General features: G+C 40.3%; 1 protein-coding gene across 3 annotated transcripts; it reads left to right on the forward strand.

Moving 5' to 3' along the window:
* The first annotated feature begins 30,682 nt into the window (after nt 1–30,682).
* Nucleotides 30,683–51,974, forward strand: POPDC3 (popeye domain containing 3). Of its 3 annotated transcripts, none has more exons than XM_036318079.1 (4): nt 30,683–30,906; nt 46,180–46,916; nt 50,188–50,296; nt 51,506–51,974. In XM_036318079.1, exons 2-4 carry the CDS (start codon nt 46,432–46,434, stop codon nt 51,785–51,787), a joined length of 876 nt encoding a protein of 291 aa, XP_036173972.1. In that variant the 5' UTR covers nt 30,683–30,906; nt 46,180–46,431; the 3' UTR covers nt 51,788–51,974. The 3 variants fall into 3 exon arrangements, with proteins under 3 accessions (XP_036173972.1, XP_036173973.1, XP_036173974.1); XM_036318080.1 differs by lacking the exon at nt 30,683–30,906 and adding an exon at nt 31,292–31,570; XM_036318081.1 differs by lacking the exon at nt 30,683–30,906 and adding an exon at nt 32,494–32,587.
* The last annotated feature ends 8,974 nt before the right edge of the window (nt 51,975–60,948 follow it).

Genomic DNA, 60,948 nt, shown 5'->3' on the forward strand with positions numbered 1-60,948 from the left:
AGCCCAGCAAGGCTGTCTTTGCCAGAATAATGTGACGCTGGGTTTTAAGCATCATTTTTTTTTCCTCACCCAAAAGGAAGCATTAAGTAAGATCTTGAAGCGGTATAATCTGATCATCTGGTTCACCTCCAAAGTCGGGAAGGTAGAAAGAAAAAGTCTACTCTGGAATTCTCTCCTAGGTAGGCCACCTCTGTACTCAGGAAATTCCGGGAAGGGAATATTTCAAGAATGCGCTGAAGGAAAGAATGCCGTGAAGTGCGGGTCTGGCAAGTGTCCTGGACACTTTTCTGAGAGCACCTCACCTGATTGGGTGACCACCAGTCTCTGGGAGGTGCATGAGGGGACTTTAGATAGAGGAATGTGGCAGGGACTGTGAGGTGTCTGCCAACAACAGAACTGTAGCTGTGTATATGGCTGCCCAGCAAGATTACAGTTCTCAGACGTCCTTGCAGAAGGCATGGCCGTGTAACTAAGATTTCACCCAAGGACCATGAGCAGAAGTGATACGAGTCACCAAGGAAGCCTCTGCCACTCTGCTTCTCCCGTTCTACAGCGGAGACCCTGAATGTAGCTGTGACCTCGCTTTGACAATATGGACATGATAACGTCCATGGGTCTTGCTACTACAGTGTGGTCAGGAAACAGCAGCAGCATCTGGGAATTATTAGAAAAGCAGAATCTCAGGTTCCACCCAGACCTACTAAAACGGAATCTGCCTTTTAACAAGACCCCTAGGGAATTCATATGCACAGTGAAGGTTGAGGCACACTGGCCAGGAGATGCAGAGCCCTGACTTGGGATGAACTTGGGTCCTCATTATGAGCAGAGCTACCCCACTGATCTGCTACACTCACTTTGAAACTACTATGTGAGAGGGAGAAAGACACTTTTTTCTTCTTATTATTATTATTAAAGTCACATTTTTGGAGTGTCTTTATTATTGAAGCTTAGATTAGCCAAATCCCATGCACTATGTTTAACACTATATCTGGGCTCTGAAATACTGAAAGAAGTTAGCATCTTTGTGCCCATCCCCTCAGGTTAGATCTGGGCACCTAATACAAATACTAGTGTAACACTGTCCATGGGGGCTCATTTGTCAGACTTTATTTAAACTTCCCATGGAAGCTCCTAACCCCAAGTGGGTCAATCTTAAAACCCTGCCACAAGCCTGCACTCTTATCAACTAAAAATTTGGATTTTCCTCTAGATTTGAAATATATATATTCATTAAATGCATTTGTCAAAATTTTAGTTTTCTTGTTGAGAATTTAATTTTCCTCTTTTTGAAACTTTTCATTTAATAACATTTTTCTAATACTTGCACTTACCTTCAATATTCTGCTACTTTACTCTTAGTTCCCAGATTATGGCTATGAATACCACCAAAATCAACCAGAGCTCTCTGCAGAAATGGCTGATTCCAGGTCTGAGGCAGGAAAGGTACAAGGTACCTTGTTGCATAAGAAAATAAGGAAGCTCTCAAAGACTTCTAGAGACATGTCCATAGGAGTCAGGAAGCAACATGAAGTGGCTTCCACTGGCCACTTTCCCCCTCTCCCTTTCCCTCTCTCTAAAATCAATTTTAAAAAAACATTTAAAAAACTCAGCTGTGGTACATTTACACAATGGAACATTACTCAGTTGTAAAAAAGAAGGAAATCTTACCTTTCTCAACAACTTGAATGGGCCTAGAGGGTATTATGCTAAGTGAAATCAGCCAAGGAGAGAAAGATAAATACCATATGATTTCACTTACATGTGGAATCTAATGAACAAAATAAACAAACAAAATAGAAATAGACTCATAGATACAGAGAACAGACTGACAGCTGTCAGGAGGGGGCTGTGGGGAAATTAGGTGAAGGGATTAAGCAAAAAACAAACTCATAGACACAGCAACAGTATGGTGACTACCAGAGGAAAAGGGGGATGGGGGCAGGTAGAAGAGAGTCAATGGGATTAATGGTGATGGAAGGAGAATAGACTTTAGATGGTGAACACACAATACAATATACAGACGACGTATTATAAAACTGTACACTTGAAACATATATAATTTTATTAACCAATGCAACACCAATAAATTCCATTTAAAAAAAGAAAACATAAAAAATAAACATCACTGCTTTACCCTGCTAATTTAACAAGGAAAGGAATGGCTGCACAAATAAAAGATTTCTCTCTAAGTGTGAAGAAAAAACAACAACACCCAGCACTCATAGCTAATCTTTGTATTTAGCTGTAGAAGTTAGAATATGGAGATGGATAGATGTAGCTATATGTGTATATGTATACACACACAGTGTTCTCTACATGTTACTCATCTAATACTAATTAAATTTACATCCCTTGGGGCCAAAATGCCTCCTCCAGTGTTTCTTTTCCTAGTGCTCTGAGCATGTAAAACAGGCTTCTGTATACTGTGGGTGGACAGGCAAGGAAATTTATGAACTAACTGATGAGGTTACTGCAGGGAATGTCATCATTTGCTTTGCTCTTCCAGAAAGTATGGATTTGTTTTTTATGAATACCAATAAAAAGCTGCTTCTTTGGGTTTCATAACATTATTTTCTTCACTACTAACGCATTCACATGCCCCAAACATAATTCTTCAAATTTAATGATAAGAAACCAATAGTAAAAGATGAAAGAGATTACATCTTACGGCATGAAGCAATTCTCTTATGCAGGAATTCAATTTTGCTGTGAGAGCTGGAAGGGAACTCTGTGTCAACACTGATATGTATAAGACGCAGAGGTTTTTGTGTTGCTTCAGGCTTTATCAGAATTCAAGGCAAGCCTTAATGTCCTTGGAATACAAAGGACGCAGGAAGAGGGAGCTACCTGCTAGAGAATACTGGTAAACAAACACATACAAGTGCGTATTTTACACTGGGCTTCCAAGGAAAATGGTTGGTTTAGATATGATGGTCTCTCATTGCAGAGCAGCCTCTCTTTGGTCCAGGGTTCACAGACTCACACGTTTGTGCCAAAACATTTTGTTTTCTGAAGCCCTTTGGACTTATGCCATAATGAGGATCTGTGAATCTTACAAGGTCAGTAAAGGTTATCAATAAAGACCTAGAGTCAACAAATCAATCCCAGCCAACTGAGTTGCAGGATTGCTGTAATAAGAGCACCAGCATCAGTAGAATTACAACCAACAAAGGAAAATCATGGCTTTCTCAGCCTGAGTGCAGAGTGACTTGGCTCATTAACCGGCAGCAACAGAACCAACTAACATGGATTGTGACTCCCAAGACTTCTCAGAAATGCCAAGTTTGTTTTATTCTTTATTTTTTACTATGAGATTCACAATATAAATAACTTTATTTGGGCTTTTTCTATTTTTTCCCCTTGTTAGTCTTATTTCGTTACCATAATTCCAATTCCTACCTGTAATAAGAAAATAGTGTATGTTCAATAAGCTATCATTTATAAAAATAATAACCAAAGAGACTACTATGGAAATCAGCATTCACCATTCTGTCCTACTCCTTTAATGCACATTTAAATATACATTTGTCTATTTCATAATGTATTAAAATTATGACACTTGTCACAGCTCTCAATTATTTCTTAGCAGATAAGAATAAACCAATGAGAAAATTTTATTGGAAGGTTTCCAGGAGCAGGTGTGTAGGTGTGGATGCTCTTATCAGGCAGATCCTCAAGAGGATACTCACTAAATAACATGAACACCAGCTTCATAAAGCATGGCCAATACTATTATCATTACTGGGAGTGTTAACACACACAGTATATAAGACACATTTTAAAGAAGTTTTTATTGATTTCAGAGTCAGAAGGGAGAGGGAGAGATAGAAGCATCACTGATGAGAGAGAATCATCGATTGCCTGCCTCCTGCACTCTCCACACTGGGGATTGAGCCCACAACCCAAGGATGTGCCCTGATCGGTAATCGAACCCTGACCTCCTAGTTCATAGGTCGACACTCAATCACTGAGTTACGCCAGCTGGGCAATAAGAACACATTTAAAACAGATAATGCAATAATCATTATATTGAATGAGTCTTGGAATTGTTTTGATGAAAAAAGTACTTGGAGTGAAAGTTTTGAGAAGGACTTACATTTATTTTTCAAATCAACTTTGTTATGGTATAATTTACATACAACAAAATGCATCCATTTAGGTGTAAAATTTGATGAGTTTGACAAATGTATACAACCATGTGACCATCACCACAATAAAATATAAAACATTTCCATCACCTCCCCCCGCCCCCGGAATTTCTTGTGCTCTTTTGCCTTTAGTCTTCCTTCTACCTGGCCTCAGGTAATCAGTAATCTAATTGCTGATTATATTTGCCTTTTCTAGAATTTCATATAAATAGTATAATAGATAAATATAGTACATGACTCCCTTCTTTTGTTAAGCTTAATGGTTTTGAGACTCATACGTGTTTTTGCATGAAAAAGTAAATTTAATTGCCAAGTTGCTATCCATTGGGCATAATTTACTTATTTGGCCAGTTGTTTTTGACTTGTAATACAATAGTAGTGAACTTGGTATTTTCTACTTTATTAACAGTTAGCTGCTGAACTTTGATTAGATGCATCTTAGTGTCATCACTATGAAAATGCCCAGATGGTTGGCCTGGCCATTACTATGTTTAAACAGATACAAGAAAATGTCATTTAAAAGCTTAAAGAATTAAGTAAAGAATGAACACAATATGATTATTAGGGTTAGTATTATATCTCCAGTCCTTATGGTTGGTATGTATGGCATAAAGATGTTTCCTTTTTGGAAAAGTCATTCTTTATTTCCCCTACCAGATAAGCTTTCTTTTACATGTAAGCAATTTTCATTGACTATGGTAAGAAACCATCTTACATTACCTTCTGGCTTTTTATTCCCTGCCCTTTGCAAGTAGGCATGATCCTTTCATGTTCCCTAGGTATAGTGGATTTTTGACAGAATCATTTTAAAGTTAAATTAGTGAATTTTTAAAATCACTTGCAATGTTTAAAAGCTTAAATATTTAAAACGCAAAACAAAAGAATAAAACAAAAATATGAAGAAAAAAGAACCCCAAATGTCTAGCTCCGAGAAACCCTATTATGTTCATCTCTGTTTGTCCATCAGACCTCTGCAATTGGCTTAAAAATCTGAGCTCATCCATATAGACAAGAATCAGATCACAGTAGGTAAAAATAAAACAGGTAACTAGTTAAAAGGGCAACTGTGAAAGATTTACTCATTTTTTATATCATCAAGTTTGTGCAACAAGCACAATATTTAAAATCTACTTAAATAGGAAAAGAATTCTCAACCGAAAAATTAGTACAAAGTCATGAGCAAGATGTCTTGAATTTCTTCTCATAAAAGAAGATGGAAAAGTAATTTGTGCTACTAAATTGCTCATGTTACATTCTGCAGAAAATGGGGCAAAATAGTTTATTGAGTAAGCAGGGACCCCGTGAAAACATGGTGAGCAAAGCAGACAGAGTCCTTGGCTCCCACTGGGCTCACATTTTACTGTATGAATTGGGGAGACAGCAGGCTACCCAAAGTTTTTAAAAAGCTCATGTATTTGATAATGTGAGAAATGAATAAGTGATATGAAGAAATATAAAGCAGAGTTGGTGGTCCTGGCTGGGTGGCTCAGTCAATTGTAGCATCATTGCTCAGTACACCAAAAGGTTGTGGTGGGTTTGATCCTGGTCAGGAAATTTAGGGGAAGCAAAGGATCCATGTTTTTCACTCTCTCTCTCCCTTCCTTTGTCTCTTAAAAAAAAATCAATGAAAACATATCCTAGGGTGATGATAAAAATAATTAATAAATCAGAATCAGATCATTTTAGATAAGGTGATGAAGAACGGACTCTGAGGAAGTGAGGTGAGAGCTACTCGAAGATCCGGGAGAGAAAACACCATGCAGAGGAAAGAGCAAGGGCAGAGACGGTTTATTTCTGAACGTGGTAAGTATAGCTTTTATATAAACTCCTTTTCCTTTTTATATTTGTTCTTTGTAGTGCTAGACCTCACCTTGCTAGTGGTTGAATAAGTACCTGATATTTGCTTCTTTTTTTTTCCCACCAAAAAGGAAAGTCCCTGTGCATTTTCTCTGTGTGTTTCATGCTTGCTGAATACTGACCTCATTTTATAGATCTGCAAATCTATGTATCTAATTACATTTGACTTGAATGTCACAAAGTCAAATCTTTACTTCAATATTAGAGTACAACCACAGCAAGTCACTACTTTGTTCTGAGTCTCAACTGACCAGGGAATCCAGCCTCTCCACCCTTCCTAAATCAACACAAGTTCACATCATGTGCTCTAAAATTTTAAATCTTACCCAAAATAAGATGTCTAATATCATATCTTCCCCAAGATGAGTTCATAAACCCTATAGATAATGAATATCTGTGAACACTGTGAACTCATAGTTGGTTATCAGTCTTCCTTTCAAATGGTCTTTTTGAAGTTGGTTAACTTAGTACTTCACCTCCCCCGCTAGGGAATCAGACTGGGAGACAGCCTCTCCCCTGAGCATCAGAAGCCCCCTCCTCCCTGCTGACCTGAGTCAATTTTTAAGATCTTAGCTTGTACTCAGGAGAAAAACCCAGACAAATCCCAATTGAGGAATATTCTGTAAAATACCTAACCAGTACTTCTCAAAGCTGTCAAGGACATCAAAAACAAGGAAAAATCTGAGAAACAGTCATAGTCAGGAGAAGCTAAGAAGACAAGATGACTAAAGGTAATATGGGGTCCTGGAATCAGAAACACACACACACACACACACACACACACACATGCTGCTTAGATTAAAAACTAAGAAAATCTGAACAGATTGGTTACTAGTAAGGAGACTGAATCATTAATAAAATCCTCTCAACAAGCAAAAGTCAGGACCAGATGGCTTTAAGGGTGAATTCTACCAAACATTTAAAGAAGAATCAATATCAATCCTTTTCCAACTCTAGCAAAAAATACAAGAGGGAGGAACACTTCCAAACTCATTATAGCAGGCCACCATTACCTTGATAGCAAAACCAGAAAGAAAAAACTACTCCCTCTGTCCCATAATAATAGTAGCAGTTGATGAATGTAATTTGTCCCATAATAATAGTAGCAAAAGAAAATAAATATAGAACGCAACATTTATTATCAAAAAACTAGATTAAATTAAACAATAAATTAAAAATAGTACTCCCAATTTTTATTTTGAGTGTTCAGATAGTTTCTGGATTTTTCAATAATTTCGTTACTGCATTTTAAACTTGTAGGGAGGCTCCCTTGGCTGCGAAGCTTTGCTTTCCCTGTGTGCGTGAGCTTAAAGTTATTGGAGCCATCGTTCTTCATTGCTTCCAGCATAACTTGTTGAAGTGACAGAAACGTATTATTTAGTATTTCGGGAGAAATATTATCAAAGGCTAATATGGTGCCTCTTCTGCTAAGAGGAATATGTCTAAGTTTTTCAAGTTTTTCTCCATAATCTTTGCATTTACGTCCACAGTTTTGTTTTTTCAAAGAATCAACATTAGCATAAGATTCTCCTTGACAATTATTTTCGGAAGCACCTTTCCAAATTCTTGATATGGTCATTCTGTTGCACTTAAATTGTTTTGCAGCTAACGTAATTGCACCTTTCTGCAACTTTCCCTTTTTCTTTTGATGCAACAAGAACTGGACAATCGCAACTCGATCTTTGCTTGAAAACTCTCTTTTTTTCATCTTACTTTTACAATGGGTTGATATTCAGCTGAAATAAAACGATTTCGATCAGCGGATGAAATTAGAAAAATAGTTATAATTCATAATAATTAGATTAACCTAAGAATTGAAAGATGTGTCAAAACAAATGACAAATGTCATGAAACATTGATTTTGATTGAAGGCTTCGCAATTTGTGCTACAACATAACTTACAGCTGCATTAGCCAATAATTCCCGTTTAAATATTCACTTGCTACTATTATTATGGGACAGAGGGAGTACAAAAGAAGAAAATTACACGTCAATATCCCTAATAAACATAAATACTAAAATCCTTAACAAAATATTAGCAAACCAAACTCAACAACATTAAAAAAAAAACAACAAGACAAGCAAAAACAAAAAAACAAAAACAGAACTCATAGATACATACAGAGAACAGATTGGTGGTGGCAGAGTCAAGAAGTGGGGGATGGATGAAATGGGTGAAGGTGGTCTAAAGGTACAAAATTCCAATTATAAAATAAACTAGAGGCCCAGTGCACAAATCATGCACAGGTGGGGTCTGGCTGGCCGGGGGGAGGGGCCGTTGGCGGTTGGCCGGCCCAGCCCCCTGGTCAAACTCCCAGTCAAGGGGATAATTTGTATATTAGCCTTTTATTATATAGGATATGTTATGGGGATGTAATGTACAGCACATGGCTATAGTTAATAATATGGCATTGCATGTTTGAAAGTTGCTAAGATAGTAGAACTTTAAAAAGTTCTTACACAAGAAAAGAAAATTTGTACCTATATGTGATGATGAGTGGTAACTAGACTTATTGTAGTGATCCTTTCACAATATATACAAATATTGAATTATTATGTTATATATTCAAAACTAATATAATAGTATATGCCAATTATATTTTAATAAAAATGAAGAAAATCTTAATAAACTATATGGACTCTAATTAATAGTAATATATCAATATTGTCTCATTAATTGTGACAAATGTACCATACTAATATAAGATGTTAACAATGGGGAAGTTAGGTGTGGGGTATATAGGAACTCTCTGAACTATCTTTGCAACTTTTCTCTAAATCTGAAACTATTCTAAAATAAAAATCTTATTTAAAAAGAAGATGAAAGAAAGTATGCAATTCTGATGAGCTAAAAAACTGGGGTTGTGACCACCAGCCTCAGACTGGTAAGAATTCCCCTGCTTTTTTCCTTCACTGATCTTATAAATAGGAAAGCATTGTTTTTATTATTATTTGTTTTTTAATATTTGATTTGTCATTCTGAGTCTGTGCTCTCCTTTTCCTACAAGTCAGTTTCTCTGTCTATAAAACTGGATTAAATGGTGGTATGGGAGGACATCTTTAGCAATAGTGAAAAAGCAGTCCTATGTTTGGCTGTGTAATCTATAAAATTGGGTTCTTACTAAAATATCTCCAACAATGATAGGCAAATTGGCTGCCCCTAGGCCTGATGTGAAAGTAAAAATGGACCTACCTCTGGATCCTTCCTTCCAGTATGTCTCGTTAAATTCACTTTAAAAATAATAATAATTGTCCTACCATACTGAGTCTGTAGACAATGCTAGCTTAGTCTGAGACAGGCAACCAGAAACTCCTGTAGAGCCTGGTCAGGGTATCATCAGCTCAGCTACAAAGCACAGAACTTTTCATCTAGGATGTTGTCAGAACAGGTGAATGAGAAGATCCATCAAGTGACAATAAGAAAAAAAGAGAGAGAGAGAAATGCCACACTAGGACAAAGAACTCTTCAAAAAAAAGGTCTCTTTGTTTTTCTGCCTTGATACAGCTTTGCATGTGGATTTATCTTTCATGAAAGATAAAACAAGCATGCAATTAATCAAAGACAGAAATCAAAGGCCGTGCTGTCTAGGTTTATTTCATTAGGAAACTATTTCCAGCATTGTTTATTTTAGCACTGCTAACACATGTTGAAATGAATTTGAGTAATAAAGGTAAGATCTTGAGGGGACAGACTCCTATTTTTATTCTGAGGAAATAAATACAGCAACCAGTCTATCATTATATGAGTGTGTGTGTGTGTGTGTGTGTGTGTGTGTGTGTGTGTGTGTGTAATTATGACAGGGTCAGAGACCTATGAATTAACCTGATATAACACAATACAGAGCTATACACACATCCAAGCTTTTGCTGTTGGGGATGTTTACAATAAAACGGCCTGAAATGCATGCAAATATCAGAGGAATTAACACCTCTCACCTAAAAGTTGTCACTATATTTCTCTATAGCATCTGAACACTTTCTCTGCCTGAGGAATTCCCCTCTTTATAAGTTTTTCTGTGTCTGAGGAATTCCCCTCCTTATAAAGGCCACCTCCCGCCACCCAAGCTCTCAGATTCTCACTCTCACAGCATGATTTGCAGTTAACATCTTAGGCCTCACAGGTTGGATACACCCGCTCCAGGCTGAAGCGGGGGATGCAGAGGAGCAGGAAGGGCAGGGGATCTTCTCCAGCAGCACCGGGTGCTGAGGGGCCGCAGCGGCCCAGCAACAGGCACAGTGCATTCTGTGCTGGGCACAGGCTGTGCAATTCAATGTTCGGCTGCCCGTGGCAGTGTCCTCACAGGACCAACTTTGTGGTGTGATTTTGGATGGTTAGGATCTAGTGAATTGGGCTACCTGATATCAGTAAGGATAGCAGAATCCAGCCCTCTTAGTATTTATGTGAATTAAACTTCTTTTCTAAGTCAAAAGGAGTTGGTTTATTTTTTGCAGCAGCAGCATCCTAACTGATGAGGGGATGGCTGCATGCAATGGACTCTACAGAAATAGGGTGGAACCTGAGATCGATGACTTGGCCTTGTCGGGGTAAAAGGCAATAAAAATTTAGTTAGGATTGAAGGATTGGGGGTGGGCGTGGGTGAGGGACACACAGATTAGCTCAGAACCTGCACAGGTGACAGTTCATTTCATTATTTCCCCATGGGCATCGGGGATGAAGTAAGTGTCCACCGAGTGGTTGTTGCCATAGATCAGGGTTTCTCAACTTCAGCACTATTGACATTTTGGGCTGGATCTTTCTTTGTTGGGAGGGGTGTTCCCTGTGTTCACTGTAGGATGTTCAGCAGTATCCCTGACCTCTGCCCACTAAACGTCAGTAATACCCTCTCCCACAGTCATGGCAACCAAACATGTCTTTAGACATTGCCAAATGTACCCTCAGGAGCAACACTGTCCCCTGTTGAGAACCACTGCCATAATGGAGCATGAAGAAGCCAATGAATTAAAGAGCTTTGGGGTGGGTAGCTTAATAAAAGAGAATGACAATCCATAATTCTTCAATATTCAGTTCAAGAGATGGAGAGAAAACCAGGGAATGTGTCTGATTTTGCCAAAAGCCTCCTTTACCTGTTATAGCTGCCAGGCTATCAGAGCCAAGGCCCAATCACAAACTTGAGACTTGAGCTTTGCTCCGCCACTGGCTCCCAACCCAGCAGTGTCAGTTAGTGCTCAGAGAGCTTTAAATTCGGAGGCCATATAAAACTGTGGCACGCTTCTCTTGAAGGACTTACTACTCCAGGGGCTCAGGCGGTGCCAACAGGCAGCCTTCAGCTGTCAGCCTCTTTAGTAATTGTCTCAGAGTTTGTCCAAGTCTTGCCCCCTTTCAGGGGTACAGGTGCCCGACTCCCTCACATCAAATTCTACAACTCTGAAGGGCCATCCAGCTTTCGAATACTTTGTGGATTCAACTGAGCCCTTAATAGAGATTGTACTGCAGCCAAAGATGAGTTAGTATGTGGGCTCCGGAGGGGGGGGGGAAGCCCTGATGTATACCATTTGCCAATTCCCATGCAAGCTAGCACCAACTTACCACTTATCACAGCTCGACATCTCTCTCAACCCCTTTCTATTTTATTACCTTCTTATGTACAGGTGGCAATTCCAAAACCATTTCCTGATCAAACTCCTGCACTCCAATCTCTATCTCAGAGACTGCTTCCAAGGGAACCCACCCTGAACCTCAAGAGAATGGGAGACCAGACCCCTAAAGGGAGAATAAACTCTCATTATGGAGAGAAAAGAAATCATTGTTTAAATATGATGAGCCTTGTCCATCACACAAAGTTGTTTGGAATTTCTCTTATAGGCAATGGAGAGACAGGAGGGGGTTTTAAGTAGGGCACTAACAAGACATGATATTTATTTTAGGAAGGTTGTTCTGGAAGCAGAACACAGAATGAACTGGAGTGGCAAGAGACTGTTGTGAGTGACACTGGGGATGGATAGGAAAGCCCAGGATTTGATGACGAATTAGATGTGATGGTGGAAATAAGAGAAAGAAGAATCAAAGATTAAGATTACTACTAGTTTGGGAGACTAGTTAGATTAGTTCTTGGCAGAGAATTTTAGGTGAACACATTTCCAACATGTTGAAATTAAAGTATATCACATGGGCCATCAAAGTAGAGATATTCAGAGGTATATATAAATATATATATATATATATATATATATATATATATATATATATATATATATATAACATCATGTTACTTATTTTCATACCCTGACTATTCCAAACAAGGCTATATAAATACATACATTATATCAGCATTAAAATAAATAGATGAAAAATTGAGGGGAAAAGAATTAAGACAGAGGTGAGGTTAATATACAAAAGGCAAAAGGCAGATCCTAAACTACAACTACAGTTCCTAACAGCAAAGCAGAGGGAAACACAATCAAGTACATGTTTCATTGAGACCCTCAGTGGAAAGCAGGATGGGTACTGAGATCTGAGGGGAAACATTTCTGAGGACTAAGCAGCAGTTGGAGATAGAAAATAGGAGGCTTAGAAGTGAGGCCTATGCTGGAGATGGAGATCTGGGCGTAGGGCGAGGGTGGGGTGGTGACGGTGATGATTACAGGCATAAGGAGAGTACCATGAGAAGGAGGAGGACCAAATGTGGAACCCTGGCAACACTGACATTTAAGAGGAAGTTAAAAATACTGGAGAATCAGGGAAAGAGAAAGATCAGAGAAAAGAAACTCCCCACGGAATCCCAGCCATATGAGTTGCAGTTATACTGTTTGGGAGTACTTGCAAGTATATTTTGTAATTTCATGGCCTACTTCAATGATAACAGAAAACTTAGTCTTGAAATATACCAATAATAGCCTTCAAATTCTTGCCTAGGGGGGAAAATGCAGCAATCTCTTATCTTTTCAAAAACACAGATAAAGGCCACTGTCAAAACATAACCCAAAATGCAACAGAATATTAGGTTATATCAGTGATGTCATGGTTATTATGATATGACTAAAGTAATGTAATTGGCTGTAGCAGAATGTCTATACAAGACTTTATAATTTCTATCTTAACTCTAATTTTAAAGTTAAAAAATCACAATTTAAGTTCACTTTAGGAATAACTGAGTCTTGGGGAAAGATATATATTTTTTTAAAGAATAAGTTTCTCTCAACATCTTGTCTTAAGAGTATAAAAGTTTGTTCAGTTTTTACGAAATTTCCTTGCAAATCAATTCTGCTCTATATCCTACCAGAACAAAAGAGTCACAAGGTTTACCTGTGGATTAGCTGATAAATGAATCAGGTAATCTCTGCCCTGAAGAAATTTGGGACCTGCCTACTCTCTGAGAAGGAAGGTTTGAGAGAAGTTGTTAAAGAGGTCATTACAGGTTTTCTTGAGGGGTTTGGGAGGAAATGAAATACCATGAAATGCAAAGAAATAATGTAAATAGAAATTATGGAGTCCCTCTAATTCAAATAATTTCTGACAAGACTTCAGCCAATGGGAATGCCATGGAGGAGAATACACTATATTGTACTTCAGATTTTAAAAAGAAATGGAAAACAGTAGTAGGCCGTGCATCCTGTATGAGAAAAGAATGAACAGATGTAAAGGGGCAACCATAAGAAAAGCCCATTGAAGAGAAGTGGGTGATTAATACACTACAAACAGGTTGGGACAGCATGATTTATCTCCATCTCAGACTGTAAACCTACGATGCAGAAAATGAGGTTAAAATGAAAAATGTAGGAATCCTGACAAACATCAGAATACGAGATAATCTACTTTTAAAATAAGGTCATAAATTAAAATGAAGAACCAACATTCTTGTAAAGAATCCAGGAATTTACCAACAAGTGTGGACAAGTCAACTGAGTTGGAAGTTGGGATTTTTCTCTAGCCCAAGACAAACCATAGATTTCGAATGAAATGACCCACTGTGTTTCGTAGGAAGGAGATGCTGCTTTAATGGTAGGAAAAAAAAAAAAAAGATGTTACCAAAAGGGCAATGGTAGGGAAGCCACTTAGATTTTTTTTGGGGGGGTGGGGGAGGTGGTTAGACCATAAGAAGAATAATTTAGGGCTCCCAGGGAAGCAGTTGCATGCAGGTAAGTCATTGTAGAAATTAAATAAAGACAAACTAGAACCAAACTTGCTATTCAACAATATTCTAATAATACTATTAATAATCATAATAAAAGGTCACTTACCAGGTGCCAGACAGGATGGTAGGTATGTGTTCCCTCTCTGCAGATGAAGAAACAGGCTTAGAGTGAAAGGGGACAGCTGTCAAAGACAAGACAAGCACAGGTTCAGACCTCTGATGCCTGATGAGGGGCGTGCTTCCAAATTCCACATTATAACTTAGCTGGGGGGATGTCATGTGTGCTTACACTTGGAAGACAAACTATCTCCTTTTTCCTATTTCCACTTCTCAGGATCAAGGCCTTAACGCTTTCTGGAAGAACTCAATAAACAGCTACAATGTCATTATGTTAACACTAGAGGCCTGGTGCACAAAATTCGTGCATGGGTAGGGTCCTTAGGCCTGGCCGGTGATCAGGGCCAATCTGCCAATCTGTGGGGCAACTGGCAGGATGATTGGGGGTGGGGGGCCGCTGGCCTGGGGCCTGTGTGCTGGGGGCAGCTCCTGCATTGAGCGTCTGCCGTCTGGTGGTCAGTGCACATCATAGTGACTGGTCGTTCTGCCGTTCAGTCGATTTGCATATTAGGCTTTTATTATATAGGGTTATGTTAACACTTTGTTAGCATGAGCCTTTTTTGTTTGTTTTGAAACAAACAAACATCAGGTAGATCCTTAATTTCTTAAGTAAATTGATATGTTTTTTATTTCATTTGAGATTTTTTTGCAATATATAATTTTATTGAAGTATATATACAGAAACTGTACAGTTCAATTGATTTTCACAAAATGAGCACATTTATGTAAAAGTTTTCAGATAAAGAATAGAACATGGCCAGCTCCCCAGAAATCCTCTTGTGCCATCCCTGTCTCCAACCTTCTCTCAAGGGTAACAGTCACCTTGAATTGTAACACATAAATTAGTTTTGTCCATTTTTGAACTTCATTTAAATGGAATCACACACATTTACATATTACTGTATTGAGCTTCTCTCATTCAACAATATATTTATGAAATTCATTTATATAGTTGCATGTGGTTGCAGTTTGTTCATTCTCTTTGATATGTAGCATTCCACAATTTCTTTGTCTATCCTACCACTGATAGGTATTTATTGGTCCTTTTTTATTTTTTTTTCACATTTTGACAGAATAAATGCTGCTATAAATATTTCTATGTATCTTTTTGATGAACATGTGGGGGTCATTTTGGAATTATTCAGATGCATTGGCTATATTTTTTGCTTGGAATATAACTAAAAATAAACCATTTTTCTTTTCTTAGATGTTTGGTTAATATCTGTGAACATCCACTTTACATATTTTATGTTACATTTTTTCCTAACAGGTGATTTCCTTAAGAAATGGCAAAGCCTTAAATTCCTTGAACATGTTACTTACTGCATGTTACAGGAATTCAATAGTATTCAAATAATATGCAAATATAGACTTCTTCTGATGAATGCATGGCAGACTAGGTTCACAATCAATGAAAAGGACTGAATAATATTTATCTTTCAGAAATCATCCTAAATGCACTGTCAAACTGGCTAGAATAGACTGTAAGGAATACTCAGGTCAGAAACTAAAAGGGAGCATGTGGAGAAAAAAAGAACACTGATGTTACTTTCAACTTGAGGGCGTTTACTGAACCGGTGAACAAGAGCTTTGAAATGCACAGCCTTCTGAGCCTGGGGGAAGAGAGATAATAAACCCAGGGCCTGCACTGTTCCAGATCGATGTTTCTCTCTCACATGGATGTTCCTCTCTCCATCTCTATTTCTCTCCTGTCCTCTCTCTAAACATTTCCTCAGTGGTTTTATGCCAGCCTATGAACCAGAAGGTCATGGTTTGATTCCCAGTCAGGGCACATGCCCCGGTTAAGGGCTCAATCCTCAGTAGGGGGTGTGCTGGAGGCAGCCGATCAATGATTCTCTTTCATTATTGATGTTCCTATATCTCTCTCCCTCTCCCTTCTTCTATGAAATCAGTAAAAAAAATCAGACAAACAAATAAACAAACAAACAACCTAGGCCCTGAACAGACAGTGGAGCTAGGACCCAAAGGGTGTCCCCGAATGAGTGGGTAAAGTAGAAATGCCCCTTATTCGCCAGGGAATTGCAAAGATGAGCGCTAATGAGTGGAAGAAGAGAAAGAAAAAACAACAACAGAGTTGCCATAAAAGGCATCCTCATACTAGTCCACAAAGCAGGCTCAACTAGTTTCTACGGAATGATATCAGAGACCACATAGCTTAGAAACAACAATAAAATAATATCCAGGTATATCCCATATTAAAAATTAAAGAACTATACTTCTAAATAATCAGCTCTTTAAAGAAGATGTTATAAGAGAAATTAGACAACATTTAAAACTAAACCATAATGAAAATTACAAATGTCAAAACTCTGGGTGTGCAGCTAACACAGTAATTAGAAAGATATAGAACCTTTGTTGCATCTATTAGGAATTTTAAAAAAGGCTACATATTAGTGAACAAAGAATTCAACTTAAGGAATTAGTAAAAGAACAGCAAAATAAATCCAAGTAAAGGTGGAAGTAAGAAATAATAAAGATAAAAGCAGAAATTAAAAAACACAAGACTTATAATAATGAAAATTAAATCCAAAAGTTGGTTCTTTGAGAGTATTAATTAAATTGACCAACCCCTGATAAGACTGATAAAGAAAAAAAGAAACAAATAAACAATATTGGGAAGGAAAAGGAAAACATAACTATAGAGCTATAGTCATTATAAATTTTAAAACTTAGATAAAATAGAAAAATTCCTAGAAAATTATAACTTACCAAAAACTGACTCAAGAAGAAAAGAAACATCTAAACCCTTCTAAAGAAATTGACTTAATGATTTAAAATCTTCCTACATGAGCCCTACCCAGGTGGCTCAGTTGACTGGAATGTCGTCCTGTACACCAAAAGGTTGTGGTTCTGTCCTGGGTCAGGGCACATGCCTAGGTTGCAGGTTCCATTTCCGGTAGATCAGGGTGCATATGGGAGGCAACAGATCAATGTTTCTCTCTCACATCGATGTTCTTCTCTCTCTATCTCTCCCTTCCTCTCTCTAAACATTTCCTCATGTGAGGATTTAAAAAACAATCATTTTCCTACATGAGAGACAATAATAGGTCCTTTAAAACCTCACACAGCAATAGAAAACCACAACAGCATCTATCTACACTTGTTATAAGGTTCTCCAGGTAAATCTGAACACAGACTCAATACTTCCTGATATTAAGAACATATTATTAAGTATAGAGATGATTCTGATATCATGTTTAAAACAATTCCTTATCTTTTAGAGGCACATTTTTAAATATTTGTGGGTGAAATGATATAAAATAATGAAGTAGGTAGGGGTCACATGACATATGACTGGCCATGGTTGATTATTGATGGAGCTGGGTGGTCAGCATAGGGGTTCATTATATAATTATTTCCCTTTTTTCTCCCATTGACCCCTTATACCCCTTCCCACCCTTACCCCAGGCCTCCAACACCGTGTGGTCTGTGTCCAGGGGTTATGCGCATACACATAAAGTACTTTGGTTGATCTCTTCTGGCCCACCACCCACCCCTGTCTTCCTCACTCTTTTCATTTTTTGTGTTTGTTTGAAATTTTTTATAACAGAACTTTAAGTTTCAAGGGATGAGAACCATGACATACATATATTAAACATTCTGCTGACCTACCAATAATTAATATTTTTCAATAGTTCACTTAAAGAATTAAAAGTGAATTCAGCATTACCAACATAAATTTGATAGAATTTCTTAGGTAATTTGGATATTTCTCATATCTATATTTTATGGGAAATACATGGAAGGCTTTTTTTTTACATACTTCTTTTTTTCTGAGTTTTTAATATAATTTTAATTTTATTTTGTTGTTGACAATATTACAAATGTCCCCCATTTTTCTCCCTTTGCCCCCCTCTACTCAACGCCTGCCCACCTCAGGCTTTCACTACACTATGTCTGTGTTCATGGGCTGTGCATATATGCATATAAGTTTTTGGTTAATCTATCCCCATTCTCTTCTCTCCCTGCCCCCTGAGACCTGTAATTCTGTTCCATGCATCTATGCCTCAGGACCTCAGTTTGTTCGTCAGTTTATTTTGTTCATTAGATTCTACATATGAGTGAGATTACGTGATATTTGTCTTTCTCTGACTGGCTTATTTCGCTCAGCATAATAATCTCCAGGTCTATCCATGCTGTTGCAAAGGGTAAGAGATCCTTCTTTTTTACAACTGCATAGTATTCCATTGTATAAATATAGCACAGCTTATTTATCCGAAATACATGGGAGTTTTATTTTTAAAGAAATTTCAAATACATTTTGAAATGATAGTTGGTATAAAGCAGTAATTATGTATACTGGTTCCTAAAACATTGGATAGCAAATGGTTTTACTGATATAAAACACCCCCAGCCTACCTCTCCCATCCCCCATCTTCTTGCCAAGACCGAATCCTTAAAACCAAATTCAGTCTCTTCCTAGGGTACCAACACTAACAGCAATTTCATATACAATTTCCCGTCTCAGTTTCCCTGCTGTGTACCCACTAGAATGCATGTCACTCACTTCAGAGAGGAGCTTCATTATGTTTATGCTGTGTGCCGGGTACTAGCAGAGTACCTGGCCCAGGATTTGTGTTCAATAAATAGCATTTCAACAGCCCCTGTTTCCCTCACTGGCTTATGGTGAGGCTTAAAGGAGATGAAAGTAAAAGCCTTGTAAATTCAATGTCTTACAGCGGATCCTCTGCCTCAAGTAGAAAGCAGGCAGTTCTCATCTTTGGAAAGAGGTCTCTGAGTGGAGGGGGAGGTTCATTCCTTCACTCTCTCCACTGCCACAGGCAAAGGGAGTGTTTCTTTGTTTCTTCACTCACTAGTTGCCACTCCACTGCATGGAGTGAAGACACCAATGTGTCTCCAAGGGACACATTGCTCAGAGCATATTTTGGCATAAACTCAGGCATTTCAGTTAATTCAGAAGGGGCTTAATGTGCGCTCCTGAGAGGGAGCTACATCGTGTCTAAAGGGCGCAGCATGATGGGGATTTTGTTTTGTTTGTGGCCTCACCCAATTTAAGGTACTTTCCTAAGTACTCAAACACTAGCTGGAAATGCTACAAATCTCAACCTCCCTCTTCCCTTTGCTCTTGGCAAGGTAAAGGGAGTTTGAGAGCTTAAAAAAAAGTCTGCCTCTTTTGCCCTTCGGTCATCAAAACAAAAAAGTAATGGATTATTGTGCTTCACAGGGACATGAGATAATTGTAGTTAAGTTTGAGACTGGAGTTTTTAACAGGTCCGTTTGCCATTTTAAATTCATTTCTCTGTGCAGATCAAGACACAAAAGAGGTTTCAGAATGAATCCCAAAGGAGCTGAATAACCGGTCACAGGTGGATTTTTAAAAGCCACAATTGAGAGGTGATCTACATATGCTGATTTTTAGCTGTTCAGGTGAATTTTCATGACTTTGTCTTTGTCTGGTAGACCTTTGTTTTTCTCCATGATTTCAGTAGGATTTATTCAGGAGTTTCACACTCAGGACCATTTTCATACATTTCAGTCCTTAGGTCCCTGCCTTCCTTCCTACAATGGACAGCTCCCCCTCTCATCTCCTCCCCACCCCCCTCCCCACCCCACCCACCCCTCCAGACTCTGGAAAAGTTCTCCTGCCCCTTCCAGAACACAGTGTACAGTTTAGTCAACCCTGGTCCACAGGAACGAACAGTACAGCCTTGCAACTCAGAAATGTCATTATAGCTTCTAGAGAGGACCTCCCCATTCTAGTCCCAAAGATCAATTTATTCTTTAAACCAATAATCCCAATTCATCAGGAGAAGGTTATGAAGTTTACCTAGTGGTCAGAGGTGTTCTATAGGGAATGTGTTACAGGGCTATAGATGAGGCAAGATAGAAAGAAGTTAGGGAAAACTCCCCACAAGTGGAATGAGGAGGCAGGAATGAGCATCACAGGCCAGTAAGCTGCTAGGTCCTCTCACTAGAGCCCCACCTCCACCCATGACCAAAGGGCAACAGTTTATGGCATGAGATTCCTGTGTGGTTGATGACCGCAGAAGTCAACAACAACAAGGACTGGCTAAGATCCAATCAACCCAAGACGGAGGAAAAAATTGACCAGAGAACCACTCTAAAGCTCCTTATAGCATCGTTATAATGAAAACTGATACCACAAGTAGAAGCCCTTCTTCTTGTTCCTAATATGAAATGGAGCATATTAGGAATAAGTACCCCCCTACCAACTAGAAGGTAGAGACAGAATTTGGTGCTACAAAGTTCAGAAACAGCCCACTCTTGGAAACACAAAACCCCTCGTACTGACTAACCATGGGCAACTCGCTCGGAGTTCACCCTTGCCCACTCTGATGTGTACTTTCCCTTCTCTCACAGCGGCCCTGTGAGGCTTGTCACCAGGGATCCTGTATCCTGGCCTCCTTGTTTCTCTACCAAAATAAAACTACCATTCACTCTCTCCCTGACTCGTTCTTGAATTCTTTCCTGCTCAAGACAAGAGCCTGGAGGTCCCAGACTGTGCTGGGGCAGGGCCAGCCCCCAGCAGGGAACCAGTCCAAGAGCATATACATGTTGACAAGTTCTGTTGTCTTTTACTCAATAGGAAATCGATATTTCTTGAAAAATTGGAGGAAGGGACAATCTCTCTTACCACCCTTTACCACCACCTTCTCTCTCTAGGTCTCCTTTGTCATTTTTGGCTGCTGGAGAATTGCTAATGGCTGTCTACATGCATGGCAATCGGATCTGACCCATTTGTGCATGTGCCTCTTAGACGCAGGGGAAATAGATGCTACTCAAGCTCAGATCAGTTGCTTTGGCTGCCAGTTCCACCATGGGTTGGTTCATTTGTGTGTTCTTCCCTCAATCACTCATTTTGGTTAATGAACAGGCCACGCAGTGAAGAAAATCCTGTGACCTAAAATGGTGAGTGTGTGTGTGTGTGTGTGTGTGTGTGTGTGTATGCGTGTGTGTTATTTAGGTAGTTTAGGGGAAAAAAAACATATTTGAAAGATAAATCAGCAACAACCCAGAGCTAATGCCCTGTAACTAGGTTTTCTGTTGCATTAAACATCTATTACAATCACATACTTGTTGGTGGCCAACTGAATTAAAAAGTAAAACATGCATAAAACAGACTAACACAGCCCCTTCCCAGATTCTGCAGAACAGCTTGTGGAGGCTCTGTTTCATCAAAGGAGGCCTGGCTCCGTTGCAAGAAAGGCTTGCTCACTCTGCCGATGAATTAGTTGTGCTAACGGGCCAGAAACAAAACAATCTGGAGATGATTTCTGTAAAACTGGATGTTTCATCCAAATGTGATTAACACAGCCAATAATTTTTGTCTTTGCTACCGTGAAATAACTCAGAGCCAGAGGTTGAGTTCATCAAAGCGAATCTTTTTCTTCCACATCTGAAGAAAGGTGTTGGTTGATTTTCCTTCCTTTCTGCATAATAGTTTTTTTGAGAGAATAAATAAGCCTCTTTATTTTCAGTTTGAAGATTTTTAGTGAAGATCAGATTCTGGAATCTGCCAGATTAGAGATTAATTTGGGGACTTAGGGGCACCAACAACTATGCAAATTTTTGTAACAAAACAGTTACTGGATAGATGTTAGAGACTGACCTTTAAAGCTGCTGTGTAGCAGGTCAGAAGCTATAAGCATAGCCTTGCCTTTATCTGTTCTTTGGGCAGCAGTAGAGAAGTGTGGTAAAAATATGTTCATGTAGGCATCAGAATGGTTCCGTTTGAACGCCTCCATCACTTTAGGTTTCGTGGGAACTGAAGCTGTTTGCTGGAGGCCTCTGTATGCCTTAACTTATCATCAACAAAGGGGTAAAGATACCTACCAACCTCACTGAAAAACGGAATGAGATCACTTAAGTACTCCACAAGAGGTAGCTATTTGTACTAGCTGCTTAACTATTCGATGGATATAAAAATGATGCTTTAGGTGGTAATGAAGAATGTCAAATTGGAGGAAATAGAATTTATCTTATTTGAAAGAGTGTTAACTCAAAGTGTTAATACACTTATTTTCTCCATAATTCACACTGCTTTGTTCACATATACTTAGGCATTATTTTTTTTAAAAAAAAAAACCACCACTTAGTACATCAGAGACAGCTGAGGTCTAGGAAGCGTTCTCAATGCATGATGATTTCATTACGGCAAGCTGACTCAGAAGGTAGCAAACAACTTAGTGTTTGGGTACAGAACATGATTTCTATTTTAAGTATCTTAATTTTTTAGGCCTCGGTTTCTTTATCAGCCAGGGTTTGAGAGGGAGGAAGCAGGGAGAAGGGAGGGCAACCACTTGTCCTTTCCAGCTTCTCCATTGAGTGGTGAACCCAGGGTTAAAATATGACTCTTTTAGACACCAAAATATGTGCATTTAACTACTAGACTATACTGCTTCCCAAGTTAGGGGTAAAACTAGAGAAGCAATGTGTTACAGGGGCAGAAAGTGTGGGCTCTTGGAACCCACTGCCTGAGTTTGAACCCAGTTCTGCCACTTGTGCTATCAAATCTTGGGGAAATTAGTTGGTCTCTTTGTGCCTGAGCTCCATTATGTAGAAAGTGAGGATGCAAACAATACTTGCCCATACATTTGTGGGAGGACTAATTACCTCAATACACGCAATCTGCTTAGAACAGTGCCTGACCAATTACAAGCAGTTGCTACCTGCTTGGGCATATGGGAAACAGTGTAAGGTTTTGTTTTTTCTTCATTGATTGGTTATTAGGTCTGAGGGACATTGTTTCATTTGCAACACACTCTTTACTTTGTCCTTATAGACCTGGGGATGTACCTTTCATCTCTTACACACTGACTACTTCAAACACTGCTCATAGATGGGTTTTCCCCTTCCTATTTCATAGGGATTTCTGGGGATTGAAGGAGATACTTTTAAGTCAAGTTATATCTCATTGAAGACTGTAAGTGTTATATAATTAATCTTTGGGGCAATGGTTCCAAAGTCATTAAGCTTTTTAAAAAATGGGTTATTGGAACTGCTTTGTAAACTTCTGAGAAATATAAAATTGTAAGGTAAACTCTAACCCAGGAAGTTGAATTTAAGGAGTCAGCATTTAAGGCAAAAAACAAAGATGGTTAAATTTACTCTTGAACATCTCTTAGAGTGCAGAACAGTTCTGTTTTTCAGTAAATCCACTATCGTCACTTTTTTCTCTAGCTTTGGAATAGATCACATTTCTTCCGTTGAATACCAGATGAAGTAATTGGCATGTACTTAAGCCAGTTTTGTATGAAAAACATGTACAGCATAGACTAAGCACTATGTGTGTGTGTGTGTGTGTGTGTGTGTGTGTGTGTGTATGTAATCTCATTTATTCCTCACAGTGACCTTATGACATATTCTCATTTCTTCTGTTCCCTGTGAAGGACAGAGGCAAAGCAAAGCAGATGACTCACTGGTGGTCACAGCAGGTGGACTATGGAGCAGAATTTTTACCTCAGTTCTCTTGGCCACAGAAGCCCCTATTTCTCTGCCCCCTCCCCCCCCAACATGTTCCCTCTGCCTAGAATCACTTCTGCATGGCAATGAAGGATGCAGATTGTCCTTTACTCCTCTTGAGATGGCCCAGCCTCTATTAGAGGACACACTGGGTTTAGGGCTCTGGCATTTGAACGGAGTGCAGAGAAGCTGGAGGAAGTCCTAAACAGACTAAGAACCCATTTGAAAGAAGTCCCAGGAGAGAGTTGAAGAGTAGAAAGATTTAGAGAGGGACAGAAAGGACATTACTTACGCCCCTGGGGTTTAGAGCCATCAATAAATCATGCAGGGCAGCTAGGATGAATCAGCCTGCGGTTGTGTGGCTTGGTTGCAGCCCTCCTTGAAGACGGGCTTCGTGGGGGCCTCCCAGAGTCCTTTCCACCTTACAGTCCTAGGAATTCACCCCGGACATCGCTAATAAACATAGCAAAGGCAGGGAGATTTTGCCCGAGTCTAGAGATACCACTCAGCCAATTCCTGGAATGCCTCTCTAAAAGGGGACCAGATGTTACTGCCTTCCTCTCATTTAATGATGGGGCAATAAGGCCCAGATACTCCATTCACGGGGAAAGGAGGGCTGCAGGCAAGCCACACAGCCACAGGGCAGATTCTTCCTGGCTGCCCTGCATAACTTCTTTATGGCTCTAAAACCTGGCAGCAATAGGCACTTTTGCTGGACAGGTGGCCCCAAAGGTGCTGGCTTTACATATTAGTTTCACATGCAGAGCTCCAAGCCCATCAGTGAGAGTGTCCACACCTGCCTTCTACGTACCCTCTTACCCAGCATGCACTTAGTGCCCTCCCATCCTCCGAAGAGGGTAATCAGGTATCGTCAGGGTAATGTCCCTGATGACGGGTACTGCCTACCTGTGGCTACAAGAGCAGCCCATTGCTTCAGTACAACAGACCAGTGAAAGAAACCAATTTACTCAAATTTCTGGTGCACAATAAAGTCAGGATCCTTTCTTGTGGCCTTGTTCTTTCTTAAGGACTCTTTTTCATTGCTTTATTGCTGATTATACATACAACATAGTATTTAAAAAGGGAAAAAACAGAAAAGTATACAAAGTAACATAAACAGTATCTATTTTTTTTTCTTATAAAACTCAGATATATAACAGTCTGTGGTATGGATAATTCTATATATATAAAAACCTAAGCAACCGTTATGACCAACTGATCAGAACAATCAGAACAACCTGAATGACCAGTTGACCAGTTGCTATGATGCGCACTGACCACCAGGGGGCAGACGCTCAATGCAGGAGCTGCCCCCTGGTGGTCAGTGCGCCCCACAGCCAACCTCTCCCACAGCCCCTCCCTATGGCCGGCCGGTTCCCATTGGCCCTGGTGCTAAACCATTCTGGTTTGGGGTTTTGTACATCCCTGTGCATGAATTCATGCACTGGGCCTCTAGTAGTGACAATAATAATGATGAGATAGCTTATGTGCCAAATGCTGTTCTGAGAGCTTAATTTGCATCATCTTGCAAATGAAATAAATCCTGGACAGGAAATATTTGACTCTTCCTCCAGGTCCAATCCAGTCTGGCACTTTTAAGGAGTCAAATGTTTTCTCTATTCTTTAAAAAAAAATATATCTAATGCTATCAAAATCAGTGAAGTCATCTTATCATCTTAATTATAGCCTCAGGGGTACAGTTAACCCTAGTCGGTTTGGCTCAGAGGATAGAGCATCAGCCTGTGGACCAAAGGGTCCTGGGTTCGATTCCAGTCAAGGGCATGTATCTTGGTTGCAGGAAAAAATATCCTGGGGTGAGGATTAAAAAAAAAGAGGTATTGTTGGCATTAAAACCTAAAAAGAACTAATAAAAATTAACATGAATGATAAGTCTGCAGATCAATTAGGCCCCTCTGTGCTTTGCTAATCTGAAAAGTCAACAGTGGCCCATGACCCTTCCTTACCAGACCAATGGTAAAATTATTAGTCTAGTTGCAGAACCGTTTCAAGTTTGTACTTTAGCCAAACTTTATTTTGATAACCTATTTCAGACAGCAATAGAAATGTCTGAGGTTTTTCCTGGGTGCTGATGGTGATCTAGTCAAGCTGGCTTACTCTACTGGACTGCATCTCAGAAGGTTTCCTGATATATCTCCTCAGGCAAGGAAACAAAGAAAAAAATTAAAAATCAGATTATATCAAACTAAAAAGGTTTTGCAAAGCAATGCAAACCATCAACAAAATGAAAAAACAATACATTGAATGGAAGAATACATTTGCCAAGGGATTAATATCCAAAATTTATAAAGAACTCATCTCACACAACTCCACACCCAAAAAAACAAATCCAATTTAAAAAATGGGCAAAGAACCTAAATAGATAATTCTACAAAGAGGACATAAAGATGGCCAATAGAAATATGAAAAGATAATCTACATCACTAATCATTAGAATAATGCAAATTAAAACCACAATGAGATATCACCTAACACCTGTCAGAATGACTATCATCAAGAAATCAACAAATAATAAGTGTTGGCCAGGAAGTGGAGAAAGGGAACCCTTTTACACTGTCAGTGGGAATGCAGACTGGTGTAGCCACTATGGAAAACAGTATGGAAGTTCCTCAAAAAATGAAAAATGGAACTGCCCATGACCCAGTGATTCCACTTTTGAGTAAATAGCCAAAGAAACCCAAAACACTGATTCGAAAGTATATATGCACCCCTATGTTCATTGCAGCATTATTTACAATAGCCAACCTATGGAAGCACCCCAAGTGCTCATCAATAGACCAATGGATAAAAAATGTTGTGGCACATATATGCAATGGAATATTATTATTTCATGAAAATGAACAAAATCTTACCATTTACAACAGCATGGATGGACCTAGAGCAGTGGTCTCAACCTTCTGGCCCTTTAAATACAGTTCCTCATGTTGTGACCCAACCATAAAATTATTTTCGTTGCTACTGCATAACTGTAATGTTGCTACTGTTATGAATCGTAATGTAAATATCTGATATGCAGGATGGTCTTAGGCGACCCCTGTGAAAGGGTCGTTCAACCGCCAAAGGGGTTGCGACCCACAGGTTGAGAACTGCTGACCTAGAGGGTATTATGCTAAATGAAATAAGTAAGTCAGAGAAAGACAGGCACCCCAGTGGGGACCCCCACCCTGAAGGGTGTGTGACCAGCTGCAAACAGCCATCAGCCCCTCATCCAGGCTGGCCAGGCACCCCAGTGGGGACCCCCACCCTGAAGGGGGTGCGGGCAGCCTGAAAACAGCCATCAGCCCCTCACCTAGGATGGCCAGGAACCCAAGCGGGACCCCCACCCTGATCCAGGACACCCTCAGGGCAAACCAGCCAGCCCCCACCAGGCCTCTATCCTATATAGTAAAAGGGTAATATGCAAACTGACCCTAACAGCAGAAAGACTGGGAATGACACACACTGACCACCAGGGGGCAGACCCTAAATGCAGGAGCTGCCCTCTGGTGGTTAGTGAGCTCCCACATGGAGGAGCTCTGCTCAGCCACAAGCCAGGCTGATGGCTTCCAGTATAGCGGTGGTGGTGGGAGCCTCTTCTGCCTCCTCAGCAGCGCTAAGGATGTCCGACTGCAGCTTAGGTCTGCTCCCTGCCGGGAAGTGGACATCCCCGAAGGGCTGTCAGGCTGCCAGAGGGCTGTCTGATTGCCAGCTTAGGCCCAATCCCCTGGGGAGCGGGCCTAAGCCAGCAGGTGGTCATCCCCTGAGGGGTCCCAGACTGCGAGAGAGCACAGGCCGGGCTGAGGGACCTTCCCCCCCTACCCCCGTTCCCCCCCCCCCAGTGCACAAATTTTTGTGCACCGGGCCTCTAGTCTACAATAATATGGATGGACCTAGAGAATATTATGCTGAATGAAATAGTTCAAACAGAGGAAGACAAATGCCATATGATTTCATTTATTTGTGGAATCTAAAAAACAAAATAAATGAACAAGCAGAACAGAAAAAGACTCACAGATACAGAGAATATTTGATGGGTGCCAAATAGGGAGGGGCTGGAGAATGGGTGAAAAAGGCGAAGGGATTAAGAAGTACAAATTGGTAGTTACAAAATAGTCATGAGGGTATAAAATACAGCATAGGGAATATAGTCAACAATGTTGTAATAATTATGCATGATGTCTGATGGGTACTGGATTTATCAGGGTGATCACTTAGTAAGTTATATAATGCCTAATCACCGGATTGTACACCTGAAACTAATATAATATTGTATGTCAATTATAATTGAAAAATTTAAAAATCATTCAAAGTCAAAAAGGTAAAAAATTATTATAATAAAAATAAAAAAGGGATATAGAGAAAGAGAATTTTGGAGATTACACAGGAACTAAAAAATGAAAGGACAGAAGGAAGGAAAGGAAAAGGAAGTTGGGAGAAAGGAGGGAAGAAAAGAGGAAGGAAGAGGGCGGGCTGATGAGCAATCCAAGCTGTATTCCTATCTGCAAGTAGGAGCAATTAGCAAGCAAGGACCTAAACCTCAAAGGTTGAGGCTAGAGGAGCAAGTTTATGTCACGGGGAAAGAGAAAGGAAGACTCTAGAAGCCTCACATGAAAGCTTCCCCAAGATAAGTGGGTTGTTTAGTACTTAACCTGCTCCTAGTTTTCACCATAAGTGTTTCTCACATTGCAGTTGCAACTTGAATTGTGCAAGCTGAGTTGACTGTGTTTTCCAGAGTTAGTTAAGAGAGTATCCCAAAAGACCTGAAGGGATGAAGTCGATGATCTCAGACTCATAATCTTTGGAGCAGAAATGCAGCTGGAAGTCCCAGGAAGCCCTAGACTGTGGCTGCTCTGTGGGGCACTATTTCATTAGGTTTCTGTCTCATGGAGACTCTGCAAGGAAGATCAAGGCAGGGACATGTATGTGAGGAAATAAGGAAGAAAAAATCAGAATGCAACAGGTCAGTCACATTTAACACAAAATTTACCAAAGAAGGAACTGCACTGTGTGCACTAATATGTTGACTATCTAAACAGCACATACACGCTGTATTAGTTACCACCAACTTAATGGCTTAAAATAACACACACTTATTAGCTCACAATTTTAGTCAGTCAGGAGTCCAGGCACAGCTTAACTGGTTCCTCTGCTTAGCATTTCACAAACCAAATAAGGCGTCCTCTGGTCTGCATTCTCATCTGGAGGCTTAACTGGGGAAGAATCCATTCCCAAGTTCACTTAGATGGTTGACAGAATTCATCTCCTTGTGTTTGCAGGGCAGAGGACCTTGGCTTCTTGCTGGCTGTTGGACAGAGGCTGCTTTCCGCTCCTAGAGGCCACCTACAGTTCCTTGCCAGGTGGACTTCCCCAACATGGCCACCTACTTCATCAGGCCAGAAAGGATATCTCTAGAGTCTGCTAGCAAGACAGAGTCTTTTGCAATGTATTACTGTCACAGAATTGCCATCCATCACCTGTGCTATATTTATTGTTTACAAGCAAGTCACAGGTACCGACTGCACTCAAGGGAGGGGATCCTACAAAGGTGTGAACACCAGGAAGCAGTAGGAATCATGGGTCACCTTAGAGTCTGTCTGTCACACAAGCCTATCTTTGTTGCTTCTGAATTTTTAAATTAAAAATAACAATGAATATTATTCTTTAAAATTGTAATGTGAAACACTAAATAAGTAAAATTTAAACTCAGAATATACCTAATGTCAATGCTTGTGCCTTCTCACTTCAAAGTTTTAAATACACACACACACACACACCATGTATTAGATCCACTTTAAACTGTATTTTCAACATTTCTGAGTAAATCCCTGGAATGAAGAGTAAGCGCAAAGGCCTGGGAGTCAAGTGGTTTCTTGCCACATATGGAATGTAGGAATATGGTTTTTTGTTCTCAGTCCCAGCATCATTTAAAGGGGGGTTAATTTCATCATTTGTATTCATTACTTTTGCAGTTATTCTGGGAACCAAAAGAGACATTGAATATTCAATAAATGTTTGTTCCCAGCATCACTGTCACCAATCTACATTAATAAAGAGAAATATGCAAATTGACTGTACCTTCACAACACCCACCAGCCAATCAGGAGTGAGTATGCAAATTAACCCAACAAAGATGGCGAATTAATTTGCATACTCAGGCACTCAGTGGCTGGGGGCAGGACAGGACAACCGCAGGCTTCTGCACAGCCCCAGCCACTCTGGGACCTCTGGGCAGTGTGGGAAGGCAGAAAGGTGGCTCCAGTTGGAGCGAAGGCAGTGTGGCGGTGCTGGCAGTCAGGGGAAGGAAGGCCCATTCTTGCACGAATCTTCATGCATTGGGCCTATAGTGTTTATATAAAGTGAAAGCAAGGATATTGAGAGAAGGGAGGAGATGGAAATTCTTGAGGAAGTTGTGTTTCACTGATCCCTCATCAACCATGACATGGTTTCATCCCCAAAACAAAACAAAAGTTCACTAAGTTCATAGGATGAAAAAATGCATTTGATGTTTGCCTTAAATTGCATGCATTTGACTTATTCCTGATTTGAACTTTGTTTTGATCATTTGCACTTTAATATTGTTTTTCTATGATTGTCTATGATCTTTACCCCATTGCTTGAGATGCTTATTTATTTGAATCAAGATATCAACCTTTCTCTGTCATATACATCCAATATTCCCTTCGCTTCTAGCCATATATCTCATTTAGTGTATGGGGTGTGTGTGCGGGGGTGAGGGTAAGAGTGGGGAGTGAGAGGGCGGATTCACAGTAGCTTTTCATTCCAGTAGTCATCTCCAGCTCTCTCTGCCTGTTATAATAGCAAATATCAGGTTTATGTTATAACCGTGACCAGTGTTCACTTCCGAAACCCGGTCTTTGCAAACTTTGTCCGCAGCGGCCTCTAGGCTTAGAGGAGTCCTGTAAGGTGTGGGCCACAGTGCCTGCTCCCTGGAGGCCCGGGCCGCCCGGCCGCCCGGCCGCCGCTCCCCCCGCCCTCCCCGAAGCGCACTGGGGCGCGCGTCCGTCCCCGGCGCCCGTCCGCGCCGCTGCGCCGCTCCGGAGCTGCCTCCTGTCACCCGGCGCCCACGCGCGGGGCGGGCGCCAGCGGGGTGGCCGGCGAGGAGCGCGGGAGCCGGGCGCGAGGGGCTCCCGCGCGGGCCAGCGCGCTAGGCTGGGGGCAAACTCCTGCGGGCTCGCGGCAGGAGCTCTGCGCAGGACCGGGAAGGAGAGGTAAGCAGGGACCGGGGCCGCAGTGGCCGCAGTTTTCCCGGAGCTGCCCGCACCCTGGCACCTCCTGGTGCTCGGGGCAACTTTGCCCGCGCGGCTTCTGCCCCGGCCCCGGCCCCGCCCCGGGAGGGGGGCTGCGAGGCCACCGACCACCCGGAGCGCCCGTGCTCCGCTGCCCACTGTTCCGCGCTGCTCGCGAGGCGCTGGGCGCCCGGCCCCGCTCAGGCCAACTGCGAGCCGGGGTGCGGGCGGCGCCCCTCGCCGCTGAGGGTCCGCTGCCGCGGGCTCCTCGCGCGCCGGCCCCCGGGGAGCCGTCCTTCGAGGCCAATCGTCCCCTCAGATCTGCTGGTTTGACTCTCCCCCCAGGCACCTATGGGGAGCAGAGAAAAAGACCGGCTTTTCAAGGGAGAAAAGCCAGTCCAAGAGGACCGGGCAGTCTTAAACTTCACCTTGGGGAAGTCGTGCCGTGTGACTGGGAGTTGCCTGTCCCTTGTCTGTAAGGGGTTTGTCTAGGGTTGGGGACACTGGTTTGGGTTAAGAAAAGGCTGCCTCATCAAAGGTCACCCTCACCTGTTTTCCCTGTTTGGGGATCGCCCTGCCAAAATAAATAAGCGAAGGAAGGAAAGAGAAAAGAAATCTGAAAACCACTAAATTACCTCATACCAAGGTCAGTTACAGAGGTATAATACATAATGAGAGTTTGTATTTTAGAAAAAGATTAAAGGCACAGAATCAAAATGCAGTAATTGGGCTATGGCACACACACAAAAAAAGTTTTAGCCAGAAAACATTTGCAAAAATTGAAAAATTTCCATATGTAATTAATACATGGAAAAGTAGAATTAGAAGCCTGCTTTTGAACATAATTTAATTTGATGTACTGAACTTTTAGAACGTGACGAGCTTCCTTCCTTACTTTTTACTGTAACTCTTGTAGTTAGGTACTTTGAATTTGCAAACTTGCACACTGCAGAGTTTTATGGCACCCTTAAAAATTATTGCTCTCTGTTCATACTAAGGTTCAGTGGCTATTTTCTTTTCTGTTATTTTTAATATCAGAAACTGTTGCATGTTCATATCCCTGGTGTGACAGTAAAGTTACTTGGCCTTGTTCTTTGTGGCAACAGAAAACCAAACAAGGACTATGTCAAAACAAAATATAAACAAAAGTTGGACCTCTTTCCACATTTGCAAAATGAGATCTGGCTGATCTCAGATGAACTTCAAGTCTCTTTTCTTCCCTGAGAGACTGTGTTTGTCTTTTGAAGAATTTGGGATACTAATATTAACTGAAATCTCGAGTGAGACATTATCCATCCTAAAATTTTATGCTAGGAGACATAGTTGAGTTTCTTTCATCTAATCAGTCTCTCAAAAGCTGAATCATTGTGCATCCTATGCTTCTAAATGGCGACATTATGTGCTATTAAATAAAAATGTGTCATGGGAAACCAAAATCCCATGCTTTTACCACAAGACTGACTCACAGGGTTGACACACTGAAGCATTCCTGTCTGCCTATTTTGTAATAGCCAGCAGGAAAGATCAAGGATGGTTATGAAGCATTTGCTGTGAGCATATAAGCATAACAGTACATGAGCATAACACGTAAGCAGCACAGCCGTCAAGAAGTTTCTAAACTGCTTTGGAAAATATCCAAGATAGATTTTCAAGCCTGAAAATTGTAACTAAATCATTTTTTGTGTTTTTTTGTGTATTTTTTTTTGGGGGGGGGGGTAAATATGGTTGTTGGTCAGCTGCGATTATGATTTATAGAGAGTAAATAAGAATTTACAAAAGTATATTGAATCATTAAATAGATATTTTAAAGGAACAGGAGAAATGTTTCTTTTATCTAAAGAAAATGTTTTAAAGTGCAAGTTACAAGTATTTTCCAAATTAAGTAAATAACCAAAAGTTGCTGACTTAAAGTCCCTGTAGTAATGTTGGATCCTCCTCAAACCCAGAGAATTCATGAAGTAATTCTCAGAGACCCAGAGTGAGGCCTCAGAGTAATAGCCCCTAGTGGCTCTCACACACTCTGGAACTGAAGGTGAGGGGGCAGATTTAAGCTCTAGAAAGACAAGCAACTGGCTGAACCCATGGAAAAATCTTCATCTCTCGGAGCCTCATTTTGCACTCTGAACAATGGAAATACTAATTAGGCTGCAGCGTTGTTGTGACTCCTAAAGAGGTCAGTGTGTGGAAGGCTAGTGCCTGGCACGTGGGAAGAGCACAGGCTAATCTTAGTTGACCCTGTCTTCCTTAGTAGGCATTTGTTTATTGACTGAACAGACTGCAGGATGAACAGGTTACAGAGTTTACTTTTAATTTCAAAAAACTCTGTGTGGCAAAGTCTTGATAATTGAATCTGGGTAATGGGTATGTGGGGGTTTACTATATAGTACTTTCTGTTTTTGTATATGTTTAAAATCTTTCATCAGAAAAAAAAAATTAATCTGAAAAAAATTAATTTCAGATTAATTTGGGTGAATCTGAAAAAAAACACTCACATTATAAGATACATTTCTAATATTGCATTTCATTTTAAATTGCAATTTTTAAAATTATTCTATGTAGGCTGGAAGGATAAACACAATTATATAGAGGAAGCTTTGGGTGGGGAATGGAACTACAGAACAATCCATGGTGATCTTCAATTTTTTGTGTGGAATTTTAAATATATATATAATTATATATATGTATATATATTTATATATATGTATATGTTTTTATTGATTTTTTAGAGAGGAGGGGAGTGACAGAAACACTGATGAGAGAGAAACATCGATTGGTTGTCTCCTGAACTCTCCCGAGTAGGGATTGAGACTGAAACCCGGGCATGTGCCTTGACAGGAATCGAACCGGTAACCTTTTGATGCATGGGACAATGCTCAATCCACTGAGCCACACCAGTTGGGCAGGAATTTTTTTATTATAAAAAAGACCCCAAAACATGACAACATTGATGTGTTGTGAATTCTGGTTGTTGGGCTCATGAATTTTTATTATATTCTTTGAAATTCTTGTATTTTAAATTTTTCAAGTTAATATAAAATCATTTTATTGTTTTGTAAAATTATAAAGAATGCAAATAATATAGATATGTACTCAAAGTAATAGTATCCCAGCATCCAAAAGTAGCCATCCTTAACATTAAGTGAAGATGGTTCTGTTTGTCTTTCTTTGCACTTATACAAATAGAAGGATACAGACACATTAATATGTAATGTACTACCCCAGAGACTCATAAGATGTTTTTGGTTTCTTTGTTTTTGTTCTTTGATAGAAGTTCTAAATAACAAGCTTATTTGTATTTTGATTTTTAAGACTTTAACCTGTATTTAAAAATATAGCATTTAGCCCGGCCAGTGTGCTCAGTGGTTGAGTGCCAACCTATGAACCAGGAGGTCACGGTTCAATTCCCTGTCAGGGCACATGCCCAGGTTACGGGCTCAATTTCTATTGTGGGGCATGCAGGAGACAGCTGATCAATGATTCTCTCTCATCATTGATGTTTCTATATCTCTCTCCCTCTCCTTCCTCTCTCTGAAATCAACAAAAATATATTTTAAAAAAATATATAGCATTTATTTTAAAACTTACTATGCAACAGCTGACTTTAAATGAGTTTTAAGTAGCTGATGTTTATTTGTACCTAAGAAGTATTTTTAGCTATTTAAAACAGACCTCATAATTTGAAACGGGGCTTAGTGTAACCATTTGAATTTCACTAAAATGCAAGCTCGATGAGGGCAGGGATTTATTATTGAATTATTACATATAGTAATAACATTTTCCTAGACATTTGGAAGTTAATGATATAGTCACTTATCATTCTAATGCAATAAAAATGTTCTAGAGCAATTTGAGCATAACGTAAATTTTGCACTTGATTATGCATGATTTACTCAGCAGAAACACCAGGTACACACATTAAACTGCAACCAGCTGACTTGAACCATGTAGGAATACACAATAAGCAAACATGCACACACTTGAAATGTCTAGCAGCTACCTTGGTTCGTCCTGTGTTATCCTGAAAGATGGTGTTTTGCTGTTCTTTTGCACTTGTGAACTTTCCTATATAAAAACACAGTCATTGCCCAGCCGGTGTGGCTCAGCTGCTTGGAGTGTCCGCTGGTGCACTGGAAGGTCGAGAGAGGCAACCGATCCATGTATCTCTCTCACATAGACGTTTCTCTTCTCTCCCTCCTTATTCCTCTCTAAAATCAATTAAAACACATACACACACACACACACACACACACACAGCCATTCAGCATTTTGATTAAAAAAATGCCAAATAGTGCCTGCCAAAGGAAAGCTTCAATACTGAAGAGAAGCTTGAGATAATCAAACATTTTAAAAGACTCATGAGAATATGTGGCATTATTTTCTGAACAGCAGACATAAGGGAATAATCCACATTGTGGGTCATGACAGGCAACGCCGCAAAAAATATAAGAAATAGCTGTAGCTGGAATAACTTTAGGTTCTGTGAAGTCAATAAAAACAAGGCTGAAAGAAATAGAAGAAATGAAAAGATTGAGGAGCATGTGGATTGAGCACCAAACAGTGAGCAACCTTTCTCCCAGAAGAACGTTTCTCGATATGATTTCCTGGAGAGAAATCGCCACACCTTGCAGAAGTGCTCTTTTTGGCATTAGTAGTGGCTGGTTTGGTGGTTTCCAACATCGCTGACCCTGGTGTGTGGACCACCCAGTTATTTAGCCAGAAAAAAACTAGAAGAGATTATACACAAGTAGCACACAAACTTTCCAGGTGTGTTTGCCAGGAAAGCACATGAGAACCTTAACTATAATGAACACAGAAAACGTGAGTTCATTTGCTGAATATAGGTCACTTGAGAAGGAAATGAAGGGGTCTCCCTTTGACTCATATCAAGAAAAGACTGTTTAGCCCTGGCCCGGTGGCTCAGTTGGTTGGAGTGTTGACCCATACAGGTTGTGGGTTCGATTCCCAGTCAGGGCACATACCTAGGTTTCATATTCGATCCCCTGCCGGGTCACATACGGGTGGCAAATGTTTCCCTCTCCCCCTTCTACTCTTTAAAATCAATTTTTAAAACCCCCACACACATATCTTTGGGTGAGAATTAAAAAACAAAAAAACTGTTTAATGTGTACATGAATCCACTTCTCTTGGTATCTTCCATCCGGAACTTCTGGTGCACTTACTGCATGACATAACAGCAGCTTATCCAAAGTAAGTCCCTTCCTGCTTGTCCCTGTAGCCATTTCCAGGATATGGGGAAGTCAGGAGAGCTTGAGGTGGAGCATGTGGATCGTTTACCTTCAGCAATCAAATGACAAGCTTGACAAGGAGAGGTTTCTTGCTGTTTCTTCAAATCAAGAATTACAGAGCATTCGTGATTCAACATAGGATCCACCCTTTCATCCCTGTGTTGCTCGAAAAATTGTGATTTTTGTAAGAGGACATTTAAATTCATTGAATCTAGAACTGAAGGGAGAGAAAACAAGAATGCTTTTGACGTGTCCTACCTAGTACATCCATATTTAGATTCAAACTGTACATGAAGCAGTACGTTGTGGTGGTTAAGAGAATAGGTGCTTGCATCTGTCTGCCTGGCAGTGCATCTGGGCTCTGCCATTTGTGTGTCCTTAGACAACCTACTAACATCCCTATATCTCAGTTTTTCTCATCTGTAAAATTGGCGCAATGAAACTACCTAGTTCAAAAACTTATTTTAAGGTTCTTAGAAACATGTCTGGCACATAGAAACATGTCTAGCACATAGTAAGTAAGCGCTTACTAAATGTTAGATGCTGGTAGTAGTAGCCATGGTTGTAGTTGTAGTAATAGTGGTATATGAGGATTAAAAACATGGCATTTCCCTTTGCTCAACTCAACTGAATTTGGTGGAGTCACACAATTCAACAATTATAGAGCAATTTGTTTTGAGTTTCTGTGGACTGTCTTTTGGTGAGTCTCTGGGTGTGTCTGAAATGTCAAGTATTTGCCCAATACATAATGAATGTCAAGTATTTGCCCAATACATAATGAATGGTTCAGTTTTACAAACAGCTGACTAAGCTGAACGTCCACCAAGGAAATATGGTATTCCAGGAATTTTGGAGATAATAAATTTGTGTTGTTTTACGTCACTAAGTTTGTGGTAAAAACAAACAAACAAACTTTGTAACAAATCACTGCAAACTTAGTTATGAATGACATAACTATTCTGGAAGTTGCCTATGTGTATAAATGCTTAGCAGTGTTGGGGCCACCTGACTCCATGAAAGGAAAACCTAAAAAGTGGTGCTGGGAACTACAGTGAATTTAATTGTAATTCTCAGGGCCTCTCATCGGTCTTGTTTTCCAGATACCAGTGAAGAACAATTTGCACCTAATTTTCCTGACATAAATCTAGCAAGCATTGAGTGTCTTTTGTTTCATAGATCTGTATCCCACGTCCATCATACAATGTAGATTTTTAGATAAATAAGCATCATGTATAGTGAGTACTCATCATTATGTGTGTATTCATTTTCCATTGCTTTGTAAACAAATTGACACAAACTTAGTCAATTAAAACACAAATTTCCTTGGCCTTAAAACCTCCATTGAAAAAGGAAAAACACAGTTTTAGAAGCCAATAAACCCTCTCTTTTAAAGGGCAGTAGGTGACGTGCACTCTCAACTGTGAGAATTGATGTCTGAAGCATGTTTGCATTCTGACCTGAGCATCTTCTTCTTAATAAAAAAATTCTGCTCATGAAAAAAACCCACAAATTTATTATCTCATTGTTTTTGTGGGTCAGGAGTCCAGGCACGGCTGAAGTGGATCCTCTGCTCAGGGCCTCACAAGCGTGTCAATCCAGGTGTCAGCCACACTGCTACACTCCTCATTTGCAGTTCAGGGACTTCTTCCAAGCTTTGAGGTGGTTGGCAGAATTCAGTTCCTGTGGTTGTAGGACTGAGGGTCCCCAATATCTTGGTAAGTGTTGGTTTGAGGACTTCTTTGAGCTCACAGAGACCATTGCAATTCTTTGCCTTGTGTCCCCTGTAGGCAGTTCACAACATGGTGTTTGCTTTCTTCCAGGTGAATAGGAATATGTCTCTCTAATTTCCAGTTCCTCTCCAGTCCTACAGTGGAGTCTTATGTAATTTAACATAATCACCAGAGTAACTATTCCAGCACCATTTGCCATATAATGTCACCTAATCAAGGGAGCATCTGTCCCATCCCACTCATAGGTTCAGCCCACACTCAGGGGGAGGGGATTACAGGGCTTGGGCACCAGTGGGGCAGGAATCTTGTGGACCACCTTAGAATTCTGCTTACCACAGTATGTGGTAAAGTGAAAAATTGAACCTGGCTGGAGATAATCAAATGTGACTGATTGAGATGTGAGAATAAGAGAAGTCCAGCATAGCCTGTAGGCAAGCTCTCTAACGTCCTCAAGTCTCAAGAGAAGCCAAGCTCTCTATGAAGGTCAAAGGCACAGCCACCTAGGAGCCTACTGTGCATGAAGAGAGTCCTGCATTATATGAAAACAAAGGCTGGTGTGGACCCTATGGAACCCAGAAGGCCACAATCCAACCTCCAGTACAAAATTTAGGAGATGGTCTGTCTAGGATTTCCAAAAGGTATCATCAAAAAGTGAAATGAGGAAGTGAAACCATGTCATATAATTGCTTGGGAAAATGGAATTCTAAGGCAAAAAGATAAAGTAATATAAAGCACCCTAGCTGGTTTGACTCAGTGGATAGAATGTCGGTCAGTGGATAGAGTGTCGGCCAGCGGACCAAAGGGTCTTGGGTTCAATTCTAGTCAAAGGCACATACCTCCCCGGCCTGGTCCCTAGTCAGGGCATGTGCAGAAGGCAGTCAATGGATGTGTTTCGCTCTCATTGATGTTTCTCTCTGTCTTTCCCTCTCTCTTCCACTTTATCTAAAAATCAATGGAAAAATATCCTCGGGTGAGGATTAAAAAAATAAATAAATAAAGTAGGATAAAGGCCAAGAGCTATAGTAGGGTTGGCCATCTATGTAGGCAGACACAGATGGTGACATCTATGACTTGGATAACATCTACTGACTGTAACGAATATTATAGCCAATATCATTTACATTCGTATCAACTCTGTTCTTAATCTTAGATAATTCTTCCATATTTATACACTTATACATTATGCATATGCACTGTCTGCACAGCATCATGCCAAGTCTTCATTTCCTCTCTCTGTTACTTGAAAGATTCTAGACCAGCACTGTCCAAGAGAAATATAATGCGAGCCATATATACAATTTTATATTTTCTAGGAGGAACATTAATAATAAGTAGTAATGGGGAAAATTAACGTTAATATTTTCTTTAACCCAATATTTCCCAAAACATTATCATTTCAACATGTAATCAATATAAAAATTATTAATGACATATTCTTTATCTTTGTATTAAGTCTTCAAAAGTCATTGTGTACAACACATCTCAGTTCAGACCAGCCACATTTCAGGTTCTTAACAGCCACATGTGGCTAATGGCTACCATGTTGAACAGCACAACTCTAGAGTTTTATCAAAGGCCATGATCATGGGCATTTAACTTTGACTCTCCATTTTCTCTGTACACACTTTCTATATAATCTTGCCAACTCCAGTCTTTAGTCATTGTTGTCCTGTGTAATGGTAACTATTAGATATGTGTCTTTCCAGCTTATTATTTTTTGTTGTGAATTCAAGACCAAGAGCATCAGATTAAACGTAGCTAAAGCTGAGTCCCCCTTTCTTCTGATTTCTTCCTGAACTTTGGGATCTCCTACCATTCCCAAAACTCTCCAACCCTTCTCTGTTCCTCTGTGTCAGTAGAGACACTTCTTCTTTTGACTTCCTCCTCATAGTCTAATAAATACTTTTATTTATTTTTAGTCCAACACCTGATCCATTGATTCAGGTATTGGGCATCTCTCATTTGGGCTTCCTGACTTATTATTAACCTGCTTGTTTCAAAACTATCCCAAACACTACTTTTCTACCCGAGCAATGTTAGCTTTATCAGTCAGTGAACATTTATTGAAGATTCACTCTGTTTTAGACGAGGGAATTTCCAAGTATTTACAGGGGGAATGGGGGGGAGGGTAGATTTAAGTTGGTCATATGGAATATAATACAATAACTAATAAATAATAATACAAGAATAAACTCTGTGTTTCACGTACTCACAACTGTAAACCTACTTATCTGCACACATGCCAATTGATAAAGCTTATGTCTTAAAAATACAACTACTATGGTAATTTTAAATTTAAATATGAGAGCATAAACATGATATATATTATTTAAATATATATAATGTAAATATAACATATGTGTGTGTATATATATACATATATATACGTGTGTGTGTGTGTGTGTATATATATATATATATATATATATATATATATATATATATATATTCTATAAAAGCATAATAGGCTAGTTAGACCAGACAGCGGAACGACCTTCTGGAGATCCTTCCAGTTGACCTTCCAGATGAAGCTGGGGCTGTGAGGGCTGAGGCTGCAAGGGTTGAGCCCCTTGCATGAATTTCGTGCATTGGGCCTCTAGTATATATATAAAACCCTAATATGCAAATAGACTGAACGGCAGAACAACCGGTCGCTATGACATGCGCTGACCACCAAGGGGTGCACACAGAACATGGCAGACATCGGCAGCAGGTGGCAGAGTGCAGAACATGGTAGGCATAAGCCGCGGCAGGATGGTGGAACAAGTGAGCAGGGGCACCAGACTAAGGCTGTCATCGGGGCAACTCTGGTGGTTACTGAAAATTCTTTGCTCCCACATGCCACGGTCTCACCAAGTGCTCACACCCACTGCCAGCGCCAGAGCAGCCGCTCCCATTCACTGCCAGCTCCCAGTGCCGGCCCCAATCACTCAGAGCTGTCAGCGGGTGCGAGCAGTGGCTGCCAGCCCCGACTGCCCCTCAGGGCTTCTCCACCTCCCCCTGCTCCTAAGGGGAGATCGGGGCCAGCAGCTGCTCCCACCCACTGTAGGCAACAGCTCCGCTTGCACCCGCAGCTGGCACTAGAGCCACTGCTTGCACCCGCTGCTGGCGCCAGCCCCAATCGCTCCACGCTGTCAGCGGGTGCGAGCAGGGCCGGTGCCATCAGCGCGGGGGAGCCACAGCGGCGGGAGTGGGGCTGCTGGCAGGAGACTGGGGGGACCACAGTAGGAAGGGCTGGGCAGGGGCATGGAGGATGGGCCAAGACCTGCCCCTGTGCCCACCATAGCCTTGTGGCCCACAGTTCCTTTCAAGGTGCACAAATTCGTGCACTGGGCCCCTAGTACATTATAGTAGTATATTATATCCATCAATATAATGTAATATAATATATGGTGGAAGCCTATAAACAGGTAATAAAGGCCATAAAAACTCAGGGTTTCTCTCTGGCTGGATGGCTCAGTTGGTTGAAGCATCATCCTATACACCAAAAGGCTGTGGGTTCGATTCCCCATCAGGACACATACCTAGGTTGCAGGCTCCTTCCCTAGTAGTGGAGGTGCATATAATAGGCAACCAAGTGTTTCTCTCACATTGATGTTTCTCTCTCCCCCTTTCTCTCCCTTCCTCTCTCTCTAAAAATAAACAAACAAAACTCAGAGCCTACAGAATGTTCTGATGTCTCTTGACCCTGACCCCCTTTTCTGTCTTTAGTTCAGTAGTTCTTTTGGTTGCACATCAAAATCCCTGATAAATTTATGAGGGGAAATGCCAGTGTCTGTGCCCCCAACACAGGCCTTAAGTAATTCATTAAAACACCTCTAGATTTGGGCCCCAAACATAAACCTGCTGTTAAGACCTGCAGCCTTAATTCCGTTTTGCCCCTCCACTCTATATTTTGACCCACATTTGGAGTAATCGATCTTATATTCCACGTAGAGTCGTGTTATTTTAGAACTAAAAGGACCTCTTATTATTCTGTCCAGCTTTTTCATCTTACCACTGAGGAAACACGTCTAGAAATAGTAAAAAAAATCACATAGTCATTTAGGGATACAGCCAAGACTAGATCCATTCTGTTAAGTAGTAATGCGAAATGGACCCACTACATAACAGAATGGTATGCTAACACCAGTACTACAGCCACAGAAGGACAAGTAGGGATCCAAGAGCAATGCACCGAGTGATCAGCCGAGAAAGACAGCCCAGTGGTCAACCAGGAACAGGCGAAGCTGAGGCCCTGCAGACGAGCAGCGATAATTCAGAGGCCATTCAAGAACAACATAAAACAATGCCTCTCAAACATGAGTGTGCGGAGGGATAAACTGGGAGCTTCTTAGGGATTCATCTTCCTGGCTCAGTAGTTCTGGGGTGGAGTCAGGGAAGGGTCATTTTTTAAAAAATCTTCAAATATATATACAGAGTTGAGAGAGACAGGAAAGGAGAGAGAGAAAAAGAAAGATCTATGTGCCCTGACTGGAAATCGAACCGCAACCTTTCGGTGCAGGGGACAATGCCCAAACAACTGAGCCACACCAGCCAGGGCCAAAGTTGTTTTTAATCAAATCAGTCATTCAATTGCTTTGTTTAAGGAGCTCAAGGTTGTAAGAAGACAAAAGGATTCCCCCTGTGAATTTGGAGTTGTGCCAGACATTTTACATAAGTGATGTCCCAATTCCATAATGTCTCTGTACTGAACTATCTTGGATGTTGGGATCTTCCCCACGTCTGTTCCCCTGGGTGACAGAAGCTAGACCATCCATTAAATTGGATGGAGACTTGGAATCTAGAAGGCAGAGTGTTTGCATCTCTTCACCAATGATTTTCAATCAAGTGTGGGCCCAGGAATTTTTAAAACATGCAGTACTTGACGATTTAGTACTGACCTCTTTTCCCTTAGATTGTCAAATTAAGAAATGACAATGCCCAACACAACAATAGCCATCCGGTGTGAATGAATTAAAACTATACCTATTTTTTTGTCATACTGGCAAAATATATATTTTTTGGTGTGCTGCAGAATTTTAGCAATTACTTTATGTATGCCATGAGATGAGAAAGGTTAAAAAATCACTGCTCTACACCGATGCATTCAATTAACAGTCACTGAGTGCCAGGGGTTAGAGCTACGGAAATATTTCTCTTTGTCCCTTAAGGATTTCAGAATCTGGGAGAGCAAATTAGTCGATGTTGAATAGTAACAAAGCAAATCGTTCCATGAGTGGCTTTCTATGCCTTTGTCCCTTGTAGTAGTCTAAGCATTATGGATTGAGCAGTACAAGCGGATATAGCAGGTCTTAAATATGCACTGCTGGGATTATTATTTTCCTGGCAAAACAGTACTGGCAGAATATCCCACTTAGGTCTCCCAACACATTAATATATCAGGTCGATGTCCTTGAAAGGTGGCAGTGGCTGCTGGAGAGGCATGAAGCTGAGCGGAGGGGGACTTGCGCTTCCACCCGCTGTGGTGACTTACTGCCCCTTTCACCTGAAGCCAGCGACTTTACCAATCTTGTGCCCTGCTTTTCTCATTTGTAAGCTGGCATGATGATTTAGATCCTGCCTCCCTCGTGACAGCCAGCGTGATGCAATGAGATGATAAATGTACAAGTTCTGAACAGATCAGTGTAATTTCCGAGCTAATCTTCATTAGTTTGCCACCAAGTTTATATCACATTTCAAACCTTCCTTTATATAACTACTCAGGGTCTCAGATTTTAAAAAGAAAAGTGGAGGGGTGGGGGGCGTGCGCTTGGAATTACTGTGTTCGTTTGCATTCAAGTTTGTCTCCATCATTTGCATCTCCATGTGCTAACTGCTTTGGTAGGGAAGATAGATTTTGTTGCCTCATGTATCCATTGTGCCACTTTAGCGTTCCAGCGTTTATTTACCCAAAAACATGACTTAAGGCCTGCAAGCCTTTAGCAGCTGGCTGATGAATCATGTTCAGCGTTCATGCAGCACTGCTGGCACATAGCAAAGGAACACTCATGCTCAGCACCTGCCCCTGTCAGTCCTTCCTCTTCTAATAAAGTGCATCTGTTTTGGTGACTGAATAAAAACACAGCAAGTGGAGAAAGGCAGGGTGTGGAGTAATGCAATCAGGGCAGTGATACAGTATCAGGGATAGAAAATGGCTTGGTAGCAGCTTATTGGAACCGAAGCCAAGTGGAAAGGACCCGAAGCACAGTTCCTCTTACAATCATAGAGGGTCACACTCCTGGGATATATGTGGCCCCATATATCCCCGAAGTCAACATTGTAAGGGGACAAGATATCCATAAGCTGCCTTCTGAACTGCCACAAATGGTTTACCTGGCCTTTCCCCCACTAGAATCATTTTAACGTTTTGTCCAGGATTATAAATTTTTAAGGAAGCTCAAACCAAAGCTCAGAGCTCCACGAGCAGTGCTCTTCAATATTGGCTGCGGTGGTTACTGGGTATCCTGAGGAAGTGATTACGTGAAAATGCCCTGGTTTTAAAAGTAAAACAGCAGGGAGATTGACATTTGCAGTTTGGTATTTCACAGTTCTCACTCCTCCCCGTATTTTTAACATTTTTCTTTGAATATCCAGTAGTATATAGTTTTTGTGTTTTACTTAAAAGAGGAGAAATTAAACATGTTCAGGGTGCTGGTCTCCCTTGAATCTCAGAGTGTTGGGGGCGGGGAGGTGATAATTAGGGGGATGCAGAATGTTCGAAATGTATTTGAAAGCAAGTTGAGTCAAAACAAAAATATCACTGTAAGTTATAGGTCTAGTTATTGTTATTATTATTATTGGTATGCTTATTGTAATGATTCACCTGGTAAGCATCCTTAAAGTCATTACTTGCTGACAAAGAATCCCTATCCAAGATGGAAAATCAGGAACTTCAACAAAGCACCATCTTTCTTTCCATATCTAGTTCTATTCCTTTTTTTAAACTTCAGCCAAGTCATTTTCACCTCGTGTACATATTTTTTTCTATGAAACAGAATCTGTGATACCTGATATTTTATTAACAGGTGTTCTGGAAGTAATCTGTCTCAAAAATAACCCTAAATATAGCACACAAGTTCAAGGGTTTTGAATGTTAATTATGACTTTAAAGCATCAATCTAATGAATGCTTCACATCGAAGCCATTTATTGTTAAGAAACCTGGTGATAAAGGATACGTATCCTACAGCTCTGTCATCCTACAACTGAGTCCTAAATAGTTGGTTAACATATATTTTGCATATTATATGTATTATATACTGTATTCCTTTTTAAAATTTTAGGGAGTATTCTATTTTTTAAACCATAAATATCATAGTTTAATATGTGACTCAGATCACATATTAGCATTTTTACCATATGGCTGAAAGGGTAGAGAATATATGTGTAGGGGAACAAGTCGGTAACATTTTGACCATCTGGTAAATAAATATGCCAGTAGCAGGAACTTTCATATTTATTTAGTTATATGGAGGCAACCTTTATTCTGAAATAACCTCTAATACAGTAAAGTAGAACTGAATTTATATTTCTCAAATAATTTTGATCTAAGTCACTGCACATTTTACAGCCTATTATATGCTCTAAGTATCTGACTTCAATTACCAGATGGTGGTTTATTTATTTATTAGGGCTCCTTAAAGTGCCTAATTTAAAACATCTTTCGGAGGAGGCCACAGGATGGGATCCAGCATACAGGCTCGAGTGCTGATGTTCTGCTCTGCCACCGACCACCGTGTGGTCTGGGATAAATTGCTTGGCCTCTCTGAGCCTCAAATTCTTCATCTGTAAGGCGTAAATAACATTGTCAAACAGCGTCTCTCAGAGGGTGGGCCACTGAGGGCCGGGCACTGATGCATCAGAATCATGTAGGAAGCTTGTTCTAAATGCCAACATTGTAGCCCTCCCTCCAGAGAAGATTCTGAGTCAGCATGTCTTGGAAACAGTCTATGACTCTGCACTTTTAGTTACTTTCCCAAGTGGTTCTGAGGTACACGGAACTACTGTTATGGAAACTGGCTGACTATAGCACTTAGCTCCCTTGAAAAATATGTAGTTAGCTAGTCCTAACAAATACCAAAGTGTCTGTTAATAATTTTTTTATTATTAATAAGCATAACTCTAAAAATTAATTTGCATCTCCTAGAAATTTAACACTTGACAGCATTGGTGCCTAAAATATTCCAACTTTATGGAAAATAGGAGCTCATCTTGAATAAGTAATGTTGGTGATTCATTTAAATACATGTCTCAGTTTTCCTTGTTTAACTAGATCCTTTTTTTCTTCTTCTTACATAGGAAACCACAAAATATTCGTGGACTAGATCTAAATCAGGAGCCCAGATGAACTTACCGAAGCTAGCATGGGATTCTGAGTTTTTCAAGATCCATACACACCAAACCCTTAATCACCATAACTCCAGTGACCAGGCTTTCTCCGGTTTTGTGAAGATTTAGCAAAACTCAGATGATGGAAAAGCAAAGGACTTAATTACTCATCTGGATATCATCTAACATCAATGGGAAAGTGAACCAGATGGTGGTACAGCCATGGAAAGAAATTCAACTGTATGGAAGAACCTAATAGATGAACACCCAGTCTGCACAAACTGGAAGCAAGAGGCCGAGGGAGCCATTTATCATCTTGCCAGTATTTTTTTTGTAGTAGGTTTTATGGGTGGCAGCGGGTTCTTCGGACTCCTTTATGTCTTCAGTTTGCTGGGGTTGGGTTTTCTCTGCACTGCTATCTGGGCTTGGATAGATGTCTGTGCAGCCGACATCTTCTCCTGGCATTTTGTGCTCTTTATCATCTGCTTCATGCAGTTTGTTCACGTTGCATATCAAGTGCGCAGCATAACCTTTGCCCGAGAATTCCAGCTGATGTACAGCTCCATTTTCCAGCCTCTGGGGACCCCTATGCCCGTCTTCAGACTGATTGCTCTGAGCTCTGAAGTGGTTACTTTGGAAAAGGAGCACTGCTATGCCATGCAGGGAAAAACCTCCATTGACAAGCTCTCTCTGCTTGTTTCAGGAAGGTTTGTACTGTTGGTGCTTGAATGTCTTTCTTCTACAATAGTTTCTAGCTTGTCTTCCTTTCTGCTACGTTTTCTATCTCAGCATAGCATAGTCCTGGGTGGCATTTCACACCCTGAGGCATGAGAAAGCCCCTGACACATGCGTCATGGCCATCGGCCATAGGCATTTAGAGTGCATGGTATTATTTACCCAAAGCAAGAAATAATCTAAAGCCTTAATCATTCTTCTTATAAATCAAATGTATGAATTGAGTTATTTGGATATGCTATGTATTTCCAAGATAGTTACTGAAAGTCAAGACGAGTATGGAATTAATACAATACTTTTGTTGTCATGCAAAGTATTTTAAATAGACTCTCATAGGGCAGTCTTTTAAGTAATAGAGATCATTAAATTTTATAATCAGTTTTATAATGATCAACTCTTTCAGTAATTTCTAGCAATTGACCATTTGCTAAAAGTGAGGTGGGCATAACTCATTATATATACACTACTAGAGGCCCGGTGCACAAAAATTTGTGCACTTGGGGGGGGGGGGTCCCTCAGCCTGGCCTGTGCCCTCTCACAGTCTGGGACCCCTCAGGGGATGACCACCTGCTGGCTTAGGCCCGCTCCCCAGGGGATTGGGCCTAAGATGGCAATCAGACATCCCTCTGGCAGCCCGGCAGCCCTCGGGGGATGCCCACTTGCCAGCAGGGAGCAGACCTAAGATGCAGTCAGACATCCTTAGTGCTGCTGAGGAGGCAGGAGAGGCTCCTATCACCACCGCTGTACTGGCAGCCATCAGCCTGGCTTGTGGCTGAGCAGAGCTCCTCCCATGTGAGAGCACCCTGACCACCAGAGGACAACTCCTGCATTGAGAGTCTGCCCCCTGGTGGTCAGTGTGTGTCATAGTGACCAGTCATTCCCAGTCTTTCTGCTGTTAGGGTCAGTTTGCATATTTCCCTTTTACTATATAGGATAGAGGCCTGGTGCATGGGTGGGGGCCGGCTGGTTTGCCCTGAAGGGTGTCCTGGACCAGGGTAGGGGTCCTGCTTGGATGCCTGGCCAGCCTGGATGAGGGGATGATGGCTGTTTTCAGCTGGTCACACCCCCTTCAGGGTGGGGGTCCCGCTTGGGTGCCTGGCCAGCATGGATGAGGGGTTGATGGCTGTTTTCAGCTGGTCACACCCCCTTCAGGGTGGGGGTCCCCACTGGGGTGCCTGGCCAGTCTGGGTGAGGGGCTGAGGGCCGTTTTCAGGCTGGCAGGTGACTGAAGCTCCCAAACTCTCCTTTTTTTCTTTTTCTTTTATTCTGGGATTTGTTTACCTTCTATGGCTGTCACTGGAACTGAGAGCCAGCTTTAGCTCTGAGGCTCAGCTCCAGCTCTGAGACCTCGGCTGCTGAAAGCAGGTATCTGCGTTTGTTTGGGTTCTATAATTGTAACACTGTTGCAGTCCTGCTCGCTCCAGCTCTGATGGCTGAAAGCAGGTTTCTGGGGTTTGTTTAGGTTCTATAATTGCAACATTGTTTCTTAGAGTGCAAGCTCAGAGGCTGGCAGTGGTAGGCAGGGAACCTTGGCTTCCTCCATCACTGGAACAAGCAAGCCTCCTGTTCGCTTCAGCTGCCTGGCTGCCGGCCGCCATCTTGGTTGGCAGTTAATTTGCATATCTTGCTGATTAGCCAATAGGAAGGGTAGCGAAGTTATGGTTAATTACCATGTTTCTCTATTATTAGATAGGATATATGTATATATACACATATCCTATATAATAAAAGGCTACTATGCAAATTGTCCCCTTGGGAGTTCGACCGACCAGGAGTTCAACTGCTCGCTATGACGTGTGCTGACCACCAGGGGTGGCACAGAACAAAGGAAGGCCCTGCCCAGCAGCCAGCAGCCAGGGGGAGGAAGGCCCTGATCAGCTCTGATCACTGGCCAGCCCTAGGGACCCTACCCATGCACAAATTTCATGCACTGGGCCTCTAGTGTGTGTGTGTATACACACACACACACACACACACATACATACATACACACATACATATACATATACATACACACACACACACACACACACACACACACACACACTGTTGACCTTTGAACAACACAGGAGTAGGGATGCTGACCCCAACAGAGTCAAAATCCACATATAACTTTTGACTCCCACGAAGCTTTATTAATAGCCTACTGTTGGACCAGAAGCCTTACCCATCTCTTAAACCAGGAGTGGGGAACATCTGGCCCCCAGGCCATATAAGGCTGTTCAAATCATTTGGTCTGGCTCTGCCAAAGCATTAGGGGTGAGTTAATTAAATGTTTGACCAAATACAAGGCTAATTTTTAAGTTGATAATTTTGCATGGCCCATGAATGATAATATAAATATCCAAATGGTCCATGGCAGAAAAAAGGTTCCCCACCCTTGAGTCATAAACAGTCGGTTAACATATATTTTGCATATTATATGTATTATATACTGTATTCTTTTTTAAAATTTTAGAGCGTATTCTATTTTTTAAATCTTTTTAAATTTTTTTTTCTTTATTGATTAAGGTATTACATATGTGTCCTTATCCCCCCATTGCCCCCCGCCTCCCCACTCATGCCCTCACCCCCCTGGTGTCTGTGTCCATTGGTTAGGCTTATATGCATGCATACAAGTCCTCTGGTTGTATTCTTACCATAAAGTAAGCTAGAGAAAAGAAAATGCTATTAAGAAAACTATAAGAATGAAAAAATACATTTAACAGTATTTATTGAAAAAAATCACATATAAGTAGATCTGCACAGTTCAAACTCATATTGTTCAAGGATATATATATATATATATATATATATATATATACACATACACAGAAGTTTGGGGGAGGAAACAATATGATTATTTTCTTTAAAAGTTAAGTATGTATTTAATTTTCAGAGCTATTTACAGTGGTACCCCTTTATGTTCTTCAGTGTTCTATTTAATTTAAAATCTGACTGAGTGCACTGAAACTTTTTATCAGAGTGTAATATACATGCAGAGATGGGCACATATCATAAATGTACAGCTTGATGAGTTTTTTGATGAATTTTGCTCAATATTCCAGAATCCTAACTGTGTGAGGAACATCAGTACATGAATCTTACAGGAGACTTGCCACTTACTGTAATGCAGGCATTTAATCTTTGCCCTTCAAAATTTTAACAGCCAAAAAGGTCCTCAGAGGCCTGAACCCTCCCCTCACCCCAGTTATGTGCTGGCTTTCTCCTTCCTCATAAATGCTGTTCTTTGTGTCTGGGTAGGATCAGAGTGACAGTTGATGGCGAATTTCTGCATTACATTTTCCCCTTCCAGTTCCTGGATTCTCCTGAATGGGACTCACTGAGACCCACCGAGGAAGGCACTTTTCAGGTAAGGGATAACGAGCGCACGCAGTGAACACGGCCTCTTCCACACAGATAAACAGACACAACAGCAGGTGACAGAGGAGTAATTTATATGTCACTTTGGAACGTACTATGCAGCATGCATGACTTTCTAAAGCTGTTTGACTCTTGACGATTAATGGCAGTTTATAGGAGTCCAGTAACAAGTATTTCATATGACAGAAAGGAGTCTGTGAAAAATAGTCTTACATTTTTCTTGGCTCAATTGCATATATGGGAATGAAAATCATTTGAGATTTGACAGTACACTACACACTGCCACTGTGACCGTTGAGAAAAACACCAAGAACAAAAAGTCTGCCCTTATTACAAAATAAGTTATTTTTGAAATTTAAGATGCTGATGGGTTGCAGTTGTTTTCTACCAACAAAATGCTAAATTTCCTGTCCCTGCTCTGCTGCCATGTCTGGGAGTTTTGAAAGATAATCAGTTCAGGAGGTTCTATCTATTATGGTATATACTGTTTTCCTGTGATTAATACATGTAACATACATGTGTGTCTACACATACAAATTCATATACATATGCAGGATAGGTAAATAAATTCTATTTTGTACTATCGAAACTGGATTAGGGTTAAATGTCCACAGTCTTCAGGTCTGACTGGAGATACTTCTCTAACATTAGCCGACTTTATTAATTTTTAGTACAATTAACTCTTGCTTCAATAAAAAGCAAAACACAACTGAAACCAGTTTGGCTCAGTGGATAGAGCATCGGCCTGCGGACTGAAAGGTCCCAGGTTCGATTCCGGTCAAGGGCATGTACCTGGGTTGCGGGCACATCCCCGGTGGGAGATGTGCAAGAGGCAGCTAATCGATGTTTCTCTCTCATCAATGTTTCTAGCTCTCTATCTCTCTCCCTTCCTCTCTGTGAAAAATCAATAAAATATATTTTTTTTAAAAAAAGCAAAACACAGATATCTGAACTTAGAAAACAGATAGATTGGAGATGGGCACAATATTGTGACTATTCATGTTATAAATTATGTATAGTAATACATTTTCTGATCTCTTTTTCTATTTTTACAGTATGTTTTGGGTCAGTGGGCTTTTTTAACCTAAAAAAAAAAAAAGAATGGACATTCATTTAAAATGTGGGGCACAAAAAATGTGACTGACAGAACTTTTCTTGCTCCCTAATCTTTGTTTATACATGGTTTTATTGTTTTTAGGTAACCCTCACAGCAGAAACTGATTGTCGGTATGTGTCATGGAGGAGAAAGAAATTATATTTGCTCTTCGCTCAGTATCGTTACATCTCCCGCCTGTTCTCAGTTTTAATTGGCAGTGACATTGCAGATAAACTCTATGCCTTGAATGACAGGGTATATATCGGAAGAAGATACCACTACGATATACGGTTACCCAACTTCTATCAACTTGCAGGTCCTGGAAAGCCCAGATCACCCCTGATAGGACATTTTCGAAATTCCAGACAACACTGTGATAAATGACATTGAAGTCTGAAGTTTTATAATTATAAAAAAAAAGACCCTCTTCATCATTCCCCAAATGAAATAGCAAAATACAGAAAATTGAGATCATTAATATTTTTTATAAATCAAACTCAGAGGCAAGATGCCATTGCCAGCTGCTTTATTCATCTCAACTTCTGCATTGTGAATAAATTTTACCCATTTTTCTGTATTTCTTATTTGAACAAATGGGGGGGAGGTATGAATATGGGCAGTTTGTCCTTTCCTGCATCAGAACTGGGAGAATGAAATTCTGCTTTCTCCAATATTTCCTCCGATTGATTCAAATCTGTGGTCTTGCCCTACGGAGTTCAGCGTTGCTTCTCTAGGAGCAGGCGGTAAGTACTCTCAGCAGGAAACATATGAGTGTTCCCACAATTCACTGTTTGCTACAACCTCTGATGAAAGCAAGATGCATTATTGTGGTAGGCAGCAATTATTTATTTTAAATGGGAAATTATTTAATATGCCTAGAAAATAGAACAAATGTGACAGATGATAATATTCCCAGTCTTGAAGGCTATTCTGTTGATACACATCATTCATCAGCTTAATCTTTACAATAACATTTTAAACGAGGCATTTCATGGAAAACAAAAATGCATAATAATTACTGAGTAAAAAGAATACCCATGAACAAATAGTAAAAATGTTGCACAGCACTTTTATTTCATACGTTCAGCTGAAAGGGCAAGTGTGAGTGGTTTGATGGGACCCTGAGGGACTCATAGTGAATGCTCCACCGACCAAACAAATAAGGGAGTCGGCTTGATAAAGAAGAGCTTAAGAAAGGACAGGTCCTCAGTCACAAATCCAATCCCTATTTTTAGAAAACAGTTGTTGTTGTTTTTTAACATCACATGCAAACCATGCCCTTTGGGGGAAAGATATATCATCATAAATTTAATAAACGTGTATTGAGCACCTACCATGGCTCCAGGTGCTGACCTGGGCAGTGGGAATACATCAGGTAACTGACAAAGGTCCCATTCCTCACAGAGCTTACATTCTGGGTAATTTTATTTTCTGGAAGACAGAAAATAAAATTAATAAAATAAACAAAAAACTGGAGTTAGAAAGAGAATGCCATGGAGAAAGGTAAATTGGGGAAGGTGGATAGGAAAGTACAGTGCAATTTAATAGGGTGGTCAAGGAAGCCCTGAGTGAGAAGGTAATGTTCGAACAAAACCTGGAAGAGGCAAAGGAACAATCCCTGCAGATATCTGGGGAAAGAGCAATCTGGGCAGAGAGGGGAGCACCTGAGAAGGCCTTCAGGTCTGAGCAGGAGCAGCTGGAAGGCCAACATGGCTAGAGCAGAACCAGTGCTAGGGAGAGAAGGCAAAGAGTGACTGGGTGGGGTCTAATAAGTCATGGTGTGATATGCCAACTAGACCCTGAAGTAAATAGATGTGTCTACAATTCAAGAGAGAAAAGTTTGGGAGTATTTCAGAGAGAGATGATATTTGAAGCCATGAGATAGTCAAGGGAGTCAGTGTAGATTCAGAAGAAAAATGGTCCAAGGACCTTTCCTTGGGGTTCCCTGCTATTAAGATGGGGAAAGCCAGCAAAACATGAGAAGGCCAGTGAGGCAGGAAGAAAATCAGAAGTGTGGAGTCCTGGAAGCCAAGTGAAGGAAGTGTTTCAAGGAGAAGGGAGTGATGGACTATCTGAAGTGTGGCTGACAAGTGATATGAGGTCTGGGGATAAACCATTGGGTGGAGCAGCAGGGAGGTCTTTGGTGAATTTGTGGGAGCAGTTTTAGTGGAATCATTGGGGACAAAAACTTGACTGAAGTAGGTTTAGGGGAAATGAAAGGAAAGAGTTTGGAAGAGCAAGTATAAGTAAGTTTTTCAAGGAGTTTTGATGTGAAAAGAAATAGAAATGGACAGCAGCCTGCACAGGAAATACGGTCAAGAGAGAGAATGTTTTTGTTGTTGTTTTGAAGGTAAGAGAAACAATGGCATATAGGTATGCTGATGGGAATGATTCAGAAGAAAGGGGTGAATTGTTGAGAGATGATGGGACCCCGTGACCTTAAACAGGAACATGGACAATTAATCATTAGTAAGGAGAGAAGGCAGAATACATGGGAAGACAGTTGCTGGCAAGTGAGAGATGTTGTAGAAACTTGTAAAAGTTCTGTCATAATCCCTTCTGTTTCCTCAGTGACCTAAGAAGGAAGTCGGCAAGGACAATGGGGAAGTACTGGGATTATGCAAAGTACATTAGTTTTTCTGTATGTTAGCATCTGCCATAAGTCATACAATGTGACAAGGGCTAACTCAGCAGTCTGGATGAGCTACTGAGCTACCCAAGTTCAGCATGAACAGAGGAAATATTGGAGGGGTTTTCTGTCTCCGGAACACTGTGGCCATCAAGGGCAGCTGCCTGCCTGGTGCAATTGAAGGCCTCCAGAAAGCACTCGCTGGCTTGTCAGTGGGCTTCGCAATGGCTCTGGGGGATTCATGCCTTGGAGTCTTTAAGACTTGGTGATACTAAATATTAAAATAAAGCTCCCTAAGTAGAAGTCACACCCTAAGTTAGTACCAGCTAATAGTTTAACAGGGGTTAACTATCAGATCACTTTCTAACCATGAAAGTCAACTGAGAACAAAGCCACACAGAAATGGGATGCAGGTTTTCGGCTCAATTCGTGTGGCAGACAGAGAAGACTTTATATACAAGTTTTCCAGAAATCTAACCACTTTTAAGATGAGGGAGGAGGGCAAACATAACAGGATATAGGCATGCTGGAAAAGCGGTAAAGAGATGATGTGAAACCTTCACACTTATGTGTGGGGCTGGCGCCATCCCTCCATATTAACAGATACACTATTATCTGTTTGCACCCAGGTTTTCTCAAAAAAAAAAAAAATCAAAACCCTGTAATAACCTCTATGTGTGTACTCTGCATCTTTGGTTTGAAATGTCTAGCAAATCACATTTCACTATCTCAAAATAATCAACCCAGATGGAAAGAAAAAAATACTTATATCCTGGAAAAGTACCCCTCAAATGCAACATCACAGTGTACTTAAAATTTCATTTCTATTAAAAATTGGGCTCATTTTCATCTCAGCCTAATTTTTCAAGTCCTAAATTCCTTTGATTCATTTATTCCGGGTAAAAATGCAATAAGATGCGGAACTGGTTGTTTTCTTGCCTTAAAAATGCTTCATGGCTTTGTACAAAAGATCTGTCTATGCATAAATAAATGGAGCATCTTGTTCAAAAGATATCAAGATTCAAGGCCAAGACATAGAGCATTAAACCAAGGGTGGGCTCTTGTAAGCTCGAGGCTCTTTGCAACTGTACAGGTTACAGGCCCATGAAGCCAGCCCTGGCCAAGAGTTGTCCCTAGGATTTGAAGCAATTAGGGTGATTGCTGTGTGCTTTTCTGCCCTAAATTTCATGGTCAGGAAAGACTAAGAAGTAGACTGAGGGGTAAAAAGTGGCTTAAAAAGAGCCCATAAACACCTCCATAGGCAAGTTTCCAGGGGCTTCTTGCACATTCTTTACTTCACCTGGATATTTGAAGGCTTCCCGTCCCCACAGGGGGCTGGTCCTTTGAACCTGATTTGACCTTTGTCTAAATCTAAGAAGGGAGCCACATGATTTGCCCTGGACTCCACACTCCTAGGAACACATGGTGCTGAGATTAATCTACCATAAAAAACAGTATAATGCTCTCTGAACATTTACAGGGTGAAGAATTTTCTCTCTTCAACAGAGGAGCAGAAGGAAATTCATTTGCTCTCTGCTCATCTGGGTAAGCTCTGGGTGGGTGTCATATTGTTACACTGTACAGAATTGACTTGGCAGAGCATTACAAAGTGAAATCCCTCAGCTAAATTGTCAAAAGCCATAAGAAAAACATACCAGACAGAAGTTCATACTAGAGGCCCAGTGCATGAAAATTCATGCACTCGGGGCAGCAGCGGGGGGGGGGGGGGGGGCTCAGCCCAGCCTGTGCCCTCTCACAGTCCAGGAGCACTCAGGGGATGTCCGACTGATGGCTTAGGCCCGCTAAGCCGCAGTCGGGCCTCTTTCTGAGGGAGGTGGCCGGTGGGCTGATCAGGGAATAGTGCTGGTGGGAGAGTGGCCACCCCTGCCCCCCATCGCCCCTGCCCCTCATTGCCCCACTGCTGCCATTGGTCGCCACCCCCCCCCCATCGCCATCCCCTTCCTCTTCCTGCTGGCACGCGCCTTGGCTCCAGGCACCACCTGCTCGCCAGCCCTGCCCCCTGCCCACCAGTTGTTCCACTGTTCAGTCAATTTGCATATTATGCTTTTATTATATAGGATTATTTTAGAGCAACACATGATACAACATTATGTACTCGAGATTCCTGGTTTGACCAAGGGCATAAGTGGCATTGGAGTGCACTTTCTAACTGAGTTTCATGTTCCATTACATTGCACATGATTATAGAAGAAATTAACCTTCAAAAATGGTGGTCCCAAATTAAAATTTTCTTAGTAAAAGGCAGTTTTTACACAAACTAGAGAAATCAATGGGCTCAATTAATTCCATTATTTTTCTTCATTCTACTAAAATTTAACACATATCAATAAAAAATACACATAAATATCAAAATTGTAATGACCAATTATAATAAAATACAGGTTTAATTTTATAGAACTTTGTTACTTCAAGACCAAAAATCTTACAATAATGAAAAGATGTGGCAAGATTGAAATAATAATTGTTTTAGCTCATAGTTATCTCACCATGAATATTACCATCATTTAATGCTGGGTTGTACATTTGCATATAATATCAGCATGATCTGAATATAATTTGGAGTTTTATTATTATGCTAAATTTGAGTAGTTTTTAAAACTGCTAGCTATTAAAGATTGACAGGGAACTTTCTTTTTCTCCTTAAGAACTGAATATTTATATCTTGAATTATATTTTTTCCTGTTGCTCTATTTCTTTTATTTTTAGTATTTTTTTTTTTTACTGAATTTATTGGGCTGACATTGGTTAATAAAATTATATAGGTTTCAGGTGTACAATTCTATAAATACATCATTTGTATATTGTACTGTGTGTTCACCACCCCAAGTCAAGTCTCCTTCCATCACCATTTTATCCTCCTTTTACCCTACTCTGCCTCCCCCACCCCGCTTTCTCTCTGGTAATCACCATAGTGCTGTCTGTGTCTATGAGATTTTTCTTCTTTGCTTAATCCCTTCACCTTTTTCACCCAGCCCCTCAACTCCCTTCCCCTCTGACAGCTGTCCGTCTGCTCTTTGAATCTGTGTGTCTGTTCCTATTTTGTTTGTTAGTTCATCAGATTCCATATATAAGTGAAGCCATATGGTATTTGTCTTTCCCCGACTGGCTCATTTCACTTAGCACCTTTACTCTAATTTAATTCAAACTCTGATGATCTTAATAAATGTAATTTTATTTTATTTATAGGATTCCAAAAATGTCATAATTTTATAAATGTTTTTACATAATTTTATAGTAGGATTTTAGCTCCATTTACTATAATGCCAAATATCTTATCATCTAACATGAGATTACTATTCTTATGAAACATAAAATTATCTCCCAAGTTATGTAATTACAAGACAATATCTTACATCTATTTAATAATTTATCATTTACAAAGTATGTGCCATGATTTCATTTACTTGTTCCTTGGAAGGATTCCATTTTATGGATAAAGATTAGAGAGTTTGAATCATAGTAAATGGTGACACTCCACTTAAGCCAGTTCTTCCAAATCAGTGTCCTTGCATTTTTCACGCTATGCTGGCCATGGTGTTCCTCCGTGACTTGAAGAGGACTAAAATGTCCCCAATTTGAAATGAAAGAAAGATCAAAGCAAAATGCTAGTTGCACATCTGCTGGATTTGTTAATGACCGTATGGGTTCAAAAAATGAAACTTCCTTCCTCAGCAACTAGCCTGAGCTCAAATGTGGTTTACGAGTGAAGTTCAATGTAGCTATTAAAAATGGTTATAAACTTATATCATGAAAGAGCATGTCCAAGCTTCTTGAAACAGTTTAAATAAGGTCTTCAAATGTTGGGTCTGTCCCGTTTCCTTTCAGATATTCCCATGGCTCATTTGAGATTGTCCCAGGAATTTTACTATATCTGGGGTCACCAAGTGTCAGGTGGCACCTCCCGAACTGATAGGGAAATTAATTCAGTACCCCTTGTAGTGATGTTTATCTCTCAGAATAAAATTTTATGTACAGTGGAACTTTGTAAACTGGAGCTTTTCAAATAGCAGCCAGTAAGATCTCCAAGATAGACATATTTTTAATGTGATAGAAGCAGGGGTTTCTGAAGACAGGGTATTACTGTGGGATATAAATTGATTCAGCTGAGATAAAAGTTTAGTCAATGCATCAGCACAGTATCTATTTTTCTGAGAAAAGTATTTCTCCCACTGGTCTACATCTTATTTGCCCTTTGGAAAAGTAGCTGCTTTGTAAATATTTGTTGAGTAAAAAAAAAGTAATTGCATCTGTTCTTAAATCTGCATCTGAATTTTAACACTGAATCCCCCTCCCAATTTGACTTCAATGATGCAATGCCATCAGCAGTTTTGCCATGAAATAAAATGTAAGACCTGTAATAATGTCATTTTTTTCTGCATGACACAGGACTATTATTTCTTTAAATGATTTCCAAAACTACATTTTTCTTCCTGATATAACTGAAGTGAGTTTGAACAGCACTTGCTCAGAATGCACAGTTATTAGTTTTCAGGTTCCAAGGTCATTCTTTGAGCTGAAAATCTGCAAGCTGATTTAGTTTAGACTGATCTTTGTATTTCATTTTTCTCAAAAAATGTATGGTTTGGGAGCTCTTCTGACCTCATTTAAAGCCAGTCTCCACACTTCTATTATATTTTTCTGTGCAGAAATCGCCCCTGGTCTAGTGCCTGGTATGTAGCAATTGTTGGTTAGATTATTTTTTAAAATGAATAAAATAGGCAGCTGGTATAAACTGAGAAGAGATTGATCAGACACCTGCTACACACACTTTTCTTTAACCGGTCATTGATCTCATCCTGCTTTCACACTCTCTGCCCCATAACAACAGAAAATACGTGAGATCCTAGAACTTAAAAGTGATTTCTTTCCATTTTAAACAGCATTTAAAATGAACCCCTCAGTCTTCCTGTGTTTCTCTCCTTGCTCTGGGGATGCATGGTGGAGTAGCAGAAGTGTGTTGACCTCTCTCTGACCTCTAAGTCGACCCTGGTTCCACTGCAATGCTGCTTGACTACTTGGCCTCTGGGCATCTGAGCCGATGGCCCTAGAGCAGTGATGGCGAATCTTTTGAGCTCGGCGTGTCAGCATTTTGAAAACCCTAACTTAACTCTGGTGCCGTGTCACATATAGAAATTTTTTGATATTTGCAACCATAGTAAAACAAAGATTTATAATTTTGATATTTATTTTATATATTTAAATGCCATTTAACAAAGAGAAATCAACCAAGAAAATGAGTTTGCGTGTCCCCTCTGACACGCGTGTCATAGGTTCGCCATCACTGCCCTAGAGTGTGGCTGATCCCGCCTTTGCCCACTCCACCCCACAGTGCATCCTGACCCAGCATTTCCCACCCATCAGACCACTCAGTGTTTCTAAATGATGAATCAGTGCACTCAGAGTTAAACCATCACTGCGTCCCACTCCTTCCAATTTTATTTTTTCCATCTTTTTTCTGTTCCATTATCAATCAGCTAGACAGGAAGGGGAAGGAGAGGCAGGTGGTGCTGGGGAGTGTGAGGGGAGTAGGGTGTCACTATTATGGTAGAGCGGTCACCATAATTCTAATAAAGTGGTTTTTAATCTAGTAGAATATTAAGTGTCATTTTGTTGTTATTTATTCCTTCTATTAGATAATATAACCATATTATAAACAAGTTGGAGTAGGAAAAAAAATGACGAGTTCCACTATTCTAGCACAATTTCTATTAACATGTTGGTATATATTTCTTCTGTTATTTTCCCCACTCATGATCATTTAAGATGTAAAACACAATTTAAAAAAAAATATTCACTATTTCTTCTATTTGAGAATTATACTTGAAAACAAATGCACTTGATTATTCCATCAACTAATATTTACTGAGCTCCAAGTATATGTGAATTACATGCTGGGTACCACGGATATATCAAAGATAAATTGAACACACTTCCTACCCTCCAAAAAATTATGGCCTACAGGGAGAACTAAGACTTGTACATAAACATATAAAAGGTAGCAAGTGACAAATGCCGTAATACAGATAGAAGCTTACTGCTCTGGGGAATGATATTTCTGTAATATCACTTTAAAACCCATGCCAACAAGTTAAGTCATTAATAATGTCAGTAATAAATGCCAAAGCATTGTTAATGATTTCATCGTATGGCATCTTATAATGGCCATTAATAGTAATATTCTCTCCTAGAATTTTTCCCACCTGACATCAATTTCCTAAGTATTAGGAGCTTTATTTATTCATTAAGCAGTCATGCGGGATCATCTGCAAGACTTCTTGACTCACATTGGAACACTCTGTTGCTTTTAGATGCCATTTTCTAAGCTTATAATATATTCATTACACTTCTCTTCGGATAACTTAAAGCAGTGTAGTGGGTGTAAAAAAATACTAAGAAATCCCTAAGTTGTAGTATGCAGTAAAACTGCAAAGAATCGTTTTGTATATGGCATGCAAACCAACATGGTGTTCTGTCAGAAAATGTGCTGCTCAAGGTACTTCCATTCTTCCCAGGCTCTAAAGAGACTCAATGACTATAAAATCCACATCTTTTCAAAATACGACCTTTGTGTCTCCCATGAAAGTATGTGAGGGTTTCTGTAGTTTTCAAACCCAATATCATCATAATCATTTTGTGTGGTTTTAAATTGTTCCAAATATATTTGATCTTGGACTAAAAAAAAAAATGTTTCCTCATGTTTATCACTTCTTATGCCAAAAGTAACACTGCTGGTATGTGGCTCATAAATTTTATTAGGTTTTATGTATGCATGAAACTAGCAAGGTGTCTTGTTTTCATAAACTCATTACAACAATTTAAATAATGTTAATAATAAAAATTTGCATTTAAATAATTCTTTTCTCCTGGGAACTCTGAGTGCTTTTTAACATCAATT

The sequence above is a fragment of the Myotis myotis genome, unplaced genomic scaffold (genome assembly GCF_014108235.1).
Source record: "Myotis myotis isolate mMyoMyo1 unplaced genomic scaffold, mMyoMyo1.p scaffold_m19_p_7, whole genome shotgun sequence".
Classification (NCBI taxonomy): Eukaryota; Metazoa; Chordata; class Mammalia; order Chiroptera; family Vespertilionidae; genus Myotis; species Myotis myotis.

What these genes read in the sequence shown, in the direction of transcription:
- POPDC3 (XM_036318079.1), top strand. Translation starts at nt 46,432, where the DNA reads ATGGAAAGAAATTCAACTGTATGGAAGAACCTAATAGATGAACACCCA. An exon ending in TCTCTGCTTGTTTCAGGAAG is followed by an intron (nt 46,917 to 50,187) that starts GTTTGTACTGTT and finishes GTGTCTGGGTAG; the next exon opens with GATCAGAGTGACAGTTGATG. An exon ending in CCGAGGAAGGCACTTTTCAG is followed by an intron (nt 50,297 to 51,505) that starts GTAAGGGATAAC and finishes TATTGTTTTTAG; the next exon opens with GTAACCCTCACAGCAGAAAC.